This window comes from Trichomycterus rosablanca, chromosome 12, assembly GCF_030014385.1.
Source record: "Trichomycterus rosablanca isolate fTriRos1 chromosome 12, fTriRos1.hap1, whole genome shotgun sequence".
Taxonomy (NCBI): domain Eukaryota; kingdom Metazoa; phylum Chordata; class Actinopteri; order Siluriformes; family Trichomycteridae; genus Trichomycterus; species Trichomycterus rosablanca.
In genome coordinates this window covers 36616656-36688744 of record NC_085999.1, presented here as the reverse complement: position 1 = coordinate 36688744, position 72089 = coordinate 36616656, and the positions used below count along the sequence as shown (strand labels likewise).

Here is a 72089-nt window from a genome sequence, read left to right as displayed (position 1 = left end):
TTGTTTTCTTCACAGTCCTTGGAAAAGTAACCAATGTTCCATGTACTTATGTATGTCTGTGTACTATTTATTTGGGCACAGATAAGTCATGATAACTACTGAGGAAATAGAAGGACATGCCACAAAGTTAAATGACATTATAGAACTTTCTACACCATAACATCTATCATCTACGTTGCTACAACAAGTTGTAATATTTTGACTTTTGTTTTGAACAAAGACGTTCCCTTCATTCAGTCACAGAAAAAGAAGCCATTGCAGAAGTCATATAAATCCCAAGGCTGCCACAACATCACAACAAATGTTTGTAAACTTTTGACTAAGACCTTAAAGACTAAGAGGGTCATTTCTTATGATAAGAGCTCTGACCAGAGCATCAGATCAAAGCTTCAGTAGTTGTTCTACAGGATGGGAGTGTTGGTGTGAGTCATGACCCACTCATGCTGAGAACACTTCAGTCATCAGCTCCATCAGAACATCTCATTACGCCGTTATGAAGAGAGGTCAGTCCTTACCTAACGACCTGTTTCACTCAGCCTGCGGTCACACTCAGCTCCGAAATCAAAGGTCATTACTGACAACTGCCCCCCATTTACCCCTCTCTGTTTCACATCTTACCTCCACGAAGAGCCAGACTGCTAAATTGAAGGCTTTCAGACGATCTCATAGACGGTCTCTTATTTCAGGGAGATGATTTGAGGCTATATCAGGATAAATGTAGAGGAATTAAACTGTTGTGTGACAGTGATTGGACAAATTGTTTGGTCTGATGGTCTGATCGGCCCACGCAAAATTAAACAGTGACCCTATGAGAACATCGTCTCTCCACCTGGTCTGGATCTGGTCTGAAATACCCGTTGTCCCATTACCAGATTTTCCCAACATATGAAATGGGTCTCATTCTAAAAAAACACTTGAGCTCAAGTCACCATATACACCGACCAGGCATAACATTATGACCACTGACAGGTGAAGTGAATAACACTGATTATCTCTTCATCACGGCACCTGTTAGTGGGTGGGATATATTAAGCAGCAAGTGAACATTTTATCCTCAAAGTTGATGTTAGAAGGAGGAAAAAATTGGGGGCCAAATTGTGATGGCTAGACGACTGGGTCAGAACATCTCCAAAATTGCAGCTCTTGTGGGGTGTATCTATTAAAAGTGTTCCAAGAAAGGAACAGTGGTAAACCGGTGACAGGCTCATTGTCGGCCAAGGCTCATTGATGCACGTGGGGAGCAAAGGCTGGCCCGTGTGGTCCGATCCAACAGACGAGCTACTGTAGCTCAAACTGCTGAAGAAGTTAATGCTGGTTCTGATAGAAAGGTGTCAGAATACACAGTGCATGGCAGTTTGTTGCATATCACCAGTCAGGGTGCCCATGCGGACCCCTGTCCACCGCCAAAAGTGGCAACAATGAGCATCGGAACTGGACCAAGGAGCAATGGAAGAAGGTGACCTGGTCTGATGAACCCTGTTTTCTTTTACATCACGTGGATGGCCGGATGCGTACGGTATTCACAGATGGCTGTCGCCTTTGCCATAATTTATAAAACGTTATTGCGTTTCAGTATGTCAGTCTAAATAAATGTAACAAAGCCATTTTAATTTTAAAAAGTCTAAAAAGAACCGAAGTTTTAAGAAGAAACTTGGCACTAAATCTAGTAAATGTAAATGCTTGCTCCACACCTACACCCCTAGGTATTGAAAGTTACACTGTGCCCTATGTATCTTTCCTCTGCTCGTGCTAGCACCTCAACCAGACGACCAGACCAGAATCGCTCTCTCAGCGACAATAAGGCTATATCCTATTTGACCCTCCCAGTTGTGTCTGTTGAGTGCCTGGTCAGGCTGGTAGCACTAATGAGAGTAAAATCCAGGAGCTTGAACCGTCCATGGTGGAGAGCAAGCATATCAGACTTCTGCACCAATCAAATGGCAAGGTTAGTAAACATTTAATGTTCAATATTTGAAGTGATTTTGATGCTTTTCATGAGTGAGTAAAGTGAAGGGTCTTTATCTTAATCCTCGCTGTAGTTTTACTCTGTATTCCACTGAAGCCGGTGTACAGTTTGTACAGTTTGAGTTATATTTGTAATAAAGTGAACATGTGAGAAAGATTAGCGTGAGTGCAGATTGCTCCGCAGGCTTTGTACAGACCACACATCTCTCACTGATCCATTCGGAGCGTCACTGAGATCACAACATCTGCTGCTGTGGTCAATATGGGTAAAACGAAAATCTGGATTATATTTGCTTTATTTAGACCTGTGTGAAGCAGCAGCAGCAGAAGCAGCAGCAGCTCAGACTGCAAAGTTCAACCATCTCACTACACTATTAACAAACATCTGGAAGTAACAGGAACTCTTCTGAGAACTTAAACTGGGTTAAATAAGATCAAACATGGCAAATTGGTAAATAACAGGTCAGTTCCTGAACCATTGATGTGTAATCCAATACTAAATGTACACTTTTAGAAATGCTTTCCACAAGATTTTTACACATTTAGTCAAAAGATCACTTGTCAGTGCTCAGTCAGTGGCACTGGACAAACGACCTGGCTTACAGTTGGTATTCCAATTCATGCCAAAGGTGTCTAATAAGATAAAGGGTCAGGACTGTGCACACCAAACTAAACCTGGTCCAATTAGACAGTGTCTTTATGAAGCTTGGTTTGTACATAGTGGTATAGTCATGCTGGAACAGAGAAGGGCCTTCCCTAAACTGTCAGAAAATTGGACACATATAATTTATAGAATTGACCTCAGCCACGGAGTGGCACAGTGGCTCAGTGGGTAGCACTGTCACCTCACAGCAAGAAGGTCCTGGGTTCGATCCCCAGGCGGGACGGTCCGGGTCCTTTCTGTGTGGAGTTTGCATGTTCTCCCCGTGTCTGTGTGGGTTTCCTCACACAGTCCAAAAACATGCAGTCAAGTTAATTGGAGACACTGAATTGCCCTATAGGTGAATGTGTGTGTGTGTGTGTGTCTGCCCTGCGATGGACTGGCGCCCCGTCCAGGGTGTTACTGTGTGCCTTGCGCCCATTGAAAAGCTGGGATAGGCTTCAGCACCCCCCCCTCCCCACAACCCTAACTGGATAAGAGGTTAAGACAGTGAGTGGGTTACCTCAGCCCCATAGAATAGCTTTGAAATGAACTGGAACATGAATTGAGGCTTTCTTGACCAACATCAGTACCCAGCCATACAATGCGTTGGACTGAATGGGCACAAATTCCCACAGACATACTTCAAAGTTTTGTGAGAAGCCTTCTTAAAAGAGTGGCTGTTGTTATAGCTGAAAAGATCACACTAGAGTATGTTAATATCATTTGTTTTTGAAATGGGATGTCCAACAAGCTCATGGTCAGGTGTCCCAATACTTTTGGCCATGGAGAGTAGATTGTATTCAGATTCCCGTTTGTTCCTTATATTTTGTCCAAGCCTGTAGAGAAGTCAGAACAAGTGTAAAGCAGGTTTATTTGAAATATTTAGACATGTTTATAAAAGGATCTGTCACTGAAATCAATCAGTCAGACAGAACGACAGAGAATAAAGGAATCAGAAAACAATAAACGTCAGTCACGATTATAAATACTGACATAAAAGACGACCCAGTGACGATCTCTCCACCCTCCAATCGGTGAAGTAATACAATAACTTACCTGACAGGTGAGTGACAGGTGAATATCTCAGCCATTTTGTTCCGATGGTGATGATGGAGTGGTATTGTGGTGCAACTGATCAAACTTGCCGGGCTACATGTTAAGGTTTTTTGTTGTACCTGTGCCAGGTAAATAAGGAATGCGTCTCATAGGCAACTACAGCTGCATTTCCGCTCGTGTTTAACACGGACCTGTCCCATCATGCACCGTGGAGTCAAAAGTTCATGGACAGAACCGGCATGGCTTCTGATGGAAACAGGTAGAGGACCTGAGTAAATGTGGATTATTAAACACAGCCAAGCCTTCAAAAAGCAAATCTCACTCTTTCCATCAAAGTCAGGCAGTCACATTAAAATTTCTACAGGAACACTACACTGATCAACCATAACATTAAAACCACCTCCTGATTTCTACACTCACTGTCCATTTTATCAGCTCCACTTACCATATAGAAGCACTTTCACCCTGTTGTTCAATGGTCAGGACCCCCACAGGACCACCACAGAGCAGGTATTATTTAGGTGGTGGATCATTCTCAGCACTGCAGTGACACTGACATGGTGGTGGTGTGTTAGTGTGTGTTGTGCTGGTATGAGTGGATCAGACACAGCAGTGCTGCTGGAGTTTTTAAACACATCACTGTCACTGCTGGACTGAGAATAGTCCACCAACCAAAAATATCCAGCCAGCAGCGCTCCGTGGGCAGCGCCCTGTGACCACTGATGAAGGTCTAGAAGATGACCGAATCAAACAGCAGCAAAGATGAGCGTTCGTCTCTCTGCTCGTCACGGTATTTCAAAACTCCAGCAGCGCTGCTGTGTCTGATCCACTCATACCAGCACAACACACACTAACACACCACCACCATGTCAGTGTCACTGCAGTGCTGAGAATGATCCACCACCTAAATAATACCTGCTCTGTGGTGGTCCTGTGGGGGTCCTGACCATTAAAGAACAGCATGAAAAGGGGCTAAAAAAGCATGCAGAGAAACAGATGGACTACAGTCAGTAATTGTAGAACTACAAAGTGCTTCTATATGGTAAGTGGAGCTGATAAAATGGACAGTGAGTGTAGAAACAAGGAGGTGGTCATAATGTTATGCCTCATCAGTGTATGTCACATTCATTGTCTGTTTTACCACCGCTTTATCCTGGTCTGGGTTGCGGTGGTGTAATTCACTAGGTGAAGGGTAGGAAACAACCTGGACAAGTCACCAGTACATCACAGGGCACACACACACACACACACACACACACACACACACACACACACACACACACACACACACACACACACACACACACACACACACACAGGGCAATTTTATATCTCCAATTAACCTGACTGCATGTTTTTGGACTGTGGGAGGAAACCGGAGCTCCTGGAGGAAACCGACACAGACACGAGGAGAACATGCAAACTCCACACAGAAAGGACTCAGATCAGTCCACCTGGGAATCGAACCCAGGACCTTCTCGCTGTGAGGTGACAGTGCTACCCACCGAGCCACCGTCCAGGAACTCAGAAGAACATCTGAAGAACTGTCTAAAGAACTTAAGTCTTGAGCCTTAGCTAAGGTTAGTGTTCATGGGATTCAGGGTAGCATGGAACAGTTTAGGGAAGGTCCAGTCCTGTTTTAGCATGACAGCATGGTTGATACTTGCTGTCTGGAATCTGTTTCATTAAAAACATGTTCAGAGGAGGTCTGAGGAGGAAAAGTGAACATTCAGACGCTTGCATTCCTGCACCAGGTGAAGATTTTGGCTCCAGGCAAGAACTGTATGAATCTTTAAGCCAGTGAACGCTCCATTACCGTTTCTGTTCTTAGGAAGCGCGTTTATTTGTTTTGTACACCAGCGCATAACACCGTTCTCCTTTAGAATTACAGCCGCTTTTGTCCGAACGAAGCGCATTTGTGTTGCTTTGGTTGGTGGTTTTTGTATTCCAGCTCATCATCGCCTGTTTCATCCGGAATTAAAGCCGTTCTTCTGTGACTACCAGCAGAAGCGCCGGTGAATCCAACATAAACATCATCTCCAACTCATCTTGTAAAGCTAAGTATATTACTTTGTTACTATGGCCCCAGCAGGAGCTTTGTATCCATGTTCCGAGTGTAATATGTTCAGTTATTCCTTCTCCGTGTTTAGTGATAACTTTACATGTGATAAGTGTAGATTAGTTGTTAGTCTAACGGAGAAGATCTCAGTGTTAGAAGGGCGCATTCGGGCGTTAGAACAGACTACTACTAGTGAGGACTTAGATTCAGCTGTAGCAGTCCCGAATGCCAGCAGTTCAGGTATAGAACCCCAGACTCCGGCATTAGAGCCCTCACAGCGGGGCGACTGGGTGACGTCTCGGCGACATAGTCGTAGGGAAAAGCACCGACCATCTCAGTTGCACGTGTCCAACAGGTTTTCCCCACTCAGTGAGCCACCCGCTGAGAAGCCTGTTAATGTAAGTGCTCTGGTTATAGGAGATTCTCAGCTCCGACACGTGCGTATTGCAACCCCCATAGAGACACCAGCAACCATAGTCACTTGTATTCCGGGGGCCAGGGCGCCTGACACCAGAGCAAACCTGAAAGTGCTGGCTAATGCTAATCGTAGATTTTCGAAGATTGTTATCCACGTCGGCACTAATGATGTTCGTTTACGGCAGTCTGAGGTTACTAAGAGTAATGTTAAAGAGGTGTGTGAGTTAGCTAGGTCGATGTCTGAGGCAGTAGTGTGCTCTGGCCCCTTACCGATTCGACCCAGTGGCGAAACCTACAGCAGGTTGTTGTCGCTAAACCGCTGGATGTCTAAATGGTGCTCAGAAAACTGCATTGATTTTGTAGATAACTGGTCCACCTTTGAGGGAAGGCCTGGTCTTTTGAAGCGGGATGGTGTCCACCCCACGTGGGAGGGTGCTGCTCGCATTTCTTGCAGCATAGGTGACAGGCTTTACCACCGCGTTAGTGTAGCGGCAGATAGTGTTAAATGACTATCCAGAGCCAAGACCAGGCAGCAGACTAACAGGCCTAACCGACTGTCTGCGAGTCGCCATCGGACGTCACCTGGAATCCTTAGGTCACAAACCATTGAGACTGTGTCTGTTTACCGTGGCAGGTGTAAGCCAAAACAAAATCAAAAAGTATGTCATAATAACTTAATTAAAATTAATCTAAATGAGCATCATGAAAACCCTAGTAAAGTTAAACTAAAGTTAGGACTTCTAAACATCAGGTCACTTGCATGCAAAACAGTAATTGTAAATGAAATAATTACAGATAATTGTCTTAGTGCCCTGTGTTTAACCGAGACCTGGGCTAGACCTGATGAGTATCTAGGTTTAAATGAAGCATCTCCTCCGGGTTACAGTTATGAACATAAGCCACGTCTTAGCGGTCGTGGTGGAGGAATAGCCACAATTTATGATAAAGACATAGGTCTTACTGTAAAATCATCTCCCATAACAAACTCGTTTGAAGTTCTTATCTCTGACATAACCAATAAATGTTCATCTGATAAAAATAGTATGTTTAAACTGGTTACTGTTTATCGACCCCCTGGTCCTTACTCAGAATTTCTTAACGAATTTGCCGATTTTCTTTCTAAATTAGTCTTATCAACTAAGAAAGCTCTAATTGTTGGTGACTTTAATATTCATTATGAGGATAAGTGTAATCCACTCAAAATTGCGTTTGACTCTATTTTAGAATCTTTAGGCATCACCCAAAATGTAACAGGACCCACTCACCACTGTAAACATACCTTAGATTTAATACTTACTTATGGTATAAACATAGACAACCTGGAAATTATACCACAGAATGACTTAATCTCTGATCACTCCCTACTAATATATGAAGTGTCCCTGTCCAATAATATACAGCAACCAAATCGTTTTAAATGTAAGCGCACTATTACATCTGCAACTGCAGCAGCGTTCATAAACTGCCTACCAGAATTACCAAATATATCAGCATCAGAACCTAAAGAACTAGATCAGGCAACTCAAAACCTAGAGACCGTACTGCGCACAACCTTAGATAACGTAGCCCCACTTAAAACTAAACTGATTAGGGAGAAAAAACTTGCTCCATGGTACAATGACCACACATGCGCACTTAAACAAGCAGCACGGAAATTAGAACGTAAGTGGCGTCACACTACACTGGAGGTGTATAAGATTGCTTGGAAAGATGCTCTAACTGAGTATAAACATGCACTTATAAAAGCTAAATCTGTATATTATTCATCCCTAATAGAGAAAAATAAAAACAATCCTAGATTCCTTTTTGAGACAGTGTCCAAATTAACTAAAAACGTCAATGAAACTGAATCTAATATACCGCCTGACTGTACCAGCGATGATTTTTTAAAATTCTTTAATGACAAGATAGAAAAAATACGACTTCAGAGTCAGAGTGTGTCACTTGCCAATGTTAAGTATGGACTCACTCCGAGCAGCATTGGTGATAATAGTAACGAGTTAATCCAACTAAATTCCTTTAATCCAATCTCCCAAAATGAACTAACTGTGTTGATTAAATCATCGAAGTCATCATCGTGTATACTCGATCCTGTTCCAACTCGTTTACTTAAAGATTTACTCCCAGCTATTGTAGAGCCCCTGCTTACATTAATCAATGCATCCCTTAGCCTTGGGTATGTACCTAAATTGTTTAAAAGTGCTGTTATTAAACCCCTGATTAAAAAACCTAATCTTGATCCACATGTTTTATCTAATTATAGGCCAATTTCAAACCTTCCTTTTGTCTCAAAGATATTAGAAAAAGTCGTTTCCAAACAGTTATGTTCTTATTTGAATGAAAATTGTATTCATGAAAAATTTCAATCAGGATTTAGACCCAACCATAGTACCGAAACCGCATTAATTAGAGTAGTTAACGAGTTGTTAATGTCTTCTGATAATGGATGTGTCTCTTTTCTTGTTCTATTAGATCTTAGTGCAGCGTTTGATACGGTCGATCATAACATTTTACTGGAGAGGCTAGAAAATACAGTAGGTGTTAAAGGACTCGCACTCTCTTGGTTTCAATCATATCTGACTGACCGCTCTCAATTCGTTTATGTAAATAATAAATGCTCAGAAACTACAAAAGTAAAGTGTGGTGTTCCACAGGGGTCGGTACTTGGACCGCTATTATTTACACTCTATATGCTTCCACTAGGTGAAATTATTCATAAACATGGCATAAACTTTCACTGCTATGCAGATGACACACAGCTGTATATATCAGCCAAACCAAATGATACTGACACAATCAGTAAGATAGAAGATTGTGTAAACGACATAAAAAACTGGATGTCGTGTAATTTTCTTTTACTTAATTCAGATAAAACTGAGGTTTTACTTGTTGGCTTTAAAGCTGCAAGAGACAAGTTGTCTAACCTGGTGCTAAACTTAAACACGTTCTCTGTTACTCCCAGCCCAGATGTAAAAAACTTAGGTGTCACAATAGATTCAGATCTCTCCTTTGATACACACATTAATAATATTACTAGAGTTGCTTTCTATCATTTGCGTAATATCTCTAAAATAAGAAATATACTATCTGTTAATGACGCCGAAAAACTGATCCATGCGTTTATAACTTCTCGGTTAGATTATTGTAATGCTCTTCTAACTGGATGCTCTGGTAGATCCTTAAACAAACTCCAGTTAGTTCAAAATGCAGCAGCTCGAGTGCTAACTAGAACTAAAAAATTTGATCATATTAGTCCTGTTCTATCATCTCTACACTGGCTGCCAGTTAAATTTCGCATTGATTACAAAATACTTTTACTAACCTATAAAGCGCTACATGGTCTGGCTCCACAGTATCTGAGTGAGCTTATTAATTACTACAACCCAGCACGTCCACTTCGTTCACAAGATGCAGGGTTACTTATAGTTCCTAAAATTAAAAAGACCAAAGCTGGTGGAAGAGCGTTTTCTTACAAAGCTCCACAACTCTGGAATAATCTTCCTGCCTCTGTTCGGTATTCGGACACAGTCTCAATGTTTAAGTCTAAACTGAAAACATATTTATTTTCTCAGGCTTTTGATTAATATAGACAAAGGCGCAGAGCTTGGGGGTTCTTGGTCATAGAAACTTGTGGTGATCAGGGATGTTGGGTCGCTGTCGTTCTGCCTCTCTTGTCCAATCACTCTGGTTTGGGTAGGAGAGGTGGGCGCTGATGTCCTGTGAAAGCCTTCATGACCTTGTTACCTGCTCGCTCTCCCTTTTAGTTATGCTGTAATAATTAGGGCTGCCGGAGTCTAAAACTCTCTGTAAAACTGTTTGTCAACTAGCATTGTACATTATTAACTACATTCTCTGTTGTTTTACCCCGAGGGCATTCTGATGGAAACCTGTTTACCCGCCGAGGTTAAGGATTAAAGTCGAGACTGCCGGGACAACGATGCTGCTCCTGTCAGATGTGACGGGTCTGGAGTAATTGCAACGACAAGAAATCACTACAGACTTTATTGAAGACTAGAGCGGATAACAACTCTATTATTATTTAATTGTTTATTTATCTATTTATTACCACTGTATGACTTTTAGATCATTCAATTCTGTGTTTGTATGATTTGTGTAAATCGTGTATTTATTTAAAGTATCCTCCAGACCACCCAAGAAGGATGGGCCCTGTTGAGTCTGGTTCCTCTCAAGGTTTCTTCCTGTAATTTTCAGGGAGTTTTTCCTTGCCACAGTCGCCCTCGGCTTGCTCAACAGGGGTTTTTGTATCTGTTGGTCCTGGATTTTGTAAAGTTGCTTTGAGACAATGTATATTGTAAAAAGCGCTATATAAATAAAGTTGACTTGACTTGACTTGACTCCATTACCCCAATTATTATACAGCGCCATCCACACACACACACACACACACACACACACACACACACACACACACACACACACAGAGAGAGGTACACTCACACTAACACATATACAGTGATGCACGCAGACTCAAACACACAGATACACACACAAACTGGAACACACACACTGACACATACAGACACATACACAAACTGGAACACACACAGACACATACATAAACTGGAACACACACACTTGACACACACTCACAGGCACACTCATACTAATACATACACACTGATACACACAGACACACACAAACTGGAACACACACTGGAACACACACAGACACATACACAAACTGGAACACACACTTGACACACACTCACAGGCACACTCATACTAATACATACACACTGATACACACACAAACTGGAACACACTCTGGCACACACACAGACACACAAACTGACACTTACACACTGAGGTTCACATTGACACACACACAGTGACTCGTAAATGCTGACACACACACTGACACACACTCACAGGCACACTCATACTAATACATACACACTGATACATGTAGACTGATACACACAGACACACACACACAAACTGAAACACACACACACACTGACACACAGACTGACATACACTGTGACACACACCCCCACACACACACACTGACACACTAACTTATATACACTGATACACACAGACACACATACACTAAAACATACACACTGAAACATACACACTGACACATACACTGACACACACATAAAAGTACACTCTGACATACACACTCACACACACAGACAGGTACACACTGCCCCATATACACTGACATACACTATGACACACACCCACACCCACAGACACACACACTCACTGACACACACAGACAGGTACACACTGAAACATACACACTGACACATATACTGATGCACACAAAGGTACACACTCATACACAGTCACACACACACTGAAACACTTAAACTGACACACACACTAACACACACAGACTCACTGACGCACAAAGACAGGTACACACTGCTCCAAACACTGCCCCATACACAATAAAACTGACACACACTGACACATGCGCCCTGACGTTCATATTAGTACACACACAATGACACGTACACACTGACAAGCCCACTGACACATACATATTGACACACTCACAGCGATTTACATAAAAAAATACGCTGGTTCAAGACCCAAAGCCAAGCTGCCACTACTGGACTCTTGGATAGTTGCTTGCTCAGTATTTGAAGCTTTGAACAAAAACCTAGATGTGAATGTAAATGTGAGGTCAGGGCTCTATACAGGCCTCTAAAGTCCCTTCACACCACACTCATCAGTCTATGTATTTAAGTATGTCACTTTGTGCACAGGGGAACAGTCATGCAGTCAATGGGAAAGAGACTTCCCTAAGTGCTGACAGAAAGTTGAGATATACATATAATTTATTGTGATTGTGATAAGTGATTAAATACACTTGTAAGCAATGAGCTAAAATATCTGAATTTATTAATCAGAAGGGGTGTCTACATATTTTCAGCAAAATGTATTTAGTGTATTTGTCTGTTAGCTGAGGGTCCGAGTGTGTAATGTAATGCACTGTACGGCTGAAATACTCTAAATCTAACGTTCACCCCCCTCTGTACCTCTCTCCCTCTCTCGGTGTGCTTTTGGACGGGGTGAAGGGTGGATGGAAAGTCCCCCGTGCCGTAGGGGTCGAGACACACCACTAGCAGCTGTGCACCCACATGAGAGACGAGTGTGTGCACATAATGAGAACCTCGCTACCGTCCAATTACAGACCATTACTGCCTGGACTTACCACATACACACACATACAGATGTACTCGCACACACACATAAAAAACACACATATACACACTGTACTGGTACTCACCACATACACACATGCAGATACACACACACACACTGCCTGTACGCCATACACACATAAAGAAACACATACACACACTGGTTGTACTAACCACAGTCACACACATGCAGACACACACACACACAGCCTGTACTTACCTCACACACACACACACACACACACACACACACACACACACTGCCTGTATGCCATACACATATAAAGAAACACACATACACACACTGCTGGTACTCACCACATTCACACACATGCACACACACACACACACAAACACACACTTCCTGTACTTACCTCATACACACACACACACTGTCTGTACCCCATACACACACATGCAGATATACCCACACACACTGCCTGTGCTCACCACATACACACATGCAGAAACACACACACACACACACACACACACACACTGACGGTACCCCATACACACATATAAAAACACACATGCAGACACGCACACACTGTATGTGCTCACCACATACACACATGCAGAAACACACACACACACACACACAAAGAAACACACAAACACACACTGCTTGTACTCACCACATTTACACACATGCAGATGTACGCGTGCACACACACACACACACACACAAACGAAACACACACACGCACATGCAGATGTACGCGTGCACACACTCACTGCTTGTACTCACAACATTTACACATATGCAGATGTATACACACACACACACACACACACAGTCCGTACTTACTTCTTAAACACACACACACACACACACACACAGGCTGTACTTGGCTATACTCAACACAAAAACACACTTACATGGCCTGTATTCACCATGTACACGTATGAGGAGAACATGCCAAACTCCTAACAACCAGTAACACAAGCTCCTTTTATGTGTGTTTATTTTTCTCTCTTTACTCCTCCCGCGCACCTCTTCAAAAAAACACGAACCCCTTAGTTCACTGGACGAGTCATAGATCAGTCAGACACCTGAGCTCTGATCACTCTGATGTGGTCAACACCTGAGGATGGAGCTCATACCTGCACCTGTGTGTGTGTGTGTGTGTGTGTGTGTGTGACACTGTGATGTCATAATCCTCCCCAAAACAGTGGCACAGGCTCCAGGTGGCATCGTTTCATTGTCTCATCCCTCTGGAAGCCATTACAGCGGACAGATGGAAACCAGACATCAGAGCAGATACCTCTCAGCATCATACCAGCTTAAGCATAAGGACGAGGAGGGCATCATCACACGCAACACCCGAATCTCAGCAAGGAAGCTTCCTCCTTCCCCGACATGTCCTGACCTGTCCTCATTTGTTCTGTACCCTTTCTCTTCCCTTTAGTCTTTATTTGGAAAAAGCGAGGGTAAGGTGTAGCTGCCATCCTGTAGTGCAAATGCCAGCCTGATGCCCACAAACTGTCCTTCTCTCTTCATTGTACTGGAGTATGCCTCCACCAACCTGCCTTTACCTTTAGATTACTAAGTCTAATGTAACTGGTTTACATTTATGCTCATGCTTCATCAGTGTGGCCTACAGTTAGGATACAATATAATCCAATGAGCTGGAAGTTAAGGGCCTTGTTTAGGGGCCCAAGAGCAGAAAACTGCAAACAGGGGAGAAGGTTAAATCCTTGACCTTCTAGTAAACACCCCAGTACCCTAACCACTGAGCCACACTATATGGACACAAATATTGGGACACCCTGTTTTAATTATTAAATTAATGTGTTTCAGCCACAACAGTTACTAACAGGTGTAATAAATCAGTTATATAAAGGAAATGACGTGTTCAACTTGGCAGCAACAGTTTAGGGAAGTCTCTTTCCTGTTTCAGCATGACTGTACCACCGTGCACAAAGCACGACATGAAGAAAATCTCAGTTGAATGAAACTCCCGTCTAGCCCCACTGAACAGCCTTGGAATGAACTGGAACATCAACTGAGGCTTTCTTGACCAACATCAGTGCCCAGCCATACAAATCACACCAAACCTATAGTAATGTAGCTGGGTGGAGGCATCCTGACATTAAGCATTACTAGGGCTGGCACTCTCTATCGGTATTGGTCCGATATTGGCCCAAATCACTGGATCGGATATCGGAAGGAAAAAAATGTGTAATCCGATCCGATACTGTTGCTTAATGTAAATAACACTTAAAGTAAACAACACTTAAAGTTAATAACACTTAAAGTTAATAACACTAAAAGTAAATGTTATTTACATTAAGTGTTATTTACTTTAAGTGTTATTTACTTTAAGTGTTATTTACTTTAAGTGTTATTTACATGAAGTGTTATTTACATTGTTATTTACATTAAGTGTTATTTACTTTAAGTGTTATTTACTTTATGTAAATAACACTTAAAGTAAATAACACTTAATGTAAATAAGGCCATTGTGTGTAAAGCAAATAACACACAAAGATATGTTCCAACAGAGCACCGTTTATTGCCAGCTTGCATCTTGATGACATCATTAACATGTGCCACTGATCTACTTTAACTTTAGCATTTAAAAAAAATCATCTACTACTGCCACATCTAAACACACTGTTTAAACACAATAAAAATCATCTACTACTGCCACATCTAAACACACTGTTTAAACACAATAAAAATCATCTACAACTGCCACAACTAAAACACTGTTTAAACACAATAAAAATTGCTTTATAAATGATAAATCGTTCACCTGAGATAAAGAAAACCTATCCTGTCCAAGCTTGGAGATCTCTCACATCCTCAATGATTATTCCATTATTGTTATGAAATAAAACAAACTACACTGTTCCCCGTTTAGCCACAGATGTCCTCTTCAAAATCCAGCAGGGTTTAATCATCTAAAAACGTGACAGAACTTTAACGGAAAATCTCAACTCTGCGTCAATTCTAATTGGTCCATCACGTTTGATTGCTCGAACGTAAGTGAAACCAAAAATGCTGCTAAATGTTCTGTGTGTAAAAGTGAAAATAAAAACAGCAGTTCTGCATAAGTGTGATGTTGTAGCTTCTGTATTTATTCCTTTAGAATATTAGTCTCACAGTCTGAGCATTGTTATTTAGATAGCTACTTTAACCATGGTGCATTGAGACACGTATTATTACTGCTTAGTTATTTGAGAGGAGAAATGACGGTATCTGGTTGGTATTGGTATCGGCAGATACTCAATTTGCAGTATTGGTATCAGCATAAAAAAGTGGTATCAAGCCAGCCCTAAGCATTACGCTTCATTAAAGGAAAAATGAATGGAATAAAAGAACCAGGACTTATTATAGAAAAGTGTCAACTAATCAACCAAAAACTAAATATGGACGTATGAACAATATGACAAAACATCAAAGAACAATCATGAAGCCTTAATAATTTTACACTGGTTTCTAAAAAAGATGTTTGCCTGGTCTAGACAATTTCCAATATCTCGATTTTAATGAAAGTTCCACATAACCACATAACATTTTCAAAAATGAACCACAATACTGCAAAAATCAGTGTATTTCTTACTGCTGATGCCTCTAAGCTGTAAATGTCAGCAATAACTTTGCCACCAATTACTAGTCAATAATATGTGGCGTCTAAATACATTCTTTCCCAACAATTTTATTTGTTTATACTTGTAAATACATACTTGAACACCATGAGTTCAGTCAGAGGTGTGAAATTATAAAGCAGCCCTGAGTGAAAGGAAGGTTCTGGGTAAATAAAGGGTAATTATTAGGCGAGATTAGACCACACGCTCTCTTCACACCATCACAATGAGCTCGGCAAGAGTCTGACGCTGACGGAGCTTGTTTAGCATACCTGCGGCAGAAAGAGAAATAAAAAAGGAATGAGAGGAAGCACGAGAGGAATGCATGGGAGCTCATGCTACAGGTCTGTACAGAGAAATGACCCGAGGCTCTCTCACTGGCTAACACTGCTCCGTGCTAGCACTTGCTAGCTAATTTCACTAGCTCTTAGCCATGTCTGACTCACAGTGTGTGAATATGAGGAAACCTTAATTCAGCCTCAGATAAACAAACACACTTAATGACTCGATCATTATCTGGTTTTATGTTACCTACATGGTATTTTTTCACACTGGGCGTAGCGGTGATGGTCAGATTGACAAGGATATGGAAAAACAAGCCAATTAGCACGACTGGCCAGTAGCCACATATGGATGTAAAGCCTGGATGCTGAAGTAACAAGTGCATCTCACAGAGGAAGATGATGACCACTGAGTATGTTTACGAGATGGACAGAACAGAAAAGGAGCTACTGAACCACATTAGGTCCCACAGGTTAAGTTACTTTTGGTACCCACATGACAACTCTGAAGGCAGTGTTGTAACAGGACTTGTGAAAGTGACTCTGGATTGACAACTTCACTACGTGGATTGCATTATGAGGTTCTAGTCTACTGAGTTACCCGAGACAGAGGACGTTGGAGAAAGCTGACCCACCTGTGCAGCCAACCATTGCAAAATAATGACAGCATAGTGACAACGGATCATTCGTCTCCATCTTGTCCTGTCCTGGACGTCATCCTCTGTCACACCAACCACATCTATGTCCTCTCTTACCGCAGCTGCTAATGTTTATTACATACATTTTTCCAACTTAGTGGCAAGAGGCAATGGTTTAAAGATGAAGGGGAACATGACTGTCCCCCTGCACACCCATTTAGATTTATAAAGACATGATGTGATGAGGTTGAGTGGAAGAACTTTAGTAGCCTGGACAGAGCCCTTACCTCAACATCACTGGAACATTGAATTGTGAATGTACACTGATCAGCCATAACATTAAAACCACCTCCTTGTTTCTACACTCAATGTACATTTTATCAGCTCCACGTACCATATAGAAGCACTTTGTAGTTCTACAGTTACTGACTGTAGTCCATCAGTTTCTTTACAGATTTTTTAAACTGCTTTTACCCTGTTCTTTAATGGTCAGGACACCCACAGGACCTCCACAGAGCAGGTATTATTTAGGTGGTGGATGATTCTCATGGTGCTGAGAATGATCCACCACCCAAATAATACCTGCTTTGTTGTGGTCCTGTGGGGGTCCTGACCATTGAAGAACAGCATGAAAGGGGCCTAACAAAACATGCAGAGAAACAGATGGACTACAGTTAGTAATTGTAGAACTACAAAGTGCTTCTACATGGTAAGTGGAGCTGATAAAATGGACAGTGAGTGTAGAAACAAGGAGGTGGTTTTTATGTTATGGCTGATCAGTGTACTTAAGGTAATATGTTGTATATAATATACTATAGTGTATGATACCTATAACTCCTTTATTTTGTAGCCCAGTGGTAATAAGGGATAATAATAGTTACATGAGGCTTTCGGACACATCCTGACCTCTCGCTTTAATGTGTAACGCACATCGTTAAGCTTATCCTGATTTATAGCTCTGGGATCGCTGTGAAGCTTTGATCTCGAGTCAGGTGACCACAATAGAGGAACTGCGATCAGCATGTGAGTGTGTGGTTTGGTCTGATGGAACAGGATGGACTGTTCTGAGGGCAGGGCTGTGATGACAGACTCGTCCTCGATCGGATATTTTCTGGTTTGGTGTGTTGATAATGAAGTGGGTACCATGCTGTGTCCTGCTGTTCTCAAGGTCAGATTTTCTAGAAACAGGTTCTTTCTCGGTCACTTGCTCAATTACACTATATAGCCAAAAGTATGTGGACACCCATACTAATCATTAAGTCCAGGTGCTTCAGCCACAAATATGCTAACATGTGGAAGGCCTATGTCTTGTTTCAACATAATTGTACACTTGTGAACAAAACAAGGTCCATAAAGACATGGTTTTAGAGGAGCAACTCTATTAACAATGCATATAGTTTTTTTCTCTAATTTATTTATAGATTTTCTCCCAATTTAGTGTAGTCAATTTGTCTTCCGCTCCTGGGGATCCCTGATTGCAGTCGAGGTGGGTATATTGCTCCTCCTCCGACCCGTGAGCAGCCCTTAGCGGAGTCCTTACACAGCGTTTGAAGACCCCACCCACATAGTCCTGTCATCCCGCCCTAGCAGAACTGTGTCTGCTGCAGGCACTGCCAATTATGCCCGCTAGATAGCGCCCAGCCGATTGGTGGCAACGCTGAGTTTCGAACCGAGGGGTTCAGAATCTCGGCGCTGGTGTGCTAGCGGAATATCCCGCTGTGCCACCTGGGAACCCACAATGCATATAGTTTTAAACAAGCTCTAAGAAGTTTATATATATATATAAATTATTTTGTTTATTTAGAAAAAGAGCAAAGAGGAGGTGATGTTTTTAGGCAGTGGGTTTGAAGCTAAGAAATATTTAAAAATAAAGGGACTATTTATTATTTTGTAGGGAGAATCTCACAGCAACCCTGACCATCATGAAGCATGTTGTGAAAATAAAGAAGTAAAAGAAATCATCAAAAGAATAAAAAATACATATTGCTTTGTTTACTGTTCCCAGCTCAACTCTGACTGTTACTGAACCTTTAGCCCCGACGTCCGTCAATAAAAAGACTCTGTGATCTGGTGCTGGCCGGCTGAACACGGCACACTGCGGCCTGTGTGGCTCCTTCGGTTATGAAAGGAGTAAAGTGGAGGGAGAAGAAAAAAAGAAAGTGCAGAGCCGAAGATTAAAGGGTTAGGTCAGCTCTACGCTCCTTGTTATTAATGCTCAATTACTAATTCTACTCTTCAGAAGTCCTGCAGGCCACCGAAGCGCCGGTGCTACAATTTAACCTCGTTTAGTACTGATGACCCTGATCAACTGGGGAAGGGGGGTTTGAGAGAGAGAGAGAGAGAGAGAGAGAGAATACAAAAAATAAATCAATATTTACACATACAGATATTTAATTATAGCAACCAATCCACCTACTGGCAGATTTGTGTGAGGTTAAATAAAAAATACTTAGTAAGCACATACCAAACTTTACACAGACTGGTTTCAGGAATGAAAACTGGTTACTGGAACCAATACGACTCACTAACCTGCCAAAGGCTGTAGGAGCAAACAGTCCAGCAGTTAAAAATACTGTTTCTTAATGCACAATTGCAAGGAATTTAGAAATATACATATAATAGCATCTACAGTCCACAACATTATTAAAAGATTCAAATACCTTAGAGAAATTTGGATAGAAAATTCTTTTACAGTCTCCCTGTCCCTGTTGCTGAGAAGAACCACTCATAACACGATGCTCCCACCACCAAGATTCAAAACTTCACCAAAAACTGTAGGAACAAATAAATATAGTTTCTATTTTCATTTCATTTCCATTTTTGGCATTTAGCAGATGCTTTTATCCACAGTGACTTACTGACAGTGACAGTACTGTGACTATATTGTCTAAGCAATTGAGAGTTAAGGGCCTTGCTCAAGGGCCCAACAGTGGCAACCTGGCAGCGGTGGGGCTTGAACCAGCAACCTTCTGCTTACTAGTCCAGTACCTTAACCACTAGGCTACAACCTAGTAGCCTAGAATTTATAGGTTTTACCATCTACAATCCATAACATTATTAAAAGGTTCTTTTTATTGAGAGAAATGTGTAGATCAAAGCCATTATTAAAAGCTGTCCCAAACCATTACAGAACTCTGTTAAAAGTAAACATCATTTAACACAGTGGCAAACATGTCGCTGTCATATTTTTTTTAACGTTTTGCAGGCATTATATGAATAAGAACGAAATGTGTTGTTTTCAATCAAATAAATCAAACATGATTTGCTGTAATTGTCTATTTAATGTACATTTTCCTGCTGTCATTCTTTGAAATTGGGTATGTATCAGTGGCGATTTCTCTAAGACTGCAAGGGAAGCTCAGCTTCCCCTAAAATGTCAAAAATTAAATGGTCAAATATGTACAGTTGTGTTAACATTTCATTGACTACAAATGCGTTAGAACACGTTCACCTCGAAGACGAGTTCGTTCAGAATCAGCTACTTATCATACTTTCCCTTAGCGTCAATGCATTTGCCCGCAGAAGCTGAGCGTCTGCTATGGGGCTGTATGGTTTTTTTTTTTCATTGCTTCGAAACTCGCCGGTCATTGGCTAAATGCCATGATTTTGTCCCGCCCACGGACGCTGAGCGTCTCTGGGGGTGAATGGAGCTGTGGGCGGGTCTGGACGCTGAGCTTCTGCAAGATGATTGGAGGATCAGTCGAAAGGCTGAATCCCGTTTTGATTGACAGCTATCACTGGGAGCTTCAGTCCCATCGCGGATTTTGCGAGTGAAGTCGCAACCCATTTCAGGACATTTTCTTGAAAAGGAACGGAGGGCAGAATTTATGTATAAATAAATTGACAAATTTTACAATGTAAGCCGACAATGAGCTTTCCCTCTTTGAAAGACCAGCAGCCACCACTGGTATGTATACAATGTAAAACAGTTCCTCTGTTTTAGAACTCTAAGTGTATTGGGCGGTTCGATGGGTAGCGCTGTCGCCTCATGACAAGAAGATCCTGGGTTTGATTCCCAGGTGAGGAGTTGTATGTACACTCTCCTAATCCAGATGTTCTTTCAGCATTGCTCCTCAGACTTGATTCCTACAGGAACTCATACCATCCTGTTTTCCATAGAACTCCTAATCACTTCACGGTGAGTTCGTCTTCACCCAGTTAGCCTACAAAGACTGTTTCGCTGGCAGCCTGGAATAAATTAAGGGGATGAAGAAACGGCTCGTACACTCGGTCGGAGCGAGACAAAGGACACATCTGGTAGATCCAATAAAAACAGAGCCATAAACACAGTCGAGAGACACAAACACCCTAAATTTGGAACGCTCTTCACCTCAGGAGCAAGCTACTACTTCTCATTTCTGTCAACATTATTGGAAAATGAATCAAAACCCAAGAGCGTAGTGAAAGTAGGACCTATCTTTACATCCTGAACAGATCATAGTGGAAAACTGGAGCTTCTACAGAAGGAAGAACAGTCCAGAACTTCCTGTTAACCTTAAAATATTACATTTCAAATTTGGTAAATTGTTAGAACAAGGAAAGGAAGGTTGACTTCGTCCTGCTGTTAATGAACTAATCAGAATATCTTCATAGATAAACGGTTTGCACCATAAGGTGCACCTGCTTCTTTTAAAACTGCATCAATGGATTCAGATAAATGTTTTTGATATGTTGACCTGTATTTCTAATCTAAACCATCAACACCTTGCAGGTTCAGCACTTCACTCCAGTTACCTTAAGACTCCCACCACCATACTTCACAGCTAGAAATATGCTTTGGTCTATACAGGCTTTTTATCCTTCAAATATACTGTAGCTCTAAGCGCCACCCAGAATGCCCAACCCCAATGAGCTTAACTTCACTAACCAGTTTATCTCACTGAATCAGAAAGGATGACAGCAACACTGTTGGGCCCTTGAGCAAGGCCCTTAACCCTCCTGGCTCCAGTGGTGCCATACAATGGCTGAACTTGTGCTCTGACCCCAGCGTCCACATGAGCTGAGATAAGCGAATAACGGATTTCGTTGTACTGTACACGTGGTTATGTATACAGTATATGACAAATAAAGGCATTCTATTCTATTCTATTCTATTCTATTCTATTCTATTCTATTCTATTCTATTCTATTCTATTCTGGATTAACAATTCACACAATCATTATCAAACCAGCTTGGGCAACATGTGGCTAAGTGGGTAGCACTGTCACCTCACAGCAAGAAGGTCCTGGGTTCGATCCCCAGGTGGGGTGGTCAGGGTCCTTTCTGTGTGGAGTTTGCATGTTCTCCCCGTGTCTGCGTGGGTTTACTGCAGGTGCTCCGGTTTTCTCCCACAGTCCAAAGACATGCACGTGAGGTGAATTGGAGACACTAAATTGTCCATGACTGTGTTTCATATAACTTTGTGAACTGATGAATCTTGTGTAATGAGTAACTACCATTCCTGTCATGAATGTAACCACAGAGTAAAACATGACGTTAAAATCCTAATAAACAAACAAACATCAAACCAGCTCTCATTTATGAACATGTTTAAACTCCAAACTTCTCAGGACGATGTGAGAGGAGAAAGTTTCGGCTCTGTTAGATCAGACTACGGCAGTTTAAGGACACTCTTCACGTAAAGATGCAACAGGTCCCCGGAGGAGCCCCTCTGCGACAGAACTCATGCACTATTCAGAAGGTGGAGTGTACTTAGCCCGGGGCCAGATTTGCTGCAAGGACCTAAAGGTTTTACACAAGACACTCGACGCCATTTATAGCGCATGCGGCACGGAAATATTTAACTCGGCTGATCAATATTTCAGAGCATGTCAACCCCTGTCGGCTCAACGTGGATGAAAATGGATTCTCGGGCCGACCCGAACAGGTCCCAAATGGTGTTGAGAGCATGGTCATCAAAATTTCATGAAGGCCATGAAGAAAATTAACCTCCGTCCTGCCGCTTCGTGCTTAATGCGAGTTGTTAAATAATCACGAGGATCAAACTGTGATGGTAGTATTTGTAAGGAAGCTGACAGAGCAAGTATGAGGGCTGGCACGAGGCTCTTCTCAAGGAATAGAAGGTGCCCAGTACAGGCGGCATTTCCACCCTATGTGCCAGTGCTTATGGCATGGGCTTTGGACCCACTTTTCTACAAGATCTGGGAATTTCTGCCAATTGACTGCATTTAGCAGACGCTTTTATTTAAAGCATCATACACTGTATGGTCAAAAGTATTTGGACACCTGACCCTGAGCTATATGGACATTCCATTTCAAAATCAAATTGTTTCAAATTAAAGTGACCTCTATGTGTTCTTTCCAGCTACAACAACGGCCACAAAGAATGCTTTTCATGAAATCATGATTATTAAACTGTGATGTTCACAGACGTCTCACAGATCAGGTGTTTGTCATCTTAGATAGTTCATCTAAAACTGAAAAACAATCCTGCAGGAGGCATCATACCTCACCTGATCAGATTCCTAACAAAGTCATAACATGAGTGAAAAAAAGCAGGGTTTTATTTTGGGAGTCTCACATCAGATGAGGACGATACGCCACCTTAAAACAGGAGCAGAGCCACGGATTATGTACAGAGGGATAATTGTACGGCACACTTTACCAGGAACAAAGTACAAATCAAGTCATCAGAGCGCATCAGACTGAGCTATAAGAGTCTAATCTCAGGCTATAAGTCAGAGATTAGAGTGATTAAAGCTCACTGCGTGTGGTGCTTCTCTTCTGATCAGACCAGGCTGGATCTATCGTTTCTGACTGTGGATTAACTCAGATCTACATAACTACACCCGCATGAACCCCATTCAGCCAGCAAACATTTTCATTTTCAATCATTTTACTAAACACATCAATTATTAGGCTGGCAAAATAACCGAGGGCACAAACAAAACATTAAATATTAAAGATAAAAGACCAAAGTGGGTGTAAAGTTGTAACCTACAAAGTACAAAGCAGGCATAAAGCTGGCATAAGTGTACAGCAATGCTTCCAGTATTTTTCTTTGCATTTGATATTCACACGTGTGACTTTTAAACTTTAAAATGTAAGAAATTTATTACAGCTTCAAAATAATAATTATATTAAGTTTATATACTATAAGTTTATAAATTTGTCTATATTTGATTTAAATTATCTTTACTATACAGCGTGTTTGTTTACTTTGCTAATTGTTCTTTGTATCGACATTTCATGCTTTATTTTACTGGGTTCAAATATGTGTGCTAGGTAAACAGTAAATTAATAAAAATAAAAAAATATAATAATGAAATAAAAAAAAAGATTGATAAATGATGTGGTATTATAAACTCAATTTCCAGAGTTAAGACATTTTGTACAGTGCAGTAAAAAGAAGAATCTGTGGTTCTCGCTGATTTTTTAAAATATTCATTGAACGTAATAAGAATAAAAAGAATAAAATTGAAACGTAGAAAGAAAAGATTTTTAATGTTTTTACTGATAAAAGCTTAAATGTATTTTGTAAAAATGAATTTGATGCCTGGAATACACTCTAAAAGTTGGGACACCTGTCCTATTTATAAGAAGATTTATAAGAATTAATAAAATTTATAATTAATAATAACCTTAATAATAATAATAATAATAATAACAATAATAATAAATAATTTGGGAACTGAGGACACTTGTTGCAGTTTGCAAGTGGAATTCTTGCTTGATACAAGACTTCTGAACAGTCCGTGGTCCTTGTTGTCTGATTCTCCTCTTCAAATGCTCCATACATTGTGAATGGCAGGTCAGTCAAGCACTCGCACTTTGTGTCTACAAAGTCATGCTGTTCTGACACACACAGAATAAGGCCTGGCATTTTCTTGCTGAAATAACTGTGGGGACTTCCCGAGAAAAGAGAACGACTTGATAGTTGATGCGTCTCCCTAAAATCCCAATACAAGCCTCTACAGTCCTGATCAGGGGTGGGCAATTAAATTTTCCAAGGGGCCACATAAGAAACTGGGACTGTTGTGGAGGGCCGGACCAATAAGGTGAACTTAGTTCTGCACAATATGAATTTTATCTCTTTATAAAAAGCAGTAAATTGTACAGTTCTGATAATCTGTTACTGTTTAGATGTTACAATCAGAAAATGAGAAGTAGGCAGAGTAAAAACATCAACATTATTTTACTATTTAATCAACTAATTTCTCAAAAACAAATGTGAACAAAATGTGCAGGTTTTTAAACTTCACACAAAGTTCTTTTGCTATTTTGTTTTGAGTCTAATGCGTCATTTGCTGTTTTTCAGTCCTTTGTTATTGTTGGATTTTCTTTTTAAAATCACAAAGCTGCTCCTGACTCCTTCAGTTCTGGATGTGTTAAACTTTATAAAAAGGTCCTTGTTGCTTTTGCAGTTTAGTTAGTGAAGCTTCAGGTGTGACGCTCAGCATCGTTTATGTTCTTGTATTTCTCTGTTTAGTACCGTAACAACAATTTAAACCCTAAATTGTGATCCTTGAATCCTAAATAAATACTTCAGAACTCCATGTCTTGTTAAAAACTCAACCGTCTCTATCAATCACACTCAGTTCTGTTCGCCGACACATTACGGTGAAGCTTGATACACATGTAAATCTTACAGAAATTTAAGGACATAGCGCTCTCGTCGAAAACAATCCTGTTGTATTGCATGTATGTTGTTCATTTATTTACGTCTGATTTTTAATGAATGGCTGTACAATGCCCAGGTCTGGTCTTGATGGTCATTTTCATCTTTGGTACTGCAACGTGTACTTGTCTGATCACAGCACACCTGCCCACTGTATTTTGGTCCATCTGAGATGAGCTCAAGCCTGTGTGTTTCTGTATAGAATTGATGTACTGCTTTTTTATATGAAAAAAAAGTTTAAGGCTGTGTTTCTTGTTGTAGTGGCAGAATATATTAGCGGACAACGATTTTCTGAAGTACTCCCAAACCCATGTGGTTATTAGTTGTTCAGTGAAAACACTGGATTTTTTTTCTTTCTACTTATGTCAGTTAAATAAAGATTAAAGAAAATAAACAAAACACAGATTCTTCTTTTTATTTTGTTGTCCTGACATTTATTGTCTTAACTTTTCCAGAAATAGGGTTTGTTCATGTCATATTTAATTTGTTAGTTTTTTTAATAAAACTGAGGGATTTGAAAGTGGTTATTTCTCCTACAAACTAAACATTCATTTATTAAAAAAATACCCAAAATTGTTGTTACTGATTGTAATCCTGAGCTTTTTAGAGCATTTTATCATAAAACCAAAGCAAGTCTCTCACATGTGAGCGACCATGTGGAATTATCTGGTAAACACGTGTGCAGGAGTAGCAGAAGCGGTACAGAACCGGTCAGCCTCTAGAGGGCGCTTTGCATGCAATAATAAATATACAGCAGAGTTCTAAAGATCTTACTTTAAAAAGACAATAGAATAAAGGTTTGAATATGCAGATGAAATATAACACATTTCTTTCGGAAAGCACTTTTTCTCTTTCGGGGTTGCCACAGTGGATGTGGTCTGTATACTAGACTTGGCACAGTTTTTATGCAACCCTCCCGTTTCAATCTGTGCTTGGGACTGGCATCGAGAGTGCACATACAAGTGTAGGCTAGGCTGTTTTGGCCATCTCCCATCGTACATTAGCCTCATGTCCATGCAGACACCCGACTGACCAATAGCACCACTGAGATTCGAATCCTGGATCCCAAATTATCTGCAGTTGTGGGGTAGCTGCGCCACCCAAGCGCCCTCTGAATGAAGTTACACAAGTCCTGAATGGTTTGTGTTATGTGTGCGGTTTATCGGGATGACAATATTCCAGTTCTTTGATAAAGGAAAAGAAAATGTACTTCACAGTCTGTTCTCTGGAACGTTCTGTAAAGACTTAATGATGCTTACATATGTGAATTAATAAAATTACAGCTATACAAGTATGCAAAGAAATCTTTGGAATGTTTCCATTGCTCATGGGTCCATGTTTTATGTTATTTACAAAGCAGACTTTGATATTAAAGTGACCCTGGTGGTATTTAGAAATGAAATTCACTGCTATGAAGTTAAATCATTTACCATGTCATGCTCCTGCAATTAGAACCAAACATTTTGGCATCTTGTGTTGCTTTGAAATCTGCTCACAAGTCAAACTAATCACAAGTCGAAGTGGAAGGCTGGCTGAAATCTCTGGAAGTTGCTGAGCACTTTCAGGGTGTGTTAAGGGTTTCTATGGTGATGTGTGTGTTTGTGTTTGTATTAATCTGTGGTTCATTATTTATAGAAGGTGGGTGTCATTAAATCATATATAATTATACATTTGAAATGAATAGAATGTGCGCTAAGAGCCCAACCTACAACCTGACATGTAAGAATAAAAGCCGTTCAATTCCTCTCATTAACTTTTCATTTCCTGATTAAACTGCATGAATAAATCTCAGTCCATTTTAATTAGACAGATAAAACAAAGATGGTTTTATAAAATAGAGAATCCTCTATTTAAGATTTCAGGCTTGAGCCTAGTCCACGGCAGGGCAAACACACACACACACACACCCATTCACCTGTAGGGCAATTCAGTGTCTCCAATTAACCTGACTGCATGTTTTTGGACACGGGGAGAACATGCAAACTCCGCACAGAAAGGACCCGGACTGCTCCGCCTGGGGATCAAACCCAGGACCTTCTTGCTGTGAGGAGACAGTGCTACCCACTGAGCCACCGTGCCGCCCCCAAAAAGCATTTCCAAAAGCAAAATCTGAATGAGTAAGTAATGTCAGAAATAATTTTATTGGGCAATAAAAGCTCTGCACTGAATAGTAACATTATATTTATTTATTTATTTGGATTTTAATGTCATGTTTTACACTTTTGGTTACATGACAGGAACGGTAGTTACTTATCACACAAGGTTAATAAGTTCACAAGGTTATATCGAACAATTTAGTATCTCCAAGTCACCTCTCTTGCATGTCTTTGGACTGTGGGAGGAAACCAGAGCTCCCTCTGTAAACCCACGCAGGCACGGGGAGAACATGGAAACTCCACACAGAAAGGACCCGGACCGCCCCACCTGGGGACCCACTTAGCCACTGTGCCGCCCTAGTAACATTATATAATTCATTTATTCTACAGATGTATTATTTATTTCAGAGTGGTGCACCCGGATGGTGCAGCGATAAAGCATGTTAGAATCTCAGTGATGCTACTGGAAGGTCAGACGTCTACACAAACATGATTGGCTGTGTCCGAGAGGAGGGGCCGAAAAGCTATTATAAGTGCACGCTCAGTGCTGGTCCCAAGCCCGGATAAAATAAGAAGGGTTGGATCAGGAACTGCATCCGGTGTCTAGTATGAAGTCCAAAATAATTTGATATATAAATTTAACCATTTATATATATCGGCAGGCCGTAGCCTAGTGGTTAAGGTACTGGACTAGTAATCAGAAAGCTGCTGGTTCAAGCCCCACTACTGCCAGGTTGCTGCTGTTGGGCCCTTGAGCAAGACTCTTAACCCTCAATTGCTCAGACCTGTATACTGTAACTGTAATGTACTGTAAGTCACTTTGGATAAAGGCGTCTGCTAAATATTAATAATAAAAAATATATAAATAAATATATATAGAACTCAGTTGGTGAGGCACATCCATGTCTATAATGAGCTACAATTTACTTTGCATTGTCAGGATGAAAACCAAACCAAGGAGTCCAAGGAACTGTCTGTGGATCCCCTCCATCACACTGTAGTGGGACATAAATCAGGACAGGGATACAGACAAGATTTGGCTATGTCTGAGGGAGGTGGGTGGATTGGCATTCTGCCTGGGGTTGTCAGACATTAAAAGTAGTTTAATGATCTAAATAAAGAAGTGTGACAAATATGAAGAAACTGGGAAGGGGCAAACACTTTCAGAGTATGTGGGTGTGAGCTTGCATAAACAATCTTGGTACGAAAAATGGGCCAAACTCAAATTTGTACAAATATTTTGAGAATAAAAAAAATGTTTTGGAACATTTGGAACACCAGATGTGCTAGTCTGAGTTTTAAATCAAACAACTGAATCTATTTTTGGCCTTTATCTTTGTGTACAAGAACTATATTGGTGAATTTCCAGCCCCGCCCCAACAGTTCATTGCAGCAATAAGAAGTGAAGAGAAATTGTGGCACAGGGTGTCAGGGGCACATCGTCTTACACCCTGCTAATTACCACAGAAAAAAAAACTAATTTATGGTTAAAATCATTAAAAGGAACTTTGTGTTTGACCTGTTGTTTTTGCTCAGGAGTGTACAGTAGGTACATATGCATTAGTGTGATGCATGTGCAGACTGGTGCGCCCTTCCTCAGGGGTAAAACACAGCCTGTCGGCTCTCTCACAGTGTAGCTTCAGTTTTTGGAAAAAGAAAACAGACAGTAAAGTAAAAATCCAGCGCTGCTCCGAGTGACTTTTTAATTAGCGGCCTGTTTTAAGAGCACTGGAGGGTCAGCTGGAGGACACGGGTTCATTTTCTCCTGAACTGCTTTATAATGTTTATGTTTCTGATGTGATTTGCAGCTGTGCATATCAATAAAAAGTCAAATATAAAAAAAAGTTGAATATCTTTTTGTTGGCATGTAGCATAATAACAGAGCAAATGTCTGCTCGCAGAGTTAGAGACTACAGATTTGCAAATTAAAGTGATGCTTCTGTCTCCCAAACTGCAATGGGATATTTTTCATCAATAATGTTATTCCAGGCAACCTTTTAAGCTCTGTCCTCCAGACAGCTTCATTAACATTAATTAGCAAGATCATTTACTGAGATCCAGAAGTGCACCCTTCTGTTTATATATATATATATATATATATATATATATATATATATATATATATATATATATATATATATATATATATATATATATATATATATATATATATATATATATATATATACACGTTAACAAGAGATTGCACACACACACTTTGAACTAATCAAAACCATGTGCAACAGTTTTCATGTGCAATTTTTAGAGTAAAAGTGCTATTATTTGTAAATATTTTTTTCCAGAGTTTCTTATTGATAATTGTCTTTATTATATATTGTATATTTTAAACCGTTAATTTGTCTATTTTTTGTACTGAGTGCCCTGCTATCCCTTTGCTGCTGCAACACTGCGAATTTCCCCACTGTGGGACTAATAAAGGTTTATCTTATCTTATGAGATGAACAAAAATAAACAATATAAAGATAAGAACTTCAGGAAGGAGAAAAACTTTCAGCATTTAAATACACAGAAAAGAGAAGACTATAAAGTAGGGGGTTTATAAAGGATAGGTAATTAGGTATAAAATGAGCTTCAGGTGAGGATGATCAGGTGATGCAGCGATGATCAGGTGATGCAGGGGTGGTGTCATAGTATTCAGGGCTTGATTGGGCATGTAGTGTTACACTTCCACCACTTTAAAAAATGTTGTTAAGATTTTTACATATTGAGCTGATTGTTTTGTATAAAAGGAGCATGTAAAATAAATAAATTGCATAAAAAAAAAAAATATATATATATATATATACAGTATATATTACATATCAAGCTGATTTTTTGTATAAAAGGAGCTACAAAAATAAAATACTATATATGTATATATATATATATATATATATATATATACAGTATATATATATATATATATAGGTGCTGGAGCCTATCCCAGCTTTTCAATGGGCGCACGGGGCGCTAGTCCATTGCAGGGCAGACACACACACACATACACAACAGCAACGCATACTGTTTGGTCAAAGCATTAGCCAGAGTGGTGGATAAACACTTGGAGTGTAGCGTGTTCTTCTGTGTGTGTTACAGCTCTATGTACGAATCCAAAGAAAGCATTAGAAAAGAAATGAAGAACCACATGTCACATTGGGTCGTAGTCTGCAGTCTTGGGTGTTGTCCATGAAGCGGAGGTTGACAGCGTAGTAGGGGAATTGGAATTAAGGAATTGGAAATGACTAAATGGAGAGAAAATCGACACAACACACACAAATCTCTTTCATACATTTTCATTATCATTTTTATTATTATTATTTCTCAAATATTAAGTTATCCACAAATTACAATAACTTATAAAATGTATTAAACTTATAAAAATTATATATATTTTAAATAATATTTAAAAATAACAAAAAGAAAAAGAGGAATATTATCACGTTTGGCTGCACAATGAACATCAGGTCAGTCATCCAGAACTGAGCAGATCTTCGGTCGGCGTGCGAGCGGATCAGGCGGAATTATCATTTCTCTTTCAGAATCAGAGGAATTAAGTCAAACATGCAGAATTGGGAGAGTTTTTGATGGATGAGCTCTCCGGAGGGGGCCTTGTTTAATCTGGGTGCCGTAGAGACAAAAATCCCCTGAATTTTTGGCCGGGTTTCCCCAGCAGACGTGCTGAAGCTCGGTCCGGGTTCTTCATCATGAGATTACAGAGAATGTGGAGATCACTCAGGATTATGGGTTCATCCATCGTTCAGAGATGGGAGTGCTGGGCGTCGACACGTAGTGTTTGTGTTCATTAATAAGTTAATAATAAGTTCATAATGGTTTCTTTTAGGGTTTCTGTTGGGGTGAGGTGGTGGTACAGCCGTGTGCTTCATGTTAAACCCTGAAGAATCATCTAAAAATGATTTTTTACCACTTTATCCTGGTCGGGGCCGCAGCAGGTCATGTTATTATCAAACACTGGGTGCAAGACAAAAATATCCTGAATGAGGCGCCAATTAAATGTCAATAATGACTTTTAGTGGCACTCTGCTATCAGCCAGCTGGGGATCAACACAGACATACAAATACAGCAGGGATTCTTGTCGCTCGTACAAGTGCGGCCTCTGCTGACCAGTTGAGGAGCCTGCATGAGGGACGGCAGATCACGGAGAGCAGTGCGTGACATGTTTTACAATGCTCTGTGAGACCCCGTCCTTGAAAAGAACCAATCGGCCCTTCTTTATTGGGAGTGGCGATGACAACGGCAGCAACAAGAGAGAGAGAGATAAGCTCTAATTAGACACAACTGGATTAAGTAAAAAAAGGGGGGCGGGGTGTTTATGAATTTATGAAACTAATTTATTTATTGATTTATTTTATGCATTTTCCTCCCAATTTAGCAGTCAATTAGTCTTCCGCTGCTGAGGGATACCCGATTGCATCAGAGGAGAGCATGTCGCTGCACACGCCTCTTCCGACACGTGTACAGCGCTCCTCTTCTCGCCCCTGCACTCTGCACCGGCGTCTCTTCCGCCAATCAGGGTCCTTACGCAGCGTATGAAGATCCCACCCACACATAGTTCGGTCATCCCGCCCCAACAGATACGGTGGCCAATTAGTGTCTGCTGCAGTCACCGCCAATTATGCCCACCAGATGGCGCCCATCCGACCAAACTGAGGAGAATGAATCTCGGCAGAATCTCGGCGCTGGTGTGCTAGTGGAATATCCCACTGCACCACCTGGGTGCCATGAAACTAATTTATGAAAAAAAAATAGCAAAATGCTAATGTTAGACAGAACCTTCCACCGCTCCACTAGCAAAAATGAGCTTGATCATAGTGAACTTGGCATTTTTACACACCCCATTTTCAGGAAAAGTTGGGACATTTTGTAAAATGTCACTTAAATAAAGATTCAAGAGAATAAACAAATCACAGCTTCTTCTTATTACTGCATTTTTCTAAATGTCCCAACTTTTATGAAAATGCAGTTTTGTACACTGGTTGGTTAAGAAAACAGAATTAAATTGAAATAGCATAAAGATTTTAACATGTATTGTGAGGACGATCTTCTTGCCATCACACTTCTTGTGTTTTCCACCTCCGACTTCTGTTGGGTACCAGAAATCTGTGCAGCCGATGAATGTTAGATGCTAACATATATTACATAGTGTATCATTAGTCTGTGTAACGTGGCTCTCGGCTGAATGCACTCGACAGAGAGTTATGCTAAGAGTCGTGTCCTTCTGTGTTACTATTTTGGCTGGCAGAGGGGGCACAGAGGCACAGGTGATTGATGTGTCAGTTTCTTTTGATTGACAGTCACCTACTGTTGCCTTGTGAGTGTTAATTTGCTCCAGGTGGAAGTTCTTCTATATATCCCAGTTTCACCCTTTCACGCTTGGCAACTCTCTCTTGGTCTGATTACAGACCATTAGCATTACCATTAGCCATGATAAAAACAATTGAAGAATAGCAGAGTTAACATCGAGCGCTCCGTACTTCTTACACTGCACGTCCTAAACGCGCTGATCGACAGCTCTACCTGGGACAGTGTGGGAGGAGCTTAAGTTACTTCCATCAGCCAATCACAAACTAGAGCATGTTAACAAACAGAGATTATATTTTGTGTATTTTAATATGATCAGCATTTGTCTGGTTGTAGCTTAGCTTAGTTGTAGCTTGCTAGTCAAAGTCAGTAGTTTCAATTACGCGCTACATTGTTTGCTCATAAACAATAAGCGCTAGCTTAGCTCCATCCATGCTGCTAGTTGCTAGTTAAATTAGTTATTAATTTACATAACATAATAAATACATTAGCTAGATTGCTAGTAAATTCCAGTACTGCTTTTGATTAATAACAAAACTAGCCTGTTAGCTAGCTTGCTAACTACAACCACAAGCTAGCAAGCTTGCTAATAAATAAAATATATTACCTGTGCTATTAGGCTTGCTAGCAAACATTACAAATAGTGGTTTACAGATTAAATGATAATTAAAAGCAAATAAATTAGTAGCTAGCTTGCTGGTGAATCACTGGTTCTCGGTTCTTTATTTATAAACCACAGCTTTATAAACTAGCTGACTTTAATAGAGTATATTAAACTTGCTGTTAGTTAGCTATTAAAACTGGGCAACAGTTTGAAACACATGATATAATAATGACTTTTATCTTGTTAGCAAATGATCCGGCCTAACTTGGACAGTTTGCAAATTAACTTGGCCATTAAGTTGCCTTGTTCAAACTAAGTGTAGCTAATTTGCTAGTAAACTTGGCTGGTAGTTTACCCGACTAGCTAAAAGTTTTATTAAACCATGTAGTAGTTTGTTTAATTTAGCCGTATGTTAGCCATATTGCTTGCAAACTAGAGTCTTGATGTTATTTAAGCATATTAGCCTAATTTACATAGTTTACTAATGAACTTGGCTACTGACTTAGATTTACAGTCAAGCTAATTGTAGCTAATTCAAGCTAATTGTAGCTAATTTGCTAGTACACTTGGCTAATAGTACATAACAAATGAAATAAATGAAATCATCATTAGCTAAGTGCTAACATACATTACAGATATCATTAGTCTGTGTAACATGGCTCTATGCAGAATAAACTCGACAGAGAGTTATGCTAAGAGTCGTGTCCTCCTGTGTTACCATTTTGGCTGGCAGAGGGGGCACGGAGACGCAGATGATTAATGTGACAGTTTCTCCTGATTGACAATTAGCTATAGTTGCCTTGTCAGTGTTAATATGCAGAAGGTGGAAGTTCTTCTATGTATTACAGTTCTTTTGTTGCTTTTCTCTGAAGCCGTGACTCTGGGCCACTTGGTCCAGTCCAGTCTTCCACTTGGGTGAGGGAAAAACCATGATATATAGAAAAAATTTCACCTGAAGTGAATTAATGCTCATGACAAGTAGATTCATCTACGCTTCCATGCTCCCTCTGCCGGACAAAATGACAACGCAGAAGGACACAATTCTAAGCCATGTTACAGTCTTGCTAGTTAATCTGGCTAGACTGGAAAACTTTCACCTGAAGTGAATTAATGCTCATGACAAGCAAATTCATCTGCGCCTCCGTGCCCCCTCTGCCGGACAAAATGACAACGCAGAAGGACACGATTCTAAGCCATGTTACAATCTTGCTAGTTAATCTGGCTAGACTGGAAAACTTTCTCCTGAAGTGAATTAATTTTCATGACAAGCGAATCCATCTGCGCCTCCATGCCCCCTCTGCCGGACAACATGACAGCGCAGAAGGACACGACTCTGCAGATGAGCCACATTACAGTCTTGCTAGCCAACCTGGCTTATAGTGGTTTATAGTAAAATAAATAAATAAAGGCAAATAAATAATTAGCTAGATTGCTAATGTACGATATAATCGTTTAAATAGAGTTAGATGAGCAAACTACTGCTACTGCGATTATTACACGCTACACTAACTCATTGTTCGGGTTGGCAGTTTGATAATATGATTGACAATATGATCATTTAGCCTAATGTTAGCTAATAAAACATAGTAAGTTAGCATTAGCTACCTTTATAGGAAAGTTGAAAACATTAGCTAGGCTAATTTGTTAGCACAGTGCTATGTTTTGCTTAAGCTTATGCTAAACAGTGTGTTCTGACCAAAACAAAAACTAAACGTAAATGTGCGTGGTCACATGATATCATACAACATTTTGTGATTGGCTGAGCAAATACTTAAGCCCCGCCCTAAGCCACGCCCCCTTTGACCCAGCGACTCTGAACACTCAGTAAAATCCAAGCGTGCTTTATAGTCCACAATATTTATTTAATTTCTCATTAACTTAATTAATTTAAAAATACTTTCTGTATGAACGACAGTGCATGAAAGTCCAAACTGCTCACTTTCAACTACTGTGATTGGAGGCTTGGAGGTGAACAGAGGGCCACAGTGGAGGGGCCACAGTGGAAGGGCCACAGTGGGGCCTGGGTGGGCAAAGGTGTGTTTACACTTAGTGAAGAGGTTCATCAGTTCCTCCACTTGGTTCCTTGTTTTCTGTCCGGCTGCTGAGAGAGCAGTCCATCAAAAAGAAGAATAAAAGTGGTCCCAAGCTCCGCCCCTTTCTCTCAGTCTCCGCCGTGATTGGACGTCTCTGTGTTTTATAATAAGAACGCGTCCTCATTTGCAGACGCTGACCCACTCGGTTTTGTGGCACTCCTCACACACCACGTAGCAGCACCAGTGAAACTTGCAGTTGCAGCGCTCGTGCCGCGTCTGCTGCAGGATGTTGTGGCCACGCCCGCAGCACAGGCTGGCGCAGTTGTCCATGCCGTGACTCGTCTTGTTGCAGATGCGGCCCTGCGTCCCGGCCGAGTCCGATTCGACGTCCCTCTCGCAGAAATCCGGCGACTTCTCGAAGTACACCAGGTCGTTGATGTGAGCGCGCCGGCGCGGATGGTGCGGGTAATGGTGATGGTGATGATGGTGGTTGTGATGAGAAACCTGCTCCACCTGACCGGTGTTCCGGTTATGAGCTTTGATGAGTGTGGCTACGTTAAAGCGCTCCTTCAGCAGGGAGCCCACCACTCGGAAATCCGGCGTCACCAACCAACACGTCTTCAGCTGGCAGCTACCGGAGGTACCGTGGCATTTACACTTCCGCCTCATGTGGTCCAACACCACCTGCAACACGTGTGGAAAAAATCATTAAAATTTAATGAGAGGGCTGTTCCTCCTAAACGACAGATATAGAACATGGTCAAAAGTATGTAGACATTAAAATTATTTTCCAAATGATTTTAAGTCTGGTTCCTCTCAAGGTTTCTATCTGTAATTTCAAGAGAGTTTTTCTTTGCCACTGTCACCCTCTGCTTGCTCTGCTTGTCTTTGGTCTGTCGGTCCAGACTTTGAGACAATGTCCATTGTAAAAAATGCTATACAAATACATTTGACTTGACCATATATCACAGGTGGACACAGCCCTTGCATTCCCTAAACAAACAACATCTGTTGAACGGGTTACTATCAATGGCAAGTGAAGTGGGAAAGCATGTGCGCACCAGTGCGTTTTCCGTCACACCACCAATCGTCTTGTCGGCATCTGCTCTAAAAAACACTTTTATCATAGAAACGGGCCTCAAGCATGTAGATTTGGCCTGTTCTTGGTGTGCAGTGTGAAAAAACCAGTGAAGGTGGGTTAAAGCACACCACGACTGGACTCTGGAGCAGTGAAAACATTCTATGAAGTGATAAAGTACTGTTTTGGTGGATGCTCAGAGAACCCTAAGTACTGAAACCTACATAGGGCTAATATATAATGTTTGACCTTCATCTACATTGTGTAAACAGTTTAGGGAAGGACTTTACCTGATTTGTTTTGGTAAAGGTTTGATTAATCCACAACTCCATCCAATACCTTTGAATTGGAACCACAATACTGAAGCATTAAGCCAGCTTTAATGCCTGACCTCACTAAGACTTCAAGTGAATCTAAGTAAATCCTTGCAGTCATGTTCCAAAATCTAGGAGAAACTTCACAGAAGAGTGTATGTAGAAGTAAAGGTGACCGCTCTATTTTAATGCCAACGGGTGCTTATCCGGTGTTTACATACTGACCATAAGTATATGGACACCTATGGTTTTGGTTCCAACCCCTCACTTCCTTCCCAGTCCATGATGTCTGGAACTAATGGTGAACAAGAAGGGCTGACTCACAAGAGACATTCCGATTTATCCTAAAAATATTCAATAGGGTTGAGGCCAGGACTGTAGAAAACTTGTTAAGCCATGTCTTATAAACCTTGGGCGTGGCTTAAACAATAATAAGGTGGGTGTCCAAATACTTTTGGCCATACAGTGTGTCTATAAATAGGTGTTTTCCAGTTTGTGTGTGCACGCTCAGCCCTCCCATTATCCGTCTGTCTGTCAACGTCACTTAAAAACTTTCAGATCCAATTACTGAGAGGAAGAGAGGCCACCCTCAGCACTGACAGATCCTGCAACACCCACCCCTACACACACACACACACACACACACGCACACACACACACACACACTGCTGCCGGCGGTTATGAACAGCTTGGTAAATTAGTGGAGTTTTGACTGTCATAACAGCTGCATTGAGTTTCAGTGGTGCGAGAAGGCAAAGCTAAACAAACCCCGAGGTGCTGGATAACTTCATATTGTGGAGCTTGAGAAGCTTCGTCTGGGCATGCTGGTGGTGCGGGAGTGGATCAGGTGCTGAGGTGGATGCTCCTCACCTCATTTTTACCTCCAGGGTGCGAGAAATGGGTCAAAGGCTGCAAACAGTAAACTAATCCAATCTGACGCGGATCTGAGCAAATGCCGAACACCATGATACATTCGGGTCAGGATTTAACACATTGCTTCCACTTCATTATCATATAGAACAGCGGTCCCCAACCTTTTTTGCACCATGGATCAGTGGGGGCGGTAGAATGACTGTAGAATGGAAAATCAGTGTGAATTCTAAGCTTTCTCGCTGCAAAGAGATGCTGCTCCCACCTAGTGGTGATTGGAGACAATAACACTCCAAGAGTATTGGATATTTAATTGCTCTTGTAGCGATCTCTAGTTATTTATTCTTTCTGTGCGGGCCGGTAATAAATGACCCATTTATTGGGGACCACTGATATAGAGGATCGATATTGTTCTGGCACCGGAGCAGAAGGGGGCGCCTTCTTCAGTTGAATGAGTGGGAGAGGGTATTTACATTTTTTGCCACCAGACAATAGTGAGGACTGCACGACTATATCAATATTTCTACACTGCTAGTGTTGGTGCCTCAACCAGACACTAGGGGTCGCTGTAGCAGCAAAGACTAAATAACCTATTCAGCCCTCTCCTTTCTCCGACACAGCAAAATGGGTCTGTAGGACCACTGGGACTTAAACCAACAACTTGTTCTTGTTCTTACTGGCCACTTTGTTAGGAACACCTGTACAGATGCTCATTTATGTAATTCTTTAATCGTACAGTCAAAGACAGCTCAAGAGCTTCAGAGCACGTTAACATCAAACACTGAAAGACCTGGATGTTCATATCAAACAGGATGGTTAGATATGAGCCTCTAGAGCTTACACAGAGTGACGTAGAAAAACAAAACAAAAACCATCCAGTGAGCGGCAGTTCGGCAGGCGCAAATGTCGTCAGGAGCTGACAGAAAGGCTACAGTAGCTCATTTAACCACTTTGTACAACCACCTTGAGCAGAAAAGCATCTCACAATGTACATCAGACCCTGAGGTGGATGGAGACCACAGACGACCACATCAGGTTCCACTCCGGTCAGCCAAGAACATGAATCTGGGGCTACAGTGAGCACAGGTTTACTCAAACTGGACAGTTGATAATTGTTGCCTGGTCCAACATCACTATATTCCTGATTCCTTTGACAATTTATGAAATTGGAACAGTCTGTAGTAGCATAATCAAACTTTTGGACCCCGGAGGTCTTAAACACTTAAGAGGGGGTGTTTCAGGTCATCTGCATCACTTCCAGTTTGTGCCCCACCCCTGTCTTGCCCCCAGGTGCCCTTTAAACTGATTGAAGAAAGCTTTAATCAAAGCCGTCACCCTCTGTCTGATCAAACAGGGCAAGAAAAGGCACGTTCACTTCCTACAGTACTGCAGGCCAAACCAGAACTTTTACTGTTCTACTGTCCTCTTAACCTTCACTACTGTCCTCTACTGTCCTCTTACCTCCACTACTGTTCTCTCTACCTCTAATACTGTCCTCTAACCTCCACTACTGTCCTCTCTACCTCTGATACTGTCCTCTACTGTCCTCTCTACCTCTAATACTGTCCTCTACTGTCCTCTTACCTCCACTACTGTCCTCTACTGTCCTCTCTACCTCTAATACTGTCCTCTACTGTCCTTTCAACCTTCACTACTGTCCTCTACTGTCCTCTCTACCTTTAATACTGTCCTCTTAACTTCACTACTGTCCTCTCAACCTTCACTACTGTCCTCTCTACCTCTAATACTGTCCTCTACTGTCCTCTCTAACTCCACTACTGTCCTCTCCACCTCCACTACTGTCCTCCACTGTCCTCTCCACCTCCACTACTGTCCTCCCCACCTCTGATACTGTCCTGTCCATCTCTACTACAGTCCTCTCCACCTCCACTACTGTCCTCTACTGTCCTCTCCACCTCCACTACTGTCCTCCCCACCTCTGATACTGTCCTGTCCATCTCTACTACAGTCCTCTCCACCTCCACTTCTGTCCTCTTGTCCTCTCCACCTCCACTACTGTCCTCTCCACCTCCACTACTGTCCTCTCCACCTCTGATACTGTCCTCTCAACCTCCATCACTGTCCTCTCCACCTCCAGCACCCTTATACCTTAATGTCTTTGTGCCCTTATACCCTTATACCTTTGTGCTCTCAGATCTTCTGGCACTTGACCTCTGGCAAGTCCATGTACAAGATTCCCATCAGTGGGTGGCAGGTTTTTCAGTTCTACTGCTTCCAAACTTTGGAACTCTCTTCCACAATTTCTTCCTGACAGCTCCACCATTTTTTCCTTTAAACTTTTCTCTTTACTGCTCACTATTTTTCTTCCTTGGATTCTTAGTTTTGTTGTTTTGCTTTTCCCCAGTGTCCCTAAAAGGTGCTAAATAAATTAAACTTTAGGACTCTTCATGTAAGGTTCTCTTTTCTTTTTCTCCACTACTGTTTTCATCAAGTTCAAATTCCACACTTTCATTTAAATTGATTTTATTCACCCTGAAACCTTCAGTGAAGCTCTTCACCGATCCCTACAAAGCAACAGATCATAGACTGATCAAGTCAGGAATGCCACCTGAAGCCACTTCTAAACAACCCTTGCCTCACCATTGCTGTTACTGTATGTTGAAAAAGTACATGGAACAGTGGCCTCTGTCTAAGAACCACTAAAATCGCAGCTCTGACATGAATAAGAAGCTGCTGGAACACTGGTGTAACTGTCCACATTACTGAAAAACGCATACACACACGTTCACCTCTGAGAATAAAACCTGTGGATTTATACATCAATGATCATAACTCAAACAGAGCTACTATTGCAGTATGAGCAGAACCTAAATGGTCCTTAAAATGTGTGTGTGTGTGTGTGTGTGTGTGTGTGTGTGTATATTGTAATGTGTTTGATCTCAGTGTGGTGCTCCTTTATAGGAGAGTCTGTTTTTCTCTATTCCAATTAACCCAACCAGATGTTCTTCCTCTCTCTCTCTCTCTCTCTCTCTCTCTCTCTCTCTCTCTCTCTCTCTCTCACACACACACACACACACACACACACACACACACACACACACACATTACAGAACTATACACTACAGTACTACAAGTAAAAGTAAAATACACCACCGTGCATGCTACAGAGGACTACATGTTACAGTACAACATGCTACACTACTACACATTAAAGTACAACATACTAGTACTACATTATACAGTACTATAGAAGAGAGTACTACACACTACAGTACAACATGCTACACTACTACACATTAAAGTACAACATACTAGTACTACATTATACAGTACTATAGAAGAGAGTACTACACACTACAGTACAATATGCTGCACTACTACACATTAAAGTACAACATACTAGTACTACATTATACAGTACTATAGAAGAGAGTACTACACACTACAGTACAATATGCTGCACTACTACACATCACAGTACAACATACTAGTACTACATTATACTACACACTACAGTACTTAATGCTGCAGAACTTCACAATACACACTTCAGTACCACCAGACGTTGTTTGTCTCATCATGAATAATCCACCAAACTTATCAGGCACAGCAGAGCATTGTGGGTTAAAAACACAGTAATATCACTTAACTGTGTTTCTTTTTTTCTTAAAGGGTGCCAACAGCAACATCAGTTTGATCATTACCTCCAGTTATTCCTAGCATGCATTTACCATGTCCCTGTAGACTTTCATTATGTACTCTGGTAGGGTGACCATATTTTGGCAAGGATACTTGTGGTAAGATGGCAGCATGTCCAGACAGACTTTTTAACAAAGCAGACATGCAGTCCACTGATCTGTAGCTGTTGTGATGCTTCGTGGTGTGAAATGCAAAAACTCCCTCTGCAGCAGTAACGACATCTCGTGTTACCCGGTCTTTACCTGGTGAACTCTGAATAGCTTTTTTGGTAATTTAGAAATGATTGACTGGACGCATTTTATAGGTCCAAAAAAGAAGACATGTCCGGGATAACAGGACGTATAGTCACCCTAACCCCTCCCACCACTTACAAACATGCAAAAGGTGGACTGACTGCTCTAAATTGCTCCTAGGTTAATGTGAGTGAGTGGGTAAGAGAGTGAGTGAGTGTTGCCCTGTGATAAACTGCCGCCCTGTCCAGGGTGTTAATAAAAAGGATCATTAGGGTTGAGTGTGAGTGGGTTGAGTGTGAGTGGGTTGGCATGATGACAGGGTGTACTGGCCTGATCCTTCATCATCTACTGTAACTGCTCTTGATGACCTGCTCAGCCGGCTTTACACCGCTGCTTTGATGATGTTGAGTGGGCGTCCCCGAAAAAACCACAAGGTCCACACACACACACACACACACACACTTAATTTAATACTTCCACAGATGTGTCACCGCTTTGTTACCTCAAGCTACTGTTTATATAGAGCGTGTCTCTCAGAGGGTGTGTCCCAAATCAATCACACCAAAACAAACATCAATCCACTGTGGAAGTGTCCCAAATCTTACACTCGTTTCACTGAGTACACCCAACAATGTGGATCTGTCCCAAAAGCAACATTTTGGTTGCATCCCAAATCACACACCTTATTTGCTGTATAGTCACAAAGCGTATTCACTCCACTGTGGATGTGTCATAATTTTACACCTGTTTTACTATAAAGTTTACATAACAAACAACACAACACAACTTATCACTGTAAAGCACATAGCTACAACACTATGGGCGTGTCCTAAACCATAAACAAATGTCAGTTTATAGTCAACAAAAACACTCTCACGTGCATTATTAGTCCACGGTGAACGTCTCCTAAATCACCCTATTTAGTAAATAATGCACACAGCGACACTGTGGGCGTGTCCCAAACCACACAGCCTATTTATTATATAATGCACATAAACAAACATCGACACTGTAGGCATGTCCGAAATTACTTACCTAATTTAATATATAAAGCACTTAAACAACAACACTTTGGTTGTATCCCAAATTACATAATCAATACTTATATAGTCAGAAAACATTACTATTTCAGTGTGGACGTGTTCCAAACTACACACCCTATTTATTATATAATGCACATAGACATCAACACTGTGGACGTGTCCCAAATTACTTACCTAATTCAATATATAAAGCACTTAAAGACCAACACTTTGGTTGTATTCCAAATTACATCATCAGTTTTTACATAATCAGAAAACATGATCATTTCAGTGTGGACGTGTCCCAAACCACACTCCCTATTCATTATATAACGCACTAAAACATTAACAGCATGGATGTGTCCCAATTTACTTTCTTTATTCAATATATAAAGCACTTACACAACAACACTTGGGTTGTATCCCAAATTACATAATCAGTTCTTATATAGTCAGAAAACATTACTATTTCAGTGTGGACGTGTCCCAAACCACACACCCTATTTATTATATAATGCACATAAACATTGACACTGTGGACGTGTCCCAAACTACTTTCTTTATTCAATATATAAAGCACTTAAACACCAACACTTGGGTTGTATCCCAAATTACATAATCAGTTCTTATTTAGTCAGAAAACATTACTATTTCAGTGTGGACGTGTCCCAAACCACACACCCTATTTATTATATAATGCACATAAACATTGACACTGTGGACGTGTCCCAAACTACTTTCCTTATTCAATATATAAAGCACTTAAACACCAACACTTGGGTTGTATCCCAAATTACATAATCAGTTCTTTAGTCAGAAAACATTACTATTTTAGTGTGGGCGTGTCCCAAACCACACACCCTATTCATTATATCAGGCACATAAACATTGACACTGTGGGCGTGCCCCAAATTACTTACCTTATTTAATATATAAAGCACTTAAAAACCGACACATTGGTTGTATCCCAAATTACATAATCAATTCTTATATACTCAGAGAACATGATCATTTCACTGTGGTCGTGTCCCAAACCACACACCCTATTTATTCTATAGGATGTACACTCCGTCACTATGTAGTGAACACAACTGGTTTTGAGCACAGCTATTAATTCTCCGAGATCAGAAAACGTGTTTGTGTGTAAATAAAGTAAAACATGAGTACATGATTCACGAGCATCAGTTCCTCTTGTTGTGTAATTAGAGCAAGGGTTTAACCTCACACAGCCCAGCCGTTCCATCAGCTGCTCTGGAGAACCTTGTTCCCCTGTGATGGGCAGGTCCGGCCCGGGGTAGGAAGGGCGAATCTCTTTCTACTTCCCTCCGTGTTTGAAGTTTAAACTCTTCTGGCTGGCTTTAACATCTGTTTTAAACAGCCAGCAGCCACTAATTAGCGCTCTTTAACAAGACTGAACGGCGTGAGAACCAGAGGGTGGGCATGAGGGGGCATGTACACCCCACCGAAACCACCACATTCCTCGTCTTCTGACAGAGAGGCAGGGAGGAAGGGATCAGAGCTTTTACTCCAAAACCTCACCTGCACATGTTCTCTTAGAAGCTGTAAGAACTTTTATGTTCCCTTATACTCTACACATGCACTCCATGGCCACAAATATGCTGTATGCAGATGGCCGTTTCAACTTTGTAGCAACAGTTTGGGGAAGGCCCTTACCTGACCCAGCAGTTTGGTCTGAAGGAACATCTTTTTTTTGCCATTTTATTTATGCATTTTCTCCCATTTTCTCCCAATTCAGCATAGTCAGTTGGTCTTCCACTGCTGGGGGATCCTGCTGGTGTGCTAGCGGAAAATCTCGCTGCGCCACCTGGGCACCCCTGAACACTTATCTTTAATTGAAATGTGGACTGCAACATTAAAACCATTAAAACCTGACTAAATGGACAGAAATTCCCTCAGGCACACTCCAAAAGGTATTAAAACACCTTGGTGTAAAGCTGGAGGGAGTCATATTTGCAAAAGGGGAACTATTTAATGCCAATGGTTTTGAAATGCGATGCCCAACAAGCTTGGTCAGGTGTCCAAGTACTTTTGGTTGAAGCTTTGTTAGGGTTAGCTCAGGTCACACAGTGGTTAAGGTATTGGACTAGTAATCAGAAGGCTGCTGGTTCAAGCCCCACATTTACATTTACATCATTTTCATCATTTAGCAGATGTTTTTATCCAAAGCGACTTACAGTACAGTTACAGTATACAGTCTGAGCAATTGAGGGTTAAGGGCCTTGCTCAAGGGCCCAACAGCAGCAACCTGGCAGCTGTAAGGCTTGAACCAACGACCTTCTGATTACTAGTCCAGTACCTTAACCACTAGGCTACTGCTTGGCAAGTTGCCACTGTTGGGCCCCTCAGCAAGTTCCTCAAACCTCAATTGCTTGTAAGTCACTTTGGATATAAGATGCTGCAACTGTACACTGATCAGGCATTACATTATGACCACCTTCCAAATATATTGTTGGTCCCCCTTTTGCTGCCCCATATGCAACAAACTGTGATGCTCTGTGTATTCTGACACCTTTCTATCAGAACCAGCATGAACTTCTTCAGCAGTTTGAGCTACAGTAGCTCGTCTGTTGGATCGGACCACACGGGCCAGCCTTCCCTCCCCACATGCATTAATGAGCCTTGGCCGCCCATGACCCTGTCGCCGGTGTACCACTGTTCCTTCCTTGGACCACTTTTGATAGATACTGACCACTGCAGACCGGGAACACCCCACAAGAGCTGCAGTTTTGGAGATGCTCTGACCCAGTCGTCTAGCCATCACAATTTGGCCCTCGTCAAACTCGCTCAAATCCTCACGCTCGCCCATTTTTCCTGCTTCTAACATCAACTGAGGATAAAATGTTCACTTGCTGTGTAATATATCCCCCCCACTAACAGGTGCCGTGATGAAGAGATGGTCAGTGTTATTCACTTCACCTGTCATAATGTTATGCCTGGTCTTTGTAAATGTAATACACTTCTGAGAAAGTCCTACAGCCCAACAGCGTGATGCTTGATGTTGATGCTGTATCATCTAGATTTTCCGTCTGCAATCCAGGGTTCTTCTGGATGATAAATGAACCTAAACAGCATGAATCTAATCACAGGTTCAGTGTGTAGATCAACATCTTGAGTATAACTGTTTACAGGGTGATTGCAGGCGAGAATTAAATCATTTGACAGATTGATGACACACATTTCATCACGTCAATCTCGTTGAGGGCTGATGATTTACACCCTGGCACCTGATCTAGCTCCTGTTTCTGCTCCCTCTCTGGCTCAGATTCTTACTCAGGTCCTGCCAGCAGTTTGACATTTTTAGTAGCCGCCTGTTTTGATTTAGCCCTTTTTTCCCTCCGTCTCTCTCACGTTGCCAAACGGGCTTCCAGAGGTGCGATGTTTCTGAACAATGCTTTCGATCTGTCTGATCAAACCTGCTCCGCCTCGTAATTGAGCTGCTTACACAACAATCGGCAGCGTCTGATCCTTTCATCTGCGCTCCAACACAAACCGCCGGCGTGTAAATCAGACGTGGGAATGAGAACGCAGCGAAGAGCTAGCGATCAATCCTTCTGAAATATGTAACCTGACCTCGACTGCTCCGGGATTCCTGAGAGACGTCTTCCAGTAAAACACAAACAACGAGTGCAGAGAGGTGTGGACGCGAGTCAGGAGAACTAGCGCTGATGCGAATCACCAAGACTACTGGTGTGCAGGTCAAAATTACACCTAAACTTGTGACACTACGAGACCACATCTGTTTCTAACAGGTGCATAAAATCAAACATCTAAAACAAATTACAAACAGGCTGGGGAGGTTTGTAGCAACAGTTTGGGGAAGGCCTTTTTCTGTTCCAGCTTGACTGTGCCCATGTGCACAAAGCAAGGTCCATAAACCAGAGATGGGGACTCGAGTCCGAGTCGCACGTAAGTCGCACACACAGCGACTTCAGACTCGACTCGGACTCATTTCAAATGACTCGGACTCGACTCGTGAGTCACATAAAAGGACTTGTGTCCAACATTAGTCCAACATTAGTTACGTGAGACAATTTTATATATTTATGATCCAACATCATTCTGATTGTATCATTTTCTGCTCCCTAATACCGCTACGGCCGTCTTAACCTGCAACACACGCAATGAGTAAATGTTCCAGCCAGCTTCCGGCGTAGTGATGAAGCATCGCTCCCGACTCCCTTTGGATATAAATCTTACTTAAAATGGTGGAATACCCTACATAAAGCACTTCACAGTAACAGATAATGTGAATGGAACGCTCATACAGAATTGGCGCTAATGATTGTAAGAACCGCTTTCTGAACCAATCAGACCTTCTGATTGTAATTGCTAGTAAGAAATGCTGTTATTTGCATGTATTTAGTTTGCAGCGTCACACAGATGATGTGGTAATAAAACACTTGATTGGCTTTCTAACAAGTTGGAGGTTTTTAATTATAAGCACATTTACAAAATAACGGATTCTATTCCTAATGGGACACACGCTTATAAATGTAATAGCATCTGGAAGAACAGAAGCTAAGGTAAGCAGTATTATGGATTTTTTGCTGTGTTTTGGATTTTGGCCGCTGTTCCGTGATTTATCGAGTGCTTTTGTTTTGCAATGAAAACAAAACGTATCAGTTGAAGCTTTTAACTGGAACCTTCTTGTTACATAAATTACATTCATTTGCACAATGACGAGGAAAGTAAAGGCACGAAGTAAAATGGCAAAATACACTCGCTAATCTGTTTTTGTTTTTTATCTGAACTTACAGATTATTTCTACACTAAATTTCTAATATATGTTTTGTGTAGATTATATTGACTCGTGACTTGACTCTGACTCTAGCCTAAAGACTTGTGACTTGACTCGGACTCGTATTTTGTGACTTGTGAACATCTCTGCCTCAAACCCACAGCGGTACAGTCATGCTGGAACAGAAAAGAGCCTTCCCTAAACTGTTGCCGCAACGTTGGAGACATGTAATTTCCTTTATATGACTGATTTATTAAACCTGTTAGCAATTGCTTTGGCTGAAACACATGAATTCAGTAATTAGAGGGGGTGTCCCAATACTTTTGTCCATATAGTTTATCTGTTGGTGTGTGTGTGTGTGTGTGTGTGGCTTAAACACCTGAAGTTACTAATTAGAGGGGGAGGGGGTGTCCACATACTTTCGGACATGTGGTGTATACAGTATGTACCACCCACCCTCCTGGCCCCCTTTGTGATCACCTGCCAACAAAGGGTAAAAAGCCCTGGTGTGTGTGTGTGTGTGTGTGTAAGGAAATTGCTTCATGGCTCATTGTGTGTCCGGAGTGGACGCAGCCTTCATCATAGTTCAGTTCAATAAGAAAGCAAGCCTGCAATTACACACACACACACACACACACACACACACACACACACACACACACACACACACTGTGTTTAGTCTGAATAATCAGGCGAAGAAGAAATGGACTGATGGACTGATACAGAGATAAACAATGGTCAGTGTGCAGCTGTGGGAGCGACACTGCGGCTCTGGTGTATCCTGATATCAGATCATCCATGATTTCTCATCATGACCTTCTGATCTGATTCTGGAGAAACGTCTCCAGACAAGAAGCTTAATAACCACAAACTCCACGGAGCCACCAGCAGCTTCAGCATCATAATATTTACATACGATTACGGCCGATAGTGGACGCGTTTTTCCAAACTGACCTTCAATACAATGTAAACAAATACAATACAAGCAACTGAGGGTTAGGAGCCTTGTTTAGGCGTCCAACAGTGAAAACTTGATGGTGGTGTGTCTTGAACCAGTAAGATTCTGATCACCAGATCCAAGACTTTATCCGCTAAGCTACACTATACACGGATCAGCCATAACATTAAAACCACCTCTTTGTTTCTGTTCATTTTATCAGCTCCACTTACCATATAGAAGCACTTTGTAGTTCTACAATTACTGACTGTAGTCCATCTGTTTCTCTGCATGCTTTGTTAGCTCCCTTTCATGCTGTTCTTCAATGGTTAGGACCCTCACAGGACCACCACAAAGCAGGTATTATTTGACACTGACATGGTGGTGGTGTGTTAGTGTGTGTTGTGCTGGTATGAGTGGATCAGACACAGCAGTGCTGCTGGAGTTTTTAAACACCTCACTGTCACTGCTGGACTGGGAATAGTCCACCAACCAAAAATATATCCAGCCAACGTCGCCCCGTGGGCAGCGTCCTGTGACCACTGATGAAGGTCTAGAAGATGACCGACTCAAACAGCAGCAATAGATGAGCGATCGTCTCTGACTTTACATCTACAAGGTGGACCAACTAGGTAGGAGTGTCTAATAGAGTGGACAGTGAGTGGACACGGTATTTAAAAACTCCAGCAGCGCTGCTGTGTCTGATCCACTCATACCAGCACAACACACACTAACACACCACCACCATGTCAGTGTCACTGCAGTGCTGAGAATCATCCACCACCTAAATAATATCTGCTCTGTGGGGGTCCTGTGGGGGTCCTGACCATTAAAGAACAGGGTGAAAGCAGGCTAAAAATGTATGTAGAGAAACAGATGGACTACAGTCAGTAATTGTAGAACTACAAAGTGCTTCTATATGGTAAGTGGAGCTGATAAAATGGACAGTGAGTGTAGAAACAAGGAGGTGGTTTTAATGTTATGGCTGATCGGTGTATCTACAAAGGTATTGGGACACGCCTTCTAATGATTGAATAAATCATTATATAAAGGAGATTGTATGCTTCTAACTTTGCAGCAACAGTTTAGGGAAGACCCTTTCCTGTTTCAGAATGACAAAGCAAGCTCGAAAATCTCGGTTAAAAGAAACTCCAGTGTCCTGCACAGAGCCCTGACCTCAGCCCCACTGAACAGCTTTAGGATGAATTGGAACAGAGATTGTGAGCCAGGCCTTCTTACCCATTAGTGCCTCACCTCATAAATGCCCAGTTGACCTAATGGTACACTTCAAAACCTTGTGAAAAGCCTTAACAGAGGAGTTGAGACTGTTTTAGCAGCAACAGATGGAGATAACTTTACAATAATGAGCCGATGTATTAAAACTGAGCAGCCAAAAAGTGCAAGACCACGCATGGTCAAGGGATCTATTAGATGATCTATTAGATGCTGGACTGACGGTGGTTCTTCGTAGTTCACGTGTTGAATGCAGCAGACGATTCAGTTGAAATATCGCCAGAACAGCAAGAGGGCACCAAAAAGCACCTGCAGTGGGCATGTAGGCGTACCTGTGGAGGAGATGGAACCAGGATACACTGTGGGACGATCCACCTCACAACGTACAGAAGTTGATGGACCTGCTGGTAATGTCCTGACACCACAGGCCACAGGACACCTTCATGTCTCGGAGGGTAGTCCTAATGTTTAGGCTCATCTGTGTACCTTGTTTTGGAATGGGATGTCCAGCACGCAGAGAGGTCAGGTGTCCAATGATCAGGTGTCCACATGCTTTTAGACATATTGTGTACGTTTATTAAATTGCTGCTAAAAATTTGAATGCAGCACGATGCAACCAACAGTTTTGATTGGGCCGAATGTTGGGCGCTCAAGTGATAGGTGTATCAGTGACACAAAGTTGAATATCATGGTGGAAGCTCAGTGACGGGAACAAACGGGACTTTATAGGGTCGTTACCAAGTTCCCCAGAACCTCTGAGACCCAGTCTCAACAAAACCTGCACATCACTGGCTTTACTGCATAACTTGGTATAAAGAGCACACACCCTGGACCCCGTAGCAGTAAAAAAGGTCTAGTGAGTCAGCTTTTACCAGATGTTCCACATCTGGACTGATTTATGTTTAGCCACAGCATCTGCAGTATCTAGTAGAAGTCATTAGGTCTAGAGATCGCTTCGCACTGTTGTAGATAAACCAACAAATAAAAGGCACTTTTAACAGGAACAGCCGCACCCTGTGACGCAGACCCTCTTTGTTACCATGTGACAGGACCAGCATATACTGCAATGATAAGAAATGGTTTAATAAACACCAGGATGAAGTCGGGATTACCCGTACGCAAATGTAATACATGTACACTTATACAATTTTCATGTATAAAATATACGCCCATATTAGTACAAACTATAAAATATTAAACCAATTTCATATATTGACACATACACCGATCAACCATAACATTAAAACCATCTCCTTGTTTCTACACTCACTGTCCATTTTATCAGCTCCACTTACCATATAGGAGCACTTTGTAGTTCTACAATTACTGACTGTAGTCTATCTGTTTCTCTGCATGCTTTGTTAGCCCCTTTCATGCTGTTCTTCAATGGTCAGGACCCCCACAGGACCACCACAGAGCAGGTATTATTTGGGTGGTGGATCATTCTCAGCACTGCAGTGACACTGACATGGTGGTGGTGTGTTAGTGTGTGTTGTGCTGGTATGAGTGGATCAGACACAGCAGCGCTGCTGGAGTTTTTAAACACCTCACTGTCACTGCTGGACTGAGAATAGTCCACCAACCAAAAATATATCCAGCCAACAGCGCCCCGTGGGCAGCATCCTTTGACCAGTGGTGAAGGCCTAGAAGATGACCGACTCAAACAGCAGCAATAGATGAGCGATCGTCTCTGACTTTACATCTACAAGGTGAATCAACTAGATAGGAGTGTCTAATAGAGTGGACAATGAGTGGAAACGGTATTTAAAAACTCCAGTAGCGCTGCTGTGTCTGATCCACTCATACCAGCACAACACACACTAACACACCAGCACCATGTCAGTGTCACTGCAGTGCTGAGAATGATCCACCACCCAAATAATACCTGCTCTGTGGTGGTCCTGAGGTCCTGTGGAGGTCATTGAAGAACAGGGTGAAAGCAGGTTAAAAAGGTATGTAGAAAAACAGATGGACTACAGTCAGTAATTGTAGAACTACAAAGTGCTTCTATATGGTAAGTGGAGCTGATAAAATGGACAGTGAGTGTAGAAACAAGGAGGTGGTTTTAATGTTATGGCTGATCAGTGTATATGTCATATATTACATTTCTGTTTGGGTGCTCTTGTTCACCACATTTAGAAATAAAACAAAAGCTTTATTAAGTTTTATAGGGCGTTATAAACGTTATATAGCATTAAAGCTTTATAGGACGTTCTTGAGTGTAGACTGTGAAGTAGATCTCCACCTTTCTCATCCCTCAAAAAACCTAAAAATTCTCCTGAAGAGGCTCCAACAGTTTATTACAAATGATAGAGGAGCATTAAAGAGAATTAAAGCTGTTTTGCAGGCCTGTGGAAGAACTAATGCTAACGCTAAGTCTAAAGTCCAAAACTAATAATGCTAACGGCGGTACGGTAACAGCACATCAATCCTCCTACGTTTTACATTCACAAGATTAGCGAGGGACACGACACGGTGAGGAAAAACCCACCATTGTACGATCCCAAACCCAAATCCCAACACGGCTCGCGTAGAGGGGGGCAGATGTTTGCTTTAGCATTAGCCGCTAATTATGCATGTGTTGCTACTGGTTATGGAAGCTAAGGGAGTTTTTGGTGTGGATGAAGTTCGCTAATGCTGTGTGTAATTGACAACGTGTGTGAGTGTGTGTGTGTGTGTGTGTGTGTGTGTGTGTGTGTGCACACGCACGTGTACTTCCTCAATGATCTACAACAAACCTGAGCACACCAAATAAACCTGGAGCCCAAAACCACAGTAACGACTATCGAGTGTTTAATGTCCACAACATCTAAAGATCAAAGCCAGATCAAAAGCAACAACTCAGAAAGCATTGTTCCTGTGTGTGTGTGTGTGTGTGTGTGTGTGTGTGTGTGTGTGTGTGAAGAAGAAAAGAAACGCGCGTTCATCTTTGAAGCATCATCTTAACACATTCTGAAAAGAACAGTAAGCCAATCTGCCACCCACACACTCAGACCGTAACACACACACACACACACACACTCCGACAATAACACACACCCACACACTGCGACAATAACACACACACACACACACACACACATACATACTCCGACAATAACACACACCCACACACTCCGACCGTAACTCTACACACACACAGACACACTCCGACCATAACACTACACACACACACACTCTGACTGTAACACTACGCACACACACACACACTTCAACCGTGACACACACACACACACACTCCGACTGTAACTCTCTTTACACACACACACTCCGACCATAACACACACACTACACCCACACACTTCGACCGTAACTCTACACACACACACTCCGACCATAATACACACACACACACACACACACACACTACACACACACTCCGACCATAACACACACTCCAACTCAACACACAAACACACACACACACACTCCGACCGTAACTCTACACACACACACTCCGACCATAATACACACACACACAGTACACACACACTCCGACCGTAACACACACTCCAACTCAACACACACACACACACACTCCGACCGTAACATATACACACACACACGCCGACCGTAACTCTACACACACACACACACTCCGACTGTAACACTACACACACACACACACACACTTCAACCATAACACACACACTATACTAACACACACACTTCAACCGTAACTCTACACACTGCTGATTCATCCACACTACACACACACACACAACACACCCACACATTCCAACCATAACACTACACACACACTCTCACACACACACACACAACCCACACACACACTTTAGCTGTAACACTACACACTGCTGATTCATCCACACTACACACATACAACGCACCCACACACTCCAACCGTAACTCTACACACTGCTGATTCATCCACACTACACACAAAACGCACCCACACACTCCAACCGTAACTCTACACACACACACACACACACTATACACACACAAACGCACACAGACTCCGACACACACACTGCTGATTCATCCACACTACACACACACATACACACTACACATACACACCGACTGTAACACTACAAACTGCTGATTCATCCACACTACACACACACGCCGACCGTAACACACACACACTACACACACACTCTCACACACATACAACACACACACAATTCAGCTGTAACACTACACACTGCTGATTCATCCACATTACACACACTACACACACACGACTGTAGCACTACACACTGCTGATTCAGCCACACTACACACGTACACACACAAACACAATGTGTGTATATACATATATGTTTTATCCACAACAATTGGTAACAGCTGTAATAAATCAATCAAACTAATTATATGATATGCTTCCAACTTTGCAGCAACAGTTTAGGGAAGGCCTGTTTCCTGTTCCAGCATGACTGTCCTCTGTGTCTTGCACAGAGCCCTGACCTCTGCCCCACTCAACAGCTTTGGAATGAACTGGAACATCAAATGAGGCTTTCTTGACCAATAGCAGTGGTCTTTACCTCAAAACATGCCACCTACCTGAATGCATCGATTAAACACGGCTCTGTACCTCACACTCTCAGATCCAGGGCTCAAAAAGACAAGCATCAACACCCATGTAAGGTAAGAGTTTCCACCTACTGTGGCTAAATGCAAACAAACCCAAGCTTTTCTCATCCATCAAAAACTGCTAAAGAATCGATGGCACCAACCTGGCGTCCGACGCGATTGTTGTGAAGTCTCATCCTGGCGTGGATGTCTCTGTACGTCTCTCTAGAATCCAAGAAGTCTTTGGAAAACTTTTCACCAAATTCCACATTGGGACTGCAACCCCCCCACTCCCACTCCTCCATGGCCCCGTTCCCTTTGCCGCCGCCACGTTCCTCTATGATCCCCCCACGCTCCTCCATCACCCCGTGCGTCATGCCCTTCCTTCCCTGGATGGCCTCCAGCTGCAGTCGGTTCAGCTTGAGGCGGAAAGCCTCCTCGTCTCCTCGCCGTTTCTCGTCGCAGCTGCAAGCCTTTAACTTCCCCATGGAGCAGGCGTTCGATACGGAGTGGACCACGCCGGCCGCCGCGATGGCGTACGCGAAGGCGCTCTCCCTGAACCCTGCAACACAGAGGGAGAGACACTCAGTACACACTTAGCGCCAGAGAGGAACACTGTGTACGACAATCCAAACATGGTTAGCTTTGTGGCATCTTCTAGGGTGGTGCCAAGTGAGCTCTCACATTGGCTCGAAGACTTTCACATTTAAGAGATACAACTGGCAACAAATAATAAGTTTTATGCTAAGTTCACACTACACGACTTTTAATGTGTTCAGATCTTCGTACAGTTCACACTACACGACTTGATCGCTTGCTATCTGGAGTCTTTTAAGTCGTTGTGGTTTTCACACTACATGACTGATCAGCGTTAGGGGGTCACACACTACTCCATCTATCACCAGGAATAATCTCAGTCTGTCTGGTCCCTCAAACTACGTTTTGTCGTGAAAACAAACGCAAGAAGTGACGAGGGGTTTAATGATACCACATCCACAAATGTACGTCAACAAGATCCGAACGATCAAAGTTGTTTGTGCGCTGATGTGCAGCGTAAAAGCAAGTAGGAAAGATAAATGAATCTGGGTGAAGGAGTGGATTTGGCTACGTGGCCAGCAGGGGGCGTCTGTTCTGTAGTGAGTTGGAGGTTAATAAATATGTTTTGCAATGCAACATTGGTGTTATAGTTTGGCGTAAACGATAAAGTCACAAATACTGTAAAGCTTGTGTGTGTGCCGATATACTCTGATAGAAACTATATTAGGCCTCTGCCTCATACATTTATACACTCCTCCCCCGGGGTTTCCCCTCACTCTGTATCTTGCGTTCACAACAATCACAACCTGATCGCAACACCTTTCACACTACATGATTTTGAGTCGCCGACAGTGGATGATATTTGACAGGCTAGATATTTTTCTTCTCCTATTTTCTGTAGTCAATTTGTCTTCCGCTGCTGGGGGATCCCTGATTGCAGTCGAGGTGGGTATATTGCTGCTCACGCCTCCTCCAACCCACACGCAGTCCTTAACATGCATTCTGCACAGGCGCCTCTCTATCTGCCAATCAGGGTCCTTACACAGCATTTGAAGACCCCACCCACATAGTCCGGTCATCCCGCCCTAGCAGAAATGTGTCTCCTGCAGGCACTGCCAATTATGCCGACTGGTGGCAACGGCGAGTTTCGAACCGAGGAGTTCAGAATCTCGGCGCTGGTGTGCTAGCACCCACCTGGGCCCTAGATATTTTTCTTGAGTCCGATCGGTGAGCCGCTCGGATCGAGTTGTTGAACAGTTAGCAATCGAGCGTTCGCCGTTGCTCAAAAACTAGGCATAATCCAGTTTGTTTGTTTGTTTATTAGGATTTTTTCGTCATGTTTTACACTTTGTAACATTCATGACAAGAACGGTAGTTACTCATTACACAAGATTCATCAGTTCACAAGGTTATATCGAACACAGTCATGGACAATTTAGTATCTCCAATTCATCTCAATTGCACGTAGTTGGACTGTGGGAGGAAACCGGAGCACCCGGAGGAAACCCACGCGGACATAGGGAAACTCCACAAGAAAGGACCCGGACCGCCCCGCCTGGAAATCGAACCCAGGACCTTCTTGCTGTGAGGCGACAGTGCTACCCACTTAGCCACCACGCCGCCCGCATAATCCAGAAACACTTGTGTGTCAACAGGGTTTTATGCCAGCCAGGCCGGAGCTTCACCAGATACAACTGCCCAATAATTTGAAGACCAAGTATCTATAGATATATTTATGTAATAATATCTATATATTATAATATCTAAATAAACAATATATAAAGTACAGGTTCCAATATGACAATGGAACGAGTAAGCTTTGTTCAGTCTTTGTTCCTATTCATTCCAAAGGTATTTAAGTTCAGAGCTCTGTGCTGACCACTGAGGTTTATTCACACTATGTCTTTGAGAAACAAGAAAGGACCTTCCCTACACTGTTGCTACAAAGATGGATGCATATACTGAGTTCTCTATAATTGACTTGATACACCTGTTAGCAATATGTGTGTTTAACACTAATTAGGAGGGGTGTCCACATACTTTTACATGCACAGCTCCTGAAACATGGTAGTGATTACACTACTGTTTGATGTGCTCAACACTTTTATTACACCCCCCCCCCCCCCCACACACACACACACACACACTCACTTGATTACAGAAATTCCTGCTCGAACCTCCTGCTGGAGAACTGACACTTGAGTGAAACGTTAATCAGCACCGAGTTACAGCTACATTGTTAGCACGGTCGACTTTATTCCATCGTAGCCACGTAGCCGGGAGACAGAGGTAGAGAGGCGACCGCAGGTGACCGCAGGGGATCAGGAGCAGCTAATGCTCTCCAACCGTATTAACCGGACGCCTCATTAAATTATCCAGGCTCCCTAAATGACTTTCAGGAGCAGACGGAGAACGAAAGCAGGACATGAAGGAGCCACTTAAAGCTAAAGCGTCTGCAGTTCCTCCAGCCTGCTGCAATCAAAGGCCGTCGCTGCTTTAACGAGCAGGGAACAGAGGCGGCCGCACCGCGTAAAACACTTATTTTTGAACTCGGGGAACGAGGAGCGCTCGGCTGGGTGTAAAATAAATGTGTGTGTAAGCCACGCCGGCCTGTTATTTCTAAACCCTGTTCGAAGCTAATAAACTAGCAATAGCATGTTCCAGTTTCTGTTTTTATTCCCAGCTACAACGCTTAGCATGTGTTTGATGTGTGGAGTTTTCTCCAGAAGCTACCAGGCTAAGGTACAGAGCTGTGAAAAAGTATTTGCCCCCTTTCTGCATTTACTAAAACGTTTTATGCGTTTCAGTTATGAAACACAACCAGGCTTGATTTCAGCACAATCCTGCTTTTTATTAAGAGCAATCACTGTAAAGTTTCTACAGGAACACTATGTTTATTTCTTTATTAGGATTTTACGTAATGTTAACATGCAAACTCCACACAGAAAGGACCCTGACCGCCCCACCTGGGGATCAAACCCAGGACCTTCTTGCTGTGAGGCGACAGTGCTACCCACTGAGCCAAAACAATGTCATGAAAAAGATATTATGTTCATATTCTGTATTACACTGATCAGCCTTAACATTAAAACCACCTCCTTGTTTCTACACTCACTGTCTATTTTATCAGCTCCACTTACCATATAGGAGCACTTTGTAGTTCTACAATTACTGACTGTAGTCCATCTGTTTCTCTGCATGCTTTGTTAGCCCCCTTTCACCCTGTTCTTCAATGGTCAGGATCCCCACAGGACCACCACAGAGCAGGTATTATTTAGGTGGTGGATCATTCTCAGCACTGCAGTGACACTGACATGGTGGTGGTGTGTTAGTGTGTGTTGTGCTGGTATGAAGAACAGCATGAAAGGGGGCTAACAAAGCATGCAGAGAAACAGATGGACTACAGTCAGTAATTGTCCTTTCTGTGTGGAGTTTGCATGTTCTCCCCGTGTCTGTGTGGGTTTCCTCCGGGAGCTCCGGTTTCCTCCCACAGTCCAAATACATGCAAGTGAGGTGAACTGGAGACACTAAATTGTCCATGACTGTGAACTGATGAATCTTGTGTAATGAGTAACTACCGTTCCTGTCATACATGTAACCAAAGAGTGTAAGACATGACAGGACAGGTAATTACTTACACAAAAATTCATCAGTTCACAGTCATGGACAATTTAGTATCTCCAATTCACCTCACTTGCACGTCTTTGTACTGTGGGAGGAAACCACACAGACCCTGGGAGAACATGCAAACTCCACACAGAAGGAACCCGGACCGCCCCATCTGGGTCGCTTAAAAAGAAGTTTGAATAACCCTGATCTACAGGGTGTATTTCAAACTTCTGCTCAAGGTTTCTTTCATCGGCTTTGGGTGCAGCATGACCCTGAATTGTCGCTTACTAAAAATAAATGAATGGATGAATAAATGAATCTCATGACTGTGATTATTTGCATTTTATAAACTTCTGGAACCCGACAGGGTGCTTGTCTGAACACATAAACACATTTGAATATTAAGGAAACATTTTTATTAGGAAAGTGATATTTTCTCATAGACAATATTGTGTGTATGTGTGTGTGTGTGTGTGTGTGTGTGCACGCTGTGAATTTGCTCTCAGCGCTTTCCCAACTCTCGGCCTGAGCTGGCGGAGGTAAAAGCATAAACCCGTTTCGTTGGTTCTCCATAAACCGGAGTGACAGTTTCTTTCAAACTTTAATTCATTTTCCCACTTCCTCTGCCATCAGCGCAGCCGGCTGTGCCTCGCGCCCTGAATTATTCGGTAGATCGATCTGGACCCGCTCCCCCGTCGCTCTGGAGGGGCCCGAAAACAGCATTTCCATGTCCTACACGTCCCAGCTTGACCTAAAGTGCCAGCGGCCGTCTATCACCTGCTCTCCATCAACCTCCGTACATACACCAGGAATGATAAAGAACAGCATGGAGAAAGACTTACTCATCTTCAGTCACTACTTCATCCTGATCAGGGCTGCAGTGGTTCCAGAGCCAGGCTTAAAATTGAAATACGCTATGAATGTGGCACCAGTTTCGATCAGCCAGTCCATCTTTTGCATACCCATATGTACACGGGGAGAACATACAAATCTTCTCACATATTTACATTTACATTTTCAGCATTTTGCAGACGCTTTTTATCCAAAGCGATTTACAGTACTGTGATAGCATACAGTCTGAGCAATTAAGGGTTGAACCCAGGTCCCTAGACCCAGCTGATCTGCAGCACCCACTCTACCAGCTGTACCACTGTGTCACCTATTTTTGTATCTAGACCTGGAGGGTATTCCACAATATTTTGGAGTGTGCCTGTGGGGATAACAAACCCCTGAACCCCTGAATGTCTAGGCAGATTGTCCACATACTTTTATTTTATAGTGTACATGTAACTCATGATTTCATTTGTAAGGGTGTTGGTGGGGTCATAAAGCTCCCAGAGGAAACCCACTCAGACATGAGGAGAACATCCACACAGAAAGGACCCGGACTGCTCCACCTGGGAATCGAACCCAGGACCTTCTTGCTATGAGGCGACAGTGCTACCCACCGAGCCACTGTGACTACCACTTTACTTTAAATCACTTATATACAATAAATACAATTCCAATGTAGCAACAGTTTGGGGAAGGTCATCTTCTGACCAGATTGAGCAGTTTGGTGTGAAGGAGGTGTCCACTCACAAGATCCCTGACCTCAACCCTATAAAACACCTTTGGGATGAATTGAAGTGTTGATTGCACGATCGTCTCTTTTGACTAAACGGACTCCAATTCCAACACACACATTCCAAAATCTTGTTGAAGGCTTGTTGTTGGATGTACAATAAGCTCCCGGTCGGGTGTCCACACTGATTTGGCTATACAGTGTATCTTATTAGAGTTTGTTCTAGGTTCTTAGAGGATCAGGAACTCTCACTCTGACTGAAGAGGATTTTTTTCTATCACACGTGACACTTTTAGGGGGACTTGAAACCCAATCAGGATGAAGAAACGGTGACCACATTACTCATCATACAGCGGGTGAGATCATGTCTAGCAGTGGTAACTCACAGCAACTGGACATAAACGTGAAGATGTTTCTCCACTCATTCAGTGAATCACATTTTATACTTGTCTGAATGAACACGTCCGGCAGGTAGACTTCAAAAATCAGAACACATCTAGAGGAACTGATTAGGAACCTCGGATGAGTGGTAACTTACCGCGGCTGAAGACCACGCTCTCGTAAGGGATCTTGTTCCGGGTCTCGAGGCTCGAGCAGTTCCACCGATGACCCCTGAACTGGTGCTGGCATTCGTGGATGGCGATCTGGATCCCCTGGATTGCTGAGGCCGTAACATCCGGGTTTCTCATGCACACGTCCAGCTGCTTCCTCGTCAGGCCCGGGAGGGTTAAACACACCGTGTTGGCATTGAGGATGGGGTCAAAGGGCATGTTCAGTCCAACGATCGCATTCGAATCTACCCTAGAAGAGAATTGATTAAGGTGGATTAATGAGAACTGACCACACCTAGTGTTAAATAATTTTGTTAATGTAGCATTTTTGTAATGCAGCATTTTGTTTATTAACAGAGTTAAAGTCTAGACCAAGACCAAACATAGACCCATAATAACTGAGACCAAGACAAGACCAAGCATAAGGAATATCAAACCCAGATTGTTCACAGGCTACAACAGTTTCAGTGTAGTGTAGCTGTGCTGGTTTAGTAGATCACCACAGAGGATTATCGCTAGATTTAATGATTTACAAGACTTTCAATACTTATTTGATTTATTTATTAGGATTTTAATGTCATGTTTAAACTTTGGTTACATTCATGACAGAAACTTTAGTTACTCGTTACTCACAAGGTTCATCAGTTAACGGACAATTTTGTACCTTCAATTCACCTCAGTTGCACGTCTTTGGATTGTGTGAAGAAATTGGAGGAAACCCACGCAGACACGGAGAAAACATGCAAACTCCACACAAAAAGGACCTGGACCACCCCACCTGGGGATCGAACCCAGGACCTTCTTGCTCTAAGGCGACAGTGCTACCCAATAATAAATAATGGCCTTCAATAATTAAAAATCAAATACTATCATTATGTTTGGGTGCTCTGGTACTGCAGCAGTCTAATATTCTGGTAGCAGTTTGAGTTAGTCTTTGGACAGCTGTTGGCCGTGTCTGAGGGAGTGAAGGTTGGATGGGGTTTTAATAGTGACTCCTGCTGTCTGCTCCAGCACTAGCATGAAAAATAGAGGAACACACAGAGCACAATGTGACTCTAAAACTCTCTCTACAACTCTCATGTAGAAGGTCCTGGGTTCGATCCCCAGGTGGGGCGGTCCGGGTCCTTTCTGTGTGGAGTTTGTATGTTCTCCCCGTGTCTGTGTGGGTTTCCTCCGAGTGCTCTGGAGACACTAAATTGTCCATGACTGTGTTCGATATAACCTTGTGAACTAATTAATCTTGTGTAACAAGTAACTACCATTTCTGTCATGAATGTAACCAAAGTGTAAAACATTACGTTAAAATCCTAATAAACAAACAAACAACTCTCAAGTTGGAGGGGGCGGATGCAAGTCTGCAGCTCTCCTTGGCCGGTGTAAAGCTGGTGCAAGAAGCGGAATAAAGAATTGCATGGACTTAAATGACTACATTGGAATAAAACGCTTGATTAGAAGACGTTCCCCAAGTAAGCTGCAGACAGGAACAGCTTAGCAACAGCGTAGACTATCCTAAAGTGATATTTTTGGAAAAGTGATCTTACAGGTTCTGGTGCGAGTGTATAAACGCCTTAGGGGTGTAATTATCACACCTACACATTATTGTTTGTTTAGGCAGGTACAGGACTTCCATTCCTCAGTCTTCAATTATTAATTTATTCCTCCTGCATTCCTCTTCATCAGAAATGCATTCTCCTTTTTTTGCAACTTCCCAATTTAGATATGCTCAGTTTCCCTCTGCTGCTCGCACGACACCCGCTCTTGTCAGAAAGAGCCGCGAGCTAGTACACAACCCCAATGCTACATGCAGACTCTTACAGAAGGTCTCGGCATGTACGGAGGACCACGTTTACTCTCTCTGTATTCTTAACACAAGGGTGTTAAAGGGACACTCACTGTCTATTTTATCAGCTCCACTTACCATATAGAAGCAGTTTGTAGTTCTACAATTACTGACTGTAGTCCATCTGTTTCTCTGCATGCTTTGTTACCCCCCTTTCACCCTGTTCTTCAATAGTCTCTCCCAGTACCACCACAGAGCAGGTATTATTTAGGTGGTGGATCATTCTCACCACTGCAGTGACACTGACATGGTGGTGGTGTGTTAGTGTGTGTTGTGCTGGTATGAGTGGATCAGACACAGCAGCACTGCTGGAGTTTTTGAACACCTCACTGTCACTGCTGGACTGAGAATAGTCCACCAACCAAAAATATATCCAGCCAACAGCGCCCCGTGGGCAGCGTCCTGTGACCACTGATAAAGGTCTAGAAGATGACCGACTCAAACAGCAGCAATAGATGAGCGATCGTCTCTGACTTTACATCTACAAGGTGAATCAACTAGGTAGGAGTGTCTAATAGAGTGGACAGTGAGTGGACACGGTATTTAAAAACTCCAGCAGCGCTGCTGTGTCTGATTCACTCATACCAGCACAACACACACTAACACACCACCACCATGTCAGTGTCAAAATGTAACATGCAGATTTCTCGTTAAGTGGTTCTACACACTTACCAATACTGTTAATTACAAATACAGATGAATTGACTTAAGAACAGCCCTTCGGAACCAGTTAAGTTCGTAAGTCAAGGGTCCACTGTAGCTGAAATGTATTTAATGGTTAACCTCATTTACTTTATTAATTCTTGAAATTGTAATTATATGCGTATTTCATTGTTGATGCCTTCAATGCTTTCAAAAAGAGTTGGAACAGGGAAAATAAGACTGGGAGATGAAAGGAGCATTTCTACAAGTTTCAATCATTTGAGCAAAGATGATTTGAGGTTCACTGCATTGCAAAAACTGCATAAGTGAATACTCTAGCAGTTTACATTTTACAGCGTTTCTCAACACACAGTTGCAAGAAATATAGAGATTCTACCATCTACAGTCCATAACATGATCAAAACGTTTAGAGAATTCTAAGTTATCTGTGTGTACAATCAATATTGAATGACCCTAAACTTCAGCTCATCAGACTGCACTGCATTAAACATGCTTCTGTTTCGAAACTCGGTGTTGCCACCGGTCGGCTGAGCGCCATCTAGCGGGCATAATTGGCAGTGCCTGCAGCAGATACTAATTGGCCACCGTATCTGCAGGGTGGGGGCCGGACTATGTGTGGGTGGGTGGGTCTTCATACACTGTGTAAGGACTCTGACTGGCGGAAGAGACGCCTGTGCAGAGTGCAGGGACGAGAAGAGGAGGGCTGTGCACGTGTCGGAAGAGGCGTGTACAGCGACGTGCTCTCCTCTGATTCAATCTGGTATCTCTCAGCAGCGGAAGACAAATTGAGTAAGCTAAATCGAAAGGAAAATAGGGAGAAAATGCATTAAAAAAACATGCTGCTGTGATGAACAGAACCACATGGCTCTGGGATCCTTCAGAAAACCCACGTCAGTAAACACAGTTCACCGCTGCATCTACAAATACAAGTTCAGAATCCATTATAAAGCAGAAGCCAGATGTAAAAGACTTCTCTGAGACCAAACCTCTCTGAGATGGACTGATGTAAATGGAAAAGTGTAAGGTTTAAAATCTTTGTTTATGAGCAAACCATTCTTGCTCATAAATGACTGAGCCTTTCATTAAGGCCAGCATAATGAAACTTGTTTACTCAGGTAACGTTTTAATTTCATATTTAATTTTTAATGTCCTAACTATTATATATAATTTAGCTAAATTTGTGCCTCAGATTTGTAATGGTTTTCAGCCTTCATGAGTAGAAAGTATAAATAATAAAACATTTATTTCTGAAATGATGCTGAACTGCTGGTGAACGTTTTCTCTTCAGCTGAATGTGATCAGGATTGTACAAATTTTTTACAAAAGTAAAAAAGTTCAAGCGTATTATGGGTTATTATTATTATTATTATTATTATTATTATTATTAGCTAGATATAATTATTTGGAAGGCATCAACTTAGACATTGGTGTATGATTACAAAAATGTATAAAGCTTATAAAATAAAACTTTAAAAGTACCTTATTTGTGCTGTTTTACCATATACACCAATCAGCCATAACATTAAAACCACCTCCTTGTTTCTACACACATTGTCCATTATTTCAGCTTCACCATATAGGAGCACTTTGTAGTTCTACAATTACTGACTGTAGTCCATCTGTTTCTTTACATACTTTTTTAGCCTGCTTTCACCCTGTTCTTTAATGGTCAGGACCCCCACAGGACCACCACAGAGCAGGTATTATTTGGGTGGTGGATCATTCTCAGCACTGCAGTGACACTGACATGATGGTGGTGTGTTAGTGTGTGTTGTGCTGGTATGAATGGATCAGACACAGCAGCGCTGCTGGAGTTTTTAAACACCTCACCGTCACTGTTGGACTGAGAATAGTCCAAACAAACAAATATTTCCAGCCAACAGCACCTCATGGGCAGCGTCCTGTGACCACTGATGAAGGTTTAGAAAATGACCGACTCAAACTGCAGCAATAGATGAGCGATCGTCTCTGACTTTACATCTACAAGGTGGACCAACTAGGTAGGAGTGTCTAATAGAGTGGACACGGTATTTAAAAACTCCAGCAGCGCTGCTGTGTCTAATCCACTCATACCAGCACAACACACACTAACACACCACCACCACGTCAGTGTCACTGCAGTGCTGAGAATGATCCACCACCCAAATAATACCTGCTCTGTGGTGGTTCTGTGGGGGTCCTGACCATTGAAGAACAGGGTGAAAGCAGGTTAAAACAGTATGTAGAGAAGCAGATGGACTACAGTCAGTAATTGTAGAACTACAAAGTGCTCCTATATAGTAAGTGGAGCTGATAAAATGGACAGTGAGTGTAGACACAAGGGGGTGGTCATAATGTTATGGCTGATCGGTGGATAATAAATGAGCTGTGCACAGTGTGTCAATCATATCACCTGTAAATCCACATTTTAAGTACAGTCTTCATTATTTTCATCCCTTTATAAACCTTAATAGAGTTCTAAAGCAACACTAGATCCTCTGACTGAAGGTGAATCACAGATGTAAACTCGAGAGTATCAGTTCTGATCCAATCATAGTTCCCTGAAAGGTTCCCAGATACGAAAGAAGGTATTAAAATAATAAGCAGCAGTTCTGTTCATCTTAAATTATATAAATAAATAAGTAAATAATGTTAAGTTAATCAGAAGGTTGCTGGTTCATGCCTTACCACCACCTGGTTGCCACTGTTGGGCCCTTAAGCAAGACACTTAACCCCTAATTGTTTGCACTTTATTCAGTCACAGTTTTAAGCTGCTTTGAATAAAAGCATCTGCTAAATGCCATAAATGCAAAGTACAGTTGTGATCCTACAGGCCGAATGAGGAACCTTTACATCCTCCTGTATCTCCAAAGTGAGATTTAAAAGCCGCACCCTGCTAGGAATGATAAAACAATAACACACCTATATCATAATAAAAACAGCTACAATTATATGGGACTAAATTATAGCTACATTTTATGGCCAAAAGTATGTATACACCTCAGCAGGAGCAGAATCTGTGTACATAAATATAGTTAGGACTTGCCAACAATCCCTGTGCCCACTTCAATCCCTGCAGCTATAACAGCCTTTACTCTTCTGTAAATGTTTTTCCACAAGAATTTAAATGTGTCTGTTAAATATTGTGCCCATTTGGGTGAAAAAGCATTTGGGAGGTCAGTTGCTGATGCTGAATGAGAAGACCTGGCTCACAATCCATGTTTCAGTTCATTCGAAAAGTGTTTAAAGGTTTATAAAGGTTTTATACACCTGTTGGCAATTTATGTGGCTGAAACACACAAACCTAATAATTGGAAGCAGTGTCCACATACATTTGGTCATGGCGTGTAAGTTTATATATCGACTGTGGCTCAACCTGAAAGAAATCTATGCAACACTGGGAAACATTTAAAAACATTTAAAACTATTAATTTAGAAAAACAGTAATAACACGGTGTGATAAAAATATTTAACATAATAAATCATTTATTCTATTCAGAATAGAAATTTGTGCCACATTTTTAACTGATTTCAGCCTTATTCATAAGCAGAAAGTATAAATAATGACACATTTACATCTGAAATTATGCTGAACTGCTGGTCAACGTTTTCTCTCCAGCTGAATGTGATCAGGATTGTACAAACTGCTCAAGTAAAGTCAGTTCAAGTGTATTATGGGTTATTGTTATTATTATCATCGTCATCATCACTATATTACTACTACTACTACTATTATTTTAATCATTATTATTACTAATGCCATTACTTGTATTGTTATAGTTACTACTACTACTACGTTATTATTATTATTATAATTATCATCATCATTAATACTTTTACTACTACTACTATATTATTATTTTTATTATTACTATTATTATTATTATTATTATTATTATTGCTACTACTACTACTATATTATTATTTTTATTATTACTGTTATTAATATTATTTTTATTGTTATTATTGCTACTACTACTACTACTATATTATTATTATTGTTATTATTTTTGGGCGGCTCGGTGGGTAGCACTGTCACCTCACAGGAAGAAGGTCCTGGGTTCGATCCCCAGGTGGAGTTTGCATGTTCTCCCCGTGTCTGTGTGGGTTTCCTCCAGGAGCTCCGGTTTCCTCCCACAGTCCAAAGACGTGCAAGTGAGATGAATTGGAGATACAAAATTGTCCATGACTGTGTTTGATATTAAACTTGAACTGATGAATTTTGTGTGTAATAAGTAACTACCGTACCTGTCATGAATGTAACCAAAGTGTGTAAAATCCTAATAAATAAATGCATATTATTATTATTGATACTACTATTACAAGTAAGACTTTCTAATCTACATATTTAATTTTATTATAATTTTTTTAACCAAGTTCTCTTATATTATTAGTTTATCTCTATATACAGTACAGGTCTGGATGATTGGCTGATCTGGGTTTGGCTAAACTAATTTTAAGGTGTTTTTATGCACTTAAAATCTGGTTGTTTGCAACATAATGTAACTTATGCATGTCATTCAAATTTCTTAAATTATAGATATTTTGAATTAAACAATAAATCCGGACAAAAATAAATAAAGAAATAAAGAAGATCATGTTAACTTGGGTGTCGTACTTCTTGAATTATAAAAAAACAAAATGCAAAGTGATTTTGACAAGAAAAATATAGATATATTTTATATTCGTGTTAAAATGCATGTAATAAAACAGCTGTTAGATAAAGGAGTGATGCTTTTATTAATTCCTACAGCTAAGAAATAACGCGATGGGTTGAATAGATGCACATGTCGCGTTTAGATACATTCAATAAGAAAAAGTTTTACTTTCTTGTTTTCTTTGCTGTTTTTGTGTTCTTAGTTTTGAGGACAGTAGGCTGTGGTGTTAAATCGTACAAAATCAGACTTACGAAGCAGAAACGGAACTTTATTCTGGTAAAAGGACAGAAAGATCAAGTGTGTTTCCATCACTTCGACACATCTGTATGTGATTGACCCTCCGTACAGAGTGTTCGGCTACAAAAACATCTGTAGAGATTTCCAAAAGTGCATCAGCACCACATCTCATCCAGCTTCTGATTCTGATTCAGAACGGTGAGATTCTCCAACTTTGAGAAGAATTCCAACTAATTCGCAAAAAAGTTCAGATGGTTTTACGCAACAGTGCGATTTCGGCAAATTATGACGTAGAATATTATTATAACGTCATTAAAGCAGTGTGATAAATATTCACCCGTAATCACACACTTCATTCAGGACGTGTTTCAATAAACACCAGGTTTAATCTGCACGTTTAGGAGGTTTCATCAGGCTGATTTGGGAAGAAGGTGAGAAGATCGAACTTACCTTTGAATCAGAGCGCAGCCGAACAGGTAGAGAATGAGGAACAGTCCCATCCTGGATTCCCAAAACAGAAGAATGATTAAGATCACACACGTCCTGAGGATCAGCACCAGGCTTCGGTTCCAGCAGGGCACAGGTCCAGCTGCGTGTGAGAGAAGTGTGTGTGTTAGGATCCGACTGCTTCTCCAGGTTCCTGCACTGAGCGAGTTCAGATACGCACTGAGAGGAGAAGCTGCAGCATGCCGTCATTCATCTCACCACACACACACACGCACAGAGCGAGAGAGAGAGTTCACACTCACTCATACACACTCACACTCCTCACGTTTATACACACACAACTTTATCTGCAGGTGAGCTTCACTTTACTGTGTGTACCAGCAGCTGGTGCTGGAGTACACACACACACACACACACACACACACACACACGAGCCCGAGCGCACACATGGTGCGGGCTGCAACACGCACTAGGTAAAGAAAGCAAAAACCCTGGAGAAGCTGCAGTGGTGTGTGTGTGTGTGTGTGTGTGTGTGTGTGTGTGTGTGTGTGTGTGTGTGCATTTATTTATTCAATTCCTTAATCGCGTCATCTTGGTCAGCAATGGGGGTTAAAATAAACCCTGGACAGACTTTTAGTCAATCTCAGGGTACCTCACTCACTCACTCACAAACTCACTCACTCATATTCACACACACACACACACACACACACACACACACACACACACACACACACACACACACACGCACGCACACACTCATTTATTCACTCACTCACTCATATTCACACACACACACACTCACTCACTCACTCATTTATTCACTCACTGACTCACTGACTCACTCACTCATTTATTCACTCACTCACTCATTCACTCACTCAATTATTCACTCACTCATTTATTCACTCACTCACTCACTCATATTCACACACTCACTCACTCATTCACTCATATATTCACACACTCACTCACTCATTCACTCACACTCATATATTCACACACTCACTCACTCATTCACTCACTCACTCACTCATTCACTCACTCACTCAAATATTCACACACTCTCACTCACTCATTCACTCACTCAATTATTCACTCACTCATTTATTCACTCACTCACTCACTCATATTCACACACTCACTCACTCATTCACTCATATATTCACACACTCACTCACTCATTCACTTACACTCATATATTCACACACTCACTCACTCATTCACTCACTCACTCACTCATTCACTCACTCACTCAAATATTCACACACTCTCACTCACTCATTCACTCACTCACTTATTCACTCATCCATTCATTCACACCCACTCACTCACTCACTCTTACTAATTCACTCACACACTCACTCACTTATTCACTCATCCATTCATTCACACTCACTCACTCTTACTAATTCACTCACACACACACTCACTCACTCACTTATTCACTCATCCATTCATTCACACCCACTCACTCACCCACTAATTCATTCGCTCGCGTATAGTGACCCATTCACTCACACATTTATTCATATAGTCACCTGCACACCCACCCATTTACTCACACAATTAAGAGAAGCCAATCCACCATCTGCATGTTTTTAGAGGTGGAATAAAACCAGAGTGGCTGGAACAGTGGGTACGGATCCTGAAATCCTTGCTTCCAGTCACTGGAGTGTAAGGAGTCTTGGCATCTTCTCCATGTGTCCACTCGGTTTTCTCCCACCTCCATAAAACATCTAGAAGGTGTGATGCATGCTTGATGTTCTGAGAAGGCAAAATGCTTTAGGTTCCTCACCTGATGAGAACATTCTGTGAAGGCATCAAGTATTGCAATGTGGTGCAGCAGGTTGTGTTGGTGCTCCACAGCCCCAGGTGGTTTGATCTTGCTGTCATGTTGTTATGGGCCTCCTGTAGGTCCTACAGTTCTCTCAACCTCCAAAAGTACGAGGTGAACTGAAATTTTTAAATGTGATCCGATGCCTAGTTTTTTCTGGAACAGGATTTAGACTCATCAAGGCCTTGACTATGGTGGAAAGGTGACTGAAGATGAATGAGTAAACTGAAAACCTCCTGGCTTCCTGCAGTGGCTTCCAGAAAGAGATACCAAATAATATTTAAGTTCCTTAAAAAGCTTTTGTGGTAGGTTCCTCCAGCTTCCAACTTACTGTATTTGTACAAGTTAATCCATGTCCTAATTAGAGCTACTGGTCAAATCTTGGGCTTCCTGAGTGAGTTTGCATGAGCTGCATCTTAACCCAGGACTCTTGTAGTCATTTCCACATGGTTCCAAAAATTCTCTACAGGGGAACTAATTTTCATTTACATTTTTGGCATTTAGCAGGTGCCTTTGTCCAAAGCGACTTACAGTACTGTGACAGTATACAGTCTGAGCAATTGAGGGTTAAGGGCCTTGCTCAAGGGCACAACAGCAGCAACCTGGCAGTAGTGGGGCTTGAACCAGCGACTTTCGGATTATTAGTCCAGTACCCTAACCACTAGGCTACAGCATGCCCAACTCAGGTCTGATTATAATAATTGATTTAATGCTTTACACCCACATGCTTGGGCGGCACGGTGACTAAGTGGGTAGCACTGTCGCCTCACAGGTTTCTGCGTGGAGTTTGCATGTTCTCCCCTTGTCCGTGTGGGTTTCCTCCGGGAGTTCCGGTTTCCTCCCACAGTCCAAAGACGTGCAAATGAGGTGAATTGGAGACACTAAATTGTCCAGTACTGTGTTTGATACTGAACTTGTGAACTGATAAACCTTGTGTGATGAGTAACTACCGTGTCTGTCATGAATGTAACCAAAATGTAAAACATGATGTTAACAAACAAACAAACACCCTCATGCATTGAGCTTTCTCACATGTAGTTGTGACAATCCTGCGTCTGATTTACATTTCTTTAATTTAGTCTAACAGACACTTCAGCGCCTATTAGCAGTGCGTCCGTAACTCATGCTCGAGTCATGCGTAATCAGCTTTAATGATGTCAGTCATGAGCTTCCAGTAGCTCAGAAATGTCAGACATACTTGAGGTGAATGACAGCAGAACTCTAAACATGCACGGCAAGCCAATAAAAAAGACGACACATTGTAAAGACCTTTTAGCTTAGGGCAGAGATGTGATACACTAATTAATAGTTCCGTATGACAGCGTAGTTAAAAACATAAACATCATACCAACACGCTCTCTGTCAGCCCAACCCAGTGCAGGAGAGTTTCAAGGGTGTGTACAGCTGATTGCTTACAACAGAAATAAATGTTTTAATTCTGGTTAGACAAATTATTTAGTATTTAGTTGCTTTATGTCATGACCGTTAATCATTGTTCAGATGTATTGTTTTTTTTTAGATGAAACAATAACTAAAATGAGTCATTTTTAAAATAATATCTTTAAATAAATACATTCTAAACAACTTTAGGTATGGAGATCATCTGTACAGTGTTGGAGTGGGAACAACACAATCACCTAATGCTACATTTATTTATTTATTAAGATTTTAACTTTATGTTTTACACACAGGGCGGCACAGTGGCTAAGTGGGTAGCACTGTCGCCTCACAGAAAGAAGGTCCTGCATGGGTTTGATCCCCAGGCGGGGCGGTCCAGGTCCTGTCTGTGTGGGTTTCCTCCGGGAGCTCCGGTTTCCTCAAACAGTCCAAAAACATGCAAGTGAGGTGAATTGGAGACACTGAATTGCCCTATAGGTGAATGGGTGTGTGTATGAGTGTCTGCCCTGCGATGGACTGGCACCCCGTCCAGGGTGTTACTGTGTGCCTTGGAATCGGCACATTTAGTACTGGACTGTTAAAACTTTGGTACTGAAACTGGAACCGTTTGATTAT

The 72089-nt window shown here is 41.8% G+C and overlaps 1 protein-coding gene across 1 annotated transcript; it reads right to left on the bottom strand.

The window, feature by feature from the left end:
- Positions 1-35689: 35689 nt before the first annotated feature.
- Positions 35690-68292, bottom strand: wnt10a (wingless-type MMTV integration site family, member 10a). Its single transcript, XM_063005710.1, has 4 exons — positions 68243-68292; positions 60403-60665; positions 54319-54716; positions 35690-36193 (listed from the first exon to the last, which is right to left on the bottom strand). Exons 1-4 carry the CDS (start codon positions 68290-68292, stop codon positions 35690-35692), a joined length of 1215 nt encoding a protein of 404 aa, XP_062861780.1.
- Between the last annotated feature and the right edge of the window lie 3797 nt (positions 68293-72089).

Excerpts from the sequence above, each read along its gene's own strand:
- wnt10a (XM_063005710.1), bottom strand. The coding sequence starts at position 68,292 with ATGGGACTGTTCCTCATTCTCTACCTGTTCGGCTGCGCTCTGATTCAA. Across the intron at positions 60,666-68,242 it reads GGCTGCGCTCTGATTCAAAG|GGTAGATTCGAATGCGATCG; the intron begins GTAAGTTCGATC and ends ATTCTCTTCTAG. Across the intron at positions 54,717-60,402 it reads GAGCGTGGTCTTCAGCCGCG|GGTTCAGGGAGAGCGCCTTC; the intron begins GTAAGTTACCAC and ends TCTGTGTTGCAG.